Below are 72089 nucleotides of genomic sequence, written 5' to 3' on the forward strand. Positions count from 1 at the left end.
AAGAATCAAAGATTAGTATATCAGCACACGAGCCAACGTTGTCAACGGTCATCGAAATCTCAACACCGGGTTACCACGTAGACATTTATAACAGTTCAATCAGAACCGTGCTAGGGTGGCCAACGGAAAAACCTGATGTAAAACCGCGTCTACCAGAACCTGTAAAATCCGATTATTACACAAATACCATGTCATATCATGAAATTCTACCACGTTACACGAGTTTGTTAAGAATCATGAAGGACCCAGCACATAAAGAAACTTATATCGATCGTTTAGAAAGTCGCGGGGGAACGGTGCCAGGTTGGGAATTCATCCCTTGGGTATTTACCAACGCGAAGAAGATCACTCCTCAGGATATTGAAGAGGATTTTAATCAATTTAACCAGTTATTTAAAACACAACTTAAAATTCTACAACAATCTCTTCAGGAACATATTTCTGATTTATACAGTCCACGTAACAAAATCATTAAACATATTGAGATAATAAATCAAATAATCGACGACATGAAATATTATAACCGGCGACTGCTTCAGATGGTAATTGATGCTTCCGAGAAGAAAAATTTTCTGGAGTTTTATAAAATAACCGAAGCTGAATTAAAAATTTTTAGATTTCCCGGTTATGTTGTCCCTGAGATGTTAACGTCGTTATCCACGTTGTTGGATCAATCCTTCGAGGATATCATGACAGCGCACAAGCAATCATTCCCGGAACCTAGTATCCTCAGCGTTGACAATTCCACCAGCGGTGATGGCCGGCATATTTCTCCAGGAATAGTATATATAACCGATGTCGTCGCGGTCAATCTTGTATGTGATGTCATCGATGGCAGTTACAGCGTAACCACGACAACATCGGATCAGGCCCAGCAAGGGTTTGTATTGTATTCGTTTACTCCTACACAACCGCCTGGATTTTTGATTGTGCAAGAGCCAATCAATCCAGTATTTTTGCGGTGTCATAATCCGACGCTGACAAGAATAAATTTTAAAGTCACTGACCAACAACAGCGACTGTTGGACCTGCGTGGGGAAACAATCAGTGTAAATTTACTGGTGAAATCTTTCAATTAGCGATATCCATAACATAATAACATGTCCACGAAATCTTCAAGACAATTTTTTCAGGAAGATGAAAATCTTTCCGACAGCGATTGTGAATCACTTAGTGATTCCACCGACAGTGATTCTGAATCACAAAGTGATTCCGATGATAGCCCGGTTGGAAACATTTCAATCGGCAACAGCAACGTCGTGATAATTTATGTTAAATAAACACAATAAATATAATGACTCACTACCAGCATGTTCGCGTGGACATATTTGACCGAAAAGAACTTGCCGATGCGATCAGAGCCGCATTTACGCGAAATGAAAATATTCGATACCCGCTGAAAGATACCCCGATACGTGTGGGAAATGTAAAGCATTTTAGCGGCGGCACCGATAAAATATTGCTGAGCAGTGACGATATCGAACGATTGCGCGACCGTGATTACATTTACGCGTTCTTCAGCGATGACGAAATTTTGAACTATGCACATTCTTGTTTGACCAGGGAGCAGTTAGTTGACGTTCTCGCGGGCGGAAATATTCCTTAATATTGCATTTAAACAGATATATTCAAGCAAATATAGCGTGATGAGATTTTCATATATCCGCGCCAAAAATATACATTACCCGGAAGATCTGAAAATTGTTGCCACTGGAAGAGGATATAATTCAGTCTTTGACAAACTTAGACAACCATGGAGCCTAACTGAAAGTCCTCTCCTGGACCTTTCCGACGATAAAACGCGTGACCTTGTTAAATATTCTGAGAATGTTTACGTGGAATTATTTTTTGACTACAATAGCTTTTTATGCGAATACGACGACGTTAACAAATCCTTTTTTGTGAGAATTCTTTATGACACTTTCCAACGCGATAAAGGTTTTCAAATGGATTATCAGGAAACTAAACCTCGCCCTGTTTACGACGTTGACGCGTTTAAATTTCTTGAGCGGATTATGCTCGCGATAATATATTTTTGATGGTGGCTCTCTTTATCTCCTCTAAGGTTCTTTCCTCGGGAGGTTCCGAGAACCTAATCTGCTGTTCTAACTCGCTGTTAACGCGCGTAAGTTCTTCAATGTATTCCCGAAGCTCATTATTCTGCTTAGAAAATGCCTCGTTGCATTCGCGAAATTCTTTATTTTTTTTTTGATTAATTTTTTGTTAGCTGATTTTTTTTGGAAATTATTTCCGCCGCTTCCGTCAATTGTTTCACTAGCTGATCATGCTTTGCTTGTAACTGTGATAATGCGTCATCTCGCTGTTGGATTACATCTGGCGTTGAATCACTCTGTGATTCAACAACTGGTGCCGCAACAACTGGTACGTCTTGTGTTGAATCACTCTGTGATTCAACAATCACTGTGGATGGAAATCCCGTGGATGGAAATCCTGTGGATGGAAATCCCGTGGATTTCGTCGTCGACGCTTTTGGTCTGATCGAGCCGGGATTGTTTTGTCTCCATATTTCGTAAATTCTGCCATATCCGATATGATAAGTTCTGGCAATTTCCGCTATCGGAGTAACATTTCGTTGAAGCTGAATTTGTTGAATTTGTTCCGGAGTAAGATTAACTTTTACCATAATAATTACCGTAATTATTATTACCGTAAAAAAAATGCTAAAAAAATTACTGTGAAAATTGTCAACGATAATAATTATTATTCGTCGATGAGCTGATCAGGAAGAACTTTTGAAAATAATTATTCGTCGATGAGTAATTTATCGAGCTGATCAGAAAGAGCCTTTGAAAATTTTTCTCGCTCGAATATTTTTCCGATGTCGTCAAGAATTTTTTTTATGACGCGAGCCACCGGCACGAAAGTCTTAATTTGGTCTCGGTGTTGACAAATAATTTTATATCGAAGTTCATCATTGAGCATCTTTAACATTCTGTATTCGCGCTTATGAGTTTTATAACCTTGTGAGCGAGCTTCTGCGATCCTGCAACCACGCGGAATTAAAAATTTCACTTGATGTTGCAAACTTTTTTACAGCGTTAATTTCTTCGGTGAGTGTTGCAACTGTTTCTTCATTCATTATACCTATAGCATTTTTGTCTCTCTAATATGCTGTCAAGGTTAGGCAGTTTCATAAAATGTTACCCAGACGCGGAATCGCTTCGACCAGGTTCTGTTGATTACCTTGTTGAGAACTCGATGGACTGATGCTCGATTTACATCAAAATATTTGGCCGCGGAGGTCGTCGAATGAAATTTAACTTCTGTAGCATTAAAAACTCCCACGACAGGTTTCGGCGGAAGCCTTTGAGCAACCCTTGTTGTGTTACGGGAGTTTTCGCTTGGAGTAACAGCCCTTAAGTTTTCTATGCGATTATCCGACGGATTTCTGTTTATGTGGTCGATAACTAACCCTGCAGGAATCGGTCCGCGATGACACTCGTAAATAAATCTTTGAGCGTAAACCGTTTTCTGTTTGCCGTTAAAAACAAAATTAATCAATATGTAACCGGCGTTGCCCACAGCACCAACAGGTTTTTTTAATCTGCAGTTTCTAACTGTTCCGTCTGCTGAAGATTCGTAGTTGGCGTAGATTGGATGTCTTTTGAATTCCATTTGTCTATACTAGATGCCTCTTGTTTGTTTAAATAATAGTTCGGGTGGTTGTCGATGTATTCCTGTTCCGTGAAGATACGATTATGCTTACGCCGGTAATACCTGGCGAGCTCACGAAATCTCTTACCGCCACATCCTGAACATAACCTTGTTTTTCCACAGACTGCAATACCGCATACGGCACAAGTAACTCCGCCGTTGGATCCTCGCTTGAAATTTTGATTATGAGATGCACAATATTCGCCGACACATCGTCGTTGGCATCGCTGTTTAGTCCCTGCGATTTTCCATCCACAATAGTTTTCAGGCATATATAGTTGCTATTTTTTTAATTAGACACTATTTGTTCTACTGTTATATATGGAAGAACTTGACAGATTGTCATCGATAAGACCAACCCGAGGGAGATTTGATCTTGATAGGTTAACCGGCGATGCGCAACGAAAAAATTTAACAACGCTGAATAGAATCATCGGACGCGCGAAACAGGAATTTCGTGATGATGGTGCATCTCACGTATTTTCGACGTATAAAATTATCCGTGAGAGTTTTGAAGATATCTTTGAAGAACTGTTTGGGGAAAATGTCATCGACGGCACGATGACAGATACGCGCGCGGGCAATATTATTGAATATCTTGATGATAGCAAATATGGTATGCTAATAAAATTTATAACCGGTGTCGCCGATGATGAAACCGGCGAGGATAAATGGATTATCCGTGATAAACGTGATCCTGTACTCGCTAACGGAAAAACAGTTTTGTTAAGTCGTCATAGCAGACCAGGAATGCTCGTTGGAGTTGATAGTCCATATTATGTCAGAGCATATCCTGCATCTGCAGTTGTTTACGGATTATATCCTATAAAAAAACCAAAAATTGATAAACTTGCCCCGATGCGAATGACTGGAAACGCAAGCGTTTCTGGAAATGCTCGCATTTCTACGTTAAATTGTGTAGCCGAGCGAGTAATGGAACATTTCAGTAACGCAATGCGAGGCAACGGTTTAACACCGTCGAGAAAATCCAAGATAATAACGTGGGCCAATCGAGTCAAAGATAGCGGAGCATCAATAGCGGATGTTGCTGCGTTAGAACGTTCACTAAGATTTCCTATAAGGGTAGCATCGTTGACCGGAGAAGAATTATACAAACCAAAATACAACCGTAACGGATCGCCGATAACAATTATTGATCATAACAGTCATGCTTGGACTGAATCAGTTAGGATATTTCCGCGAGATCGTGTTGTAAAATATTATCACGGAAACATATTCGACAGTATTTATGAAGCGAGCAAAACAGATCCTGTGTCGGTATGGTTGTTTAAAAGCGATGAAGATTCCGAGTATGATCAGTTTGTGAGACCCAACGGGAAGTATACCGATCACAAGAACTACAACAACGAATGAGAGCACTCGCGGAAAAATACTCATTTTCCGTTGACTCGTTAGATCAGTTACTGACGCGCTGTTTTACTGTTCCTAGTGTTGCCGCGCACATCGCCAGAGAACGAAATTCATGGAAACCAACCAGCGATAGATTCCTCGAGGATATCAAGCTGAGTTGTGTTGAATATGGTCACGGTGGATTGTGGAATATTCCGTATGATTACCGCGACATGATATCAGTAGATATGGCCGCGTGTTACCCGGGAAGCTTTCTCGGGTACGGCGCATGTAATAAATATTTTAATAGATTTGGACATCCGACCAACTTGATGACAAGAGTATCCGTTAATGGACCGCTACCTGATTTTGACTTGACTGGATTCGCCCGGGTGACATCATTTCAATTTGCTGAGAAGTTGCACCCGATCTATTATGTATGGTTCGGTAGGCATTTCGCAGAGAAAGGTTGGGTTCCGATCGTGTTGCTGCGATACATGCTTGACAGTGGCGCGCTAACATCGTTGACTGTCGGTGAGGCAATTATATGCTATCGTAAACAAACCTCAGTTTGGTTGCCAACGCCAGCTGTTATTACCGAAAAAGAGTTTATCGAAAAATTGACTCGAGATAACCCAGAAATTTCTATGGATACCGCTGCGAAATTGCTCAAGATTAAACTCAGCAGCAATGAAATTGATGCGAAGGATCTTGGACGAAGAATAATAGGTAAATTTATTCAAGGTGCAGCATTTGATCACAAGATACATCACAGTAGATTAATTTTCGGTGACGCAGAATTGAATTTTATTATAGCTGACGCCGCCGGAAGAGATGTGTTTTGTCACCGTGAAGATGCATTGTTGTCGAACGGAAAAAAATTAGGCACGATTGCTAGTTACCTTGATGGAGAATTATGTCAGCACACACATTTAAGATCTTCGATGCTAGGCTATGTTTCTATAAATTTGTTAGATATGATAAAGAGATTTCCTGATCCACACGGCACTGGCATGGCAGTCAGAGTTGCCACGGATTCATTTTACATCGACAAGAAACATTTAAAATTACTAACCGATATAATTCGCGGCGGAAATGGATGGGGTTCGTGGAGAGTGAAAAATGAAAGATTACACGAGTATTGTGAATCAGCTGATGTCGAAATTAAAGATAATTGTCGTGAATCAACGATGACTGAAATATCTTCCAACAAGTTGCTACCGTTTGTGCATGATCCTGTTGCCAGACACAGAACTGTTTATCTAAACGGACCAGGTGGCTGTGGTAAGACAACTGAGTTATTTGGAAAATCGAAGATTTTCAATTCTGAGATGATAGTGTTAACGCCCACACATAGACTCGCACGAGAGATGAAACAACGCGGAGTTAATGCCTGCACGTATCATAGTTTTTTCAAATACAGCGGAGGCGAATGGACTCCTGAACGAATGGGCACAAAGTATATTCCTGAGAAAATTGTGTGGGATGAAATAGACACTGTACCGCTGGATACACTAAAGCAGTTTCTTGAATGGTTGATGACGAAAAATACTGCAGTTATTATGTGCGGTGATCATGGTCAACCACCGCCGTTTACAGGTGAATCTCCACATGATTGGCTGACGAATTTTGTTGATTATTACGAAGAAATCGATGACGACATTAGAGCACTTGATGAGCGACTAAAGAAGTTTAAAAAGCTGATTAGACTACAGAATAATAAAATTCAATGCATAGTTATGCGCAAGGTAATTCCAAGGACGTCAATGAAAGACTTCTGGGAAAAATGGAACCCAAGTGATCTCATAGTGGCAAGTAGAAAAGTAGTCAGAGACACACTTCAGCGGCGATTACTTCAACTGCATAAAGAAAAATTTCCAACGCTGCAGGTACCGTTATGTTATAGACCAACAGATACACGATTACAAAATATCGATGTTGATATTCCCGGGACCTCAACGAAGCAACAGTTAGTGTTAAATGACATTGTGTTAGTTGATGTTGATGTTGTCGATGCCACACTTGCCGCGAATAAATCTCCATGGGTGTTAGGATACGCTATGACAATTCACTCCGCGCAAGGATTAACCATCGAAGACACAAAAGTCTGGATTGTTGATGATCGCATCGAGTGGTCAAATTTAGTTTACTTAGCCGTGTCAAGAGTGCGAAGAATATCTCAGTTGGGAAGAATTGTGTTAGACACGTCAACGACATCAGTCGTCGATGAGTCAGCGACGAATTCCACGATAAGAAAAAAATTAACCGATTGCAAACATAGCGACAAAAAAAAAATAATCGGGAGTTTGACCCCAAACAAAGTTTGGATGTTGAATTCGTAATTACGCTGCGACAACAACAAAATAATCATTGCGTGAATTGCAATTGTGTAATGTTATGGCGATATCCGAAAAATGATCCAAGACAGTTTACGTTAGACAGAAAAAATAGCAAACTTGGTCACACACGTGAAAATATCATGTTGACCTGTCTTGAGTGTAATAGACGCAGAGGCGCCGCTGCAGCTATTTAAATGTGGATCACTTTAGTGATTTTGGTGGTAATTGTGTATCATCGGGAATCACCTGAAGCTGCTCACGGGTGAATCCACGTTGAGGAGCAGTTGAATCTAATCTATAGATTGCTGGTCTGCCAGTTGACCTTGTCACGGTGGATATGTTATATGTGGTAACACTCCAAATGGGATCAGTCGCTCTTCGTTTACCACCTTCAAGTTCGCCTGGTTCGTATAAATATCTAACTGTAACATTACCCAGCACTGGCGCTGGCTTTGCCAATGTTGAATTTCGTTGTATATATTTTTTTGTGATCGCGATGGCAGGTTTCATGTTAGTGGCTCGGGTGATCTCGTTATTTAGCGCAGTTATCACACTTGGTAATCTTGCAACCCATTCGCGCGATCTCGCATCTTGAATGAATTCTTTCGCGTATTGATATCCAAATAATCTTTCGGCGAGTGTTCGATTAAATCTCTCAACGATTGCCTGATCACGATGAATTTCAGTGTGTCCTCGTCGTATGGTAACGTTATGTTGCTTCATCAACGATGATCCAGGACCTCGCTGATAAATTCGTTTAAACGCAACGGCTACTTCAGACGCCGTTTTAGTTGTTAACGGTTCCGCATCTTTGTATCTACTTGCAACATCAACCACTGTTAACGCGTATTCATATGTTTTCCGACGAACAACATCATGTGGCAGAAATAGTATGTCAGCCTGATGAACTTCGTTGGGTACACTAACATCGAAATGCGCAAAGTGAATTTGTTTGGGCGGTGGTAAATAAATTTGCCATATTGCCTGTTTCGATAGCCAATTTTTGGCAACCTCTCTTGTTACCGACGCCGACTTGGCGAGTTTATTAATTGCTGCGTTACCTCTCCAGTATCCGATCGGGGAATAATAAATCGACTTCATTGGAAATGCTTGCATCGTTATTAATTACTAGCGCCTAATACTAGTTTAGATTTCATTGCGGATCTTATTAACCAGTTAGCGAGTGACTCTTTAAGAGATTTAATTTTTATCGCGGATAACGCGTGAATTAATTTCACATCTGCGATATGTCTATGTTGCAAATCAGGATTTTTATAAGCTACATCATGAACATGACAAGCTGCATCGATAGCGTTTATCGGATACTCGCCGGGTTTGGGCTGGTTGTCGCTGTCAAGTCTGATGTCAAGTCTGGTTCCAGGACCGCAGTAGTTGTATCCGGGAAGATGTTTTTCCCCGGATACTTTGCCCAGGGAGCTCCAGGGAGTTTTCCAAGTTGGGCTGCAATGTCACCTCCGCTAAACTTTTTTTTTGAAATCTAAATTTTTTTGTGCCACATCGAGCACATCTACCAGAAAGTGCTTCCCTATTATTTTTTGTTGTAATTGTTGTTAAGTCGTTTGTTGGGGTTCGTGCCTTGCACTTCACACAATATAAATCCATAATATTATTCATTTGTATACAAATGGAAGTTACTGATTTTTCTGCGACGAAGAAAAAAGAACCAGTAAAACATAATAGTGTTTTACCAAATTCTATCCGTATGATTATCATAGGACCATCTGGGTCGGGTAAAACACAGCTGTTGTTGAATTTGATAATGAAGTGGATGAAATGGGATAAACTATATTTAATTGCCCCGTCTGCAGATGACCAGCGATGCTACGATGTGATAAAAGATTTCAACGAGAGTGCAAAAGCAATCAGTGAACGCGATGAAAACGTAGTTGAATTCATAACTGATATCAATGACGCGCCTGGCATTGATGACATCGATGGATCAATTAACAATCTAGTTGTGTACGACGATGTGATGTTGGATAAACAAGCAAACCCTGCAAGAATATTTTCCCGTGGTCGTCATAAAAATACAGATGTGATTTATGTAACTTAACGTTATACACAAATTCCAAAAGTAATTAGAGACAATTGTAATATCCTTGCGGTGTTCAACGGAGTTGACGTACACACGCTACGAAATATTCATCAGACTTGGTGCAGCGGAGACATGGACATCAATAAATTCAGAAATTTCTTCAGTCGTGCACAGCGAAAACCACACGGGTTTGTGACGATAAATTTACACGACCCCAGGACACGATATCGAGTTGGACTTGATACGTTATTTAGTTAAGAGCAGCAGAGGGGGCGCTAAATCAGATGGTTTTATTATGTAATCGGTGCAGCAATAACGTTTCCAAGACTAGATTATAGGATTAAACCTGTTATTTTAGTAAATAGACACCTTTATTGTCATAGTTGCTAAAATAAGGGTTTGTTTTCCAAAATAAGACTTATTTTTTGTAAATGGATTGATAGAGATGATTTTAGACGGAAAAACTTGTAGGATTCGCCCCCTCTGCTGCTATTATCTACAACGCGAATCAAAGTTTATCGAGACATCTCAGCAATATAATAATGTATAATTATCAGCTGAGTCAATGCTACCATGTTTATGAAGAGTTCAAACCGTTTTTAGCACAAGCTGAAACTCACTCTTCTATGATTCAGTTCAGACACATAATTCACAAGAAGTACTTCCAGGACCATATAAACTCACATATTTACAGATAAAAACAGTGCTAGAAAGATTTTTTCCTGCTCTTTCTTCTGAAGAATATTGTATCGCATTTTCCTGAGATTTAAAGACTGTCTTTCAATGGCCTTGCTCCCTGTGTAATTATTAATAAAATGTATAACTTGTAACCCAATTTGGATGCATATGACGTTACTCTAAAAAATGGTACACTAGAACGTTTTCTTGCTTGCAACGATAAGAGGCTACAAGCAATGCCTGTAGCTATTGTCGTAAATTTGAACCTTATATATTATTATTATTATTATTATTATTATTATTATTATTATTATTATTATTATTATTATTATTATTATTATTTTTATTATTATTATTATTATTTTTATTATTATTATTATTATTATTTTTATTTTTATTATTATTATTATTATTATTATTATTTTTATTTTTATTATTATTATTATTATTATTATTTTTATTTTTATTATTATTATTATTATTATTTTTATTTTTATTATTATTTTTATTATTATTATTATTATTATTATTATTTTTATTATTATTATTATTATTATTATTATTATTACTATTATTATTTTCCATATTCCCCATTGACAGTGTTGATGCTAATATAAAACCTCTGTGTGATATTAGTGTGCGATAATGATTTAAAATTAATTTGCAGGGCCATATCTGTTGCAAAAGAGCTGGTTTCTTTAAAATGTTCCTTGATTTCCCAGTTCAATAAACAATCATATTGGCACAATGCATTTCTAACGACACGACCTGAACAGAGCTAATATTTGCATAACACGTGGGTGTTGCAGATGTTATAATTCTCACTGGAATTTCCTTTTAAACTCATGCTAGATTTTGTATCATATATCACTGCACAAATGTCGCTTTTAAGATAGAGAAACTTGAGTTTGCTTGCGACGTCTTACCAGCTACTTCTGGTGGACACTGTCTACATGATTGCTATACTCTAAAATAAGCTCTTAGCGATATGCCAACATTGTTTTAAATGTTTTATCACAATAATACAATCCAAGAATATATCCTTCTTTGAATTTCACTATAAATCCAAGTCTCGATTTCCAAGAATATTAATTTTGAGCATTTGTTATTTCCATTGAAGAATACCTAGAGTTAATTAATTTGAATAAATACATTCCAGTTCAAATTGAATACTGGACACCACAATAATACAACTGAGTCTGCGCAGCTCTAACATCATGAATGAATAATTTCTGGCAAAATGATTATATAGTCCTCTACTTGACCTCATATCACAAAAAGAAGTTGCTGAAAGCAAAAATATTACCTAATGGAAACTTTTATTCCAGAAGTTTCCAAATGTTTACAAGATAAAGATTACGTATAATTACAAGGTCTATTACTAAAATTATAATATAAAATGTGGTAAACGACAGGTAGACCCGGCATTTCGTCTATGTTCTCGATTCAGACTGAGATAAGCATGTTCTTTACAAAATCAAAATCGATGATTCGTCTCAGGTAGAACAGTAACCTGATTTTGACTAGGTCAAGTCGAAATTACAATTATCCATAGCATACAATACATTTTAAGAAAAGAACAAGCAATGCAAAGTAAATATACATAATAAAAATAAAGTATAGACTCAAAAAAGGAAAAAGAAATATCGTTTAATGACTACCAAGTTTGAAAATGAATATAAAGGACTGGGTTTAGAATTACATTTGCGCTTTTGTTATTAAACGTTGCTTGCAACTCTGAGTTGCTATATCACAATTGATTGTTATCAACCTGCATTTTGAGTAATTAAGGTTTTAACGTGACGTCAAAGTAATCTGAATAGATTGTTTTACGAACTTGAGTTTCAGATTCGGTTTATTGGTAGTTCCTTGCTTTGCAACACTATTTCCCATGCTGTGTCTTCTTATTGATACAAGATTTCGAATGCCGCGGTTTCTTAATTGCTTGAAGATTGCCCATGCTTTGTCTTCTTGTTTCTACAAGACTTCTCATGTTGTGCCTTTTTCTTAATACAACGTTTCCTATGCTGTGTCTTCATGTTGCTATAGGACTTCCCATGCTGTGTCACATTGGAAACCGTAGTACTAAAACAGACTGGTAACGAGCTTATATTGAATTAGCAGGTTGAATCTACCCCAAGAGAACTCTTGCAAAATTATTAACATAAAGTGCCCCTTAATATTTACTTATGTAAATAGTTTAGGTTAATTGAGCGTGTCACTCTCTGAAAGCAGTATAAATTTTTATAATATTTGTTAACATGCAAAACAAATAATTTAATTTATCTCATCACATGTTAGATCTGCGAGCGTTAGTATGTTGTGGAAATCTTGATGTTTCTATTATTCCAGCTTTATTAGGTTACGTATTACATGGTTTAGAGCTACATGTTGTTTATTTAAGCAATTTAACTTTTATCCAATACAACGGTGGGGGTAGGCCATGACTAGTGGGGTCGGGAATGTACCCCAACTGTCCCTTCTCTTTAATTAGGCCCTGCCAGACCATACTTTCAGTGATAAAGTACTAACTGAAGTTCGGAAACCAGGGAAGAAAAGGAATTTTGCATGATACACCGCCTTAGACCAATAAAACCATATAGCTTAAACCAAAATGACTCCAAAAGGTCAACCAAACGCAAACTAAATTTTAGTTTATTTACAAAAGCCAATTTTCAGATTAAATAGTACAATCTTTCGCTCATTACCCACTCATTTACCTATAATTACCGCTGTTTTATGAAGTTCTTCCTGGTGTCATTATTACTATGTAATTACTCGCATCTGAGAAACAATGAAATATCCGGTATATGATTTACGGTTACACCATTTTACATTTTAAAAACCCAGATGGAACACTATTTCTTCCCTTTGTAAATCAATACCGACTAGATGGAGCTATGGCTCCTCTCTTTGTAGTCCAATAACTGCAAGTTTATCACATCATCAGCCAACCTGGAGCAAACTAGGTGAAACTTCTAGTATTTTCAAGCTTTAATTGCATTAGAAATAGTCATGTAAACTTTGCATCTTCAACGCTTTTGTGCCTGTTGTTTGTCTTGTCTGTTTTGTGCTTGCTTTAACAAAGATTCAGTAAGAGTCGAAAGTGCTTAGGCTAGTTAGAAACTAGTTTACTAATGTAAAGACCCTATTAGACGATGTATTATTAAGTACAAACATTCCTCATGGACGCAATCCTTCTTTACTTCCTAAAGCATCCATTCTACCCATTTAGTATTTAATCATCACCAAACTTCATGTAATCCAGTGGACTTTGTCAGACATTCTACACGGCGAAGGATTAAAATGTATTGTTTTGACTACTTTTGGAGACTTTTTAAATTTGTTTTTAGACAACCGATACTGTTTCGATATATCGTGGTCACAGTGCGTTAATATTTGCACAATAAAACGAATTACTTATTGTATTTGAGGTCCTTATATACTGTTTTAAATCTATATTCTGGACCCTCCTGCGGGTCCAGGGTTGTAGAATTGGCTCGACGTGCCTCTCTTAAATGTCGTAAGAGGCGACTAAGTAGAGGCATCCTGTTTACCGTGGGTTGCATCCCGTGTCTGGGGGAGGAAAGATCCTGGTAGCTGAGCAGAGGCTTTCCGATGCAACACACTACTTCGGCCTCTACATCTTCTCGACGGATGTTCGAGATGTGCACGGGCTCGACAAATCGGCTGATCACGCCGAGCCCTAGGAAGTCTTTATTTACTTGCTCACCTTCTTTATCTTTCTCCTTGCATCTCTCTTGATACCACCGTTGCCCATACAGTCTATTCCGTTAGCTTTCCCTTTCTCAAGTCTTAGAAGACTTCCTAGAAGGCGGTGGCTTAACGGGTCAATCAGGAGGTAGTTTTACCGACCCTAGAAGGCGGTGGCTTCACTGGTCAATCATTGGTAATTTATCTACTGAGTATATCATCTTTGTATCCCTGACACTTGAAAGGTGTCCCCTTGTTGGTCTCCATGGTGAGCGGGGAGCACGGGTGCTGAATTTTAAACAATCCAACATGGAAAATAAAAAAATAAAAACAAACGTACAAAACCTATATCAGACTCGGATGACAGACCACGTAGTGTGGAGTCATTTCCACGCTTCATGGTTATACAATCTAAAGATACCACAAAAGCGCTTGTCGCACTATCTCCGTTTGAAAAGGCAATCACTGGATCGGTTAGCACACCAAAAGGGTGAAATCAGGTTGCCTTCTTGTTCAGTGTGAGGGACGAGGTCAAAAAGAAAATATCAGGAAACTGAAACCTTTCCTCGATATCCCAGTGACCTCATTCGTTAATACTACATTCAATACGTCCAAAGGCGTGATTCTCTTTCGTGACTTTGGCTGGAGTAGGCGACACAGATATAATTGAAGGGATGAAAAACGAAGGTGTCACTGCAGTACATAGAATACATATCAAACGTAATAACAATCTGCAGGACACCAACACCATTGTACTCACCTCCAACAAGCCAACAGTACCCATAATGTTCAAAGTTAGCTTCTTGCAAGTGAAGGTCAAGATCTACATACCTAACCCCCTTTGGTGCTGTAAGTGTCAGAAATGTGGCCATCAAAAGCCAGGAATCTGAATGTAAAGCAACTCCGCATTGTGTCAACTGTGGAAAGGACCACCATGCAATTTCCAAGGATTGTGATACTTGGAAACAGGAGAAGGAAATACAGAGGGTAAAGTATACTTCTAACATTCCCTATCCAGAAGCCAGAAAACTTGTACAGGCCAAAACAGCCCATCCTGGCCCATCCTTCTCCTCAGTAGTGAAGAACAATTCCAAAACAATGAAGGACGCTTAAACACAGACGGTTTTACCCAATTCAACACTAAGTTCTAACACCCCGATTGCAAGGCACAGAAAAGCACGGCATCTACTCAAACAACCTTCAATAATACGCCACCACCAAAATCACCGAAGAATAAAAACAAATCTCAAGTAAATAGGCAGCAAAAGGGGTCAGATGACTCCAGCAAACTCTATAACAGGTTTGGAGACATTAAGAGTATGGGTGCATAAGAAACTCCATGCGTTCAAGGTAGCTCCAGACCTACCAACAAATAATTCATCCCCGCACTTCCTCCAGAGAAATAACCACGCAGATTGCCTCCGCGAAAAGTCTAACCTGGCTTCACAATCTGCACTTTAAATTTATAATGAAGAACACCACCATACAATGGAACTGTCGAGGACTTAAGACCAACTACAATGATATTCTCCTGCTTTCAAACGAACATGATCCTACAGTACTATGCCTTCAGAAAACATTTTTGAAAGATACGGATAACATCACACTTAAAAACTAATCCCTGTTTAACACCCACTCCCAAAATGTTGATAAGGCCTCAGGAGGAGTTTCTGTTGATGTGAACAATAGAGCCTCTCATCGCGTCATCCCTTTAAACACAAATTTGCAAGCTATTGCTGTAAGCGTCACTCTACATCGAGTGATTACATTTTGCTCTATTTACATACCACCAAACACCAATCTAGTGCCAAATAAATTAGACAATCATATTCAACAACTTCTCGCACCCTTTGTTTTGCTCGGAGATTTTAATGCCCATAAGACTGTATGGGGACCAATCCACATAAGTAACAGAGACCACGAAGTAGAAGACTTGATTTCTAGACACGATTTGTGTCTATATAACACCAAATCAGCAGCATATGTACACGCAGGAACGAGTACAGACACGTGTATTGGTCTGGCAATTTGTTCTCCTTCGCTGCTTTTGGATTATAAAGTGAAGGTCGCTGATGACCTTCGTATGCAGTGATGACTTTCCAATCTACCTTGAAGATATCAACTCTACTATTAATGACCCAACTCCACAATGGAATATAAAGAAGGCCGACTGGGCTAAGTTTCAAACACTGTAAAACTAGGCTGAATGAGGATACAGTCTCCAACGTTAGTAACACTATTCAGCATTTTACTTCTATTTTAATAGAGATTGCAGAAGAATCCATTCCTAAGTTCTCACCGAACTGAAAATGAACCCTAAAACAATGGGTCACTAAGGAATGTAAGGAAGCCATTAGACAGCGCCGAGAAGCATTGAAAACATTTAACAATGTTCCGACGCCAGAAAATTTAAGTAAGTACCGTATTCTCCTGTCCAAAGCTCGCCACACAATCAAAGAAAGTAAACAAGCATCATGGAAGAAACATGCTTCTTCTTTAAACTCTCGTTCCTCTATTAAGAAAGTTTAGGAAACTAGCCGTACAATAAACGGATAGAGAAAACACAATTCTCTGCGAGATCTGAAGCTAAATAATAACAATTTTACTTAAAAACGTGATATATCAAATATTCTTGCTGACAGTTTCTCTGAAAATGCCTCAGAATCTAATTATTCGGAAGCCTTCCAAAGACTAAAAAATCAAAAAGAAAAGTCACGTTTAGAATTCACATCTTAAACTCTGAAAGTTATAACCAACTGTTCTCACTATTGGAGCTTATGGAGGCTGTGAACAAGGCCGATGATACAACCGCTGAGCCTAACAAAATACATTACCAGTTTTTGAAACATCTTCCAGAATCATCTTTAACATCGCTTTTGAAACTCTTCAATGATTTACGGATTACTGGTAATGTACCTAAGATTGGAAAGAAGCAACAGTAATACCAGTTCCTAAACCTGGCAAAGATAGCGCAGATCCTACCGACTATCGACCTATTGCACTGACAAGCAGTGTGTGCAAAACGATGGAATGAATGATCAATTCTCGACTTGTATGGTACTTACTTCGAAACTTAAAATCTAATAACTAATTTCTAAACTGGCTTTCGTTATGGCCGTAGCACCAATGGCCATATGGTTAAACTGGAAACATTTGTTCGCGACGCATTTATCAAGAAGGAACATTAGTAGCAATTTTCTTTGATTTAGAAAAGGTCTATGACACGACATGGAAGTACGGGATACTAAATGACCTGCACGATCTGGGTCTAAAAGGCCGTCTGCCCTCTTTCATATCAAACTTTCTCTCAGACAGAGAATTCAAGGTACGAGTGGGCTCTACCCTCTCAGATTTGTATGAGCAAGAGATGGGTGTGCCCCAGGGCAGTATTCTATCTGTGACGCTTTTCAACATCAACATCAACATCAATAACATCACCAAGTGTTTGTCTCCTGGTATGGATTTCTCTTTATACGTTGATGATTTTCTAATATATTATCGATCAAAGCACATGCATACAATTGAAATACAACTACAATAAAAAATGAACAAGCTTCAAAAATGGCCAGTACTAACAGTTTCAAATTGTCGAAGTCAAAAACGGTATGTATGCATTTTTGTCATTTACGAAGACATCACGATGAACCTAAACTCACGCTGGACGGAACACCTATTCTATTTGTTGAGGAAACAAAGTTTTTAGGTATTATCTTCGACAGGAAACTGATTTTTATTCTACACCTAAAGAAGCTGAAAGCTAAATGCTTGAAGGCTCTAAATCTACTCAAAGTAGTAGCACACACTGACTGGGTGCCGATAGAAAAGTCATCCTCAGTTATATAGAACGTTTATTGGCTCCAAACTTGACTATGGTTCAGCTAGGAAGTCATGTTTGAAGATGCTTGACCCAATTTATCATCAAGGAATAAGACTCGCTCTGGGAGCATTTAAGACATCTCCGTGTGGAAGGCTCCTTGATGAAGCGAACGAACCACCTTTATTACATGGCAAAGAAATGCTTTCCGCACAGTATGCTCTCAAATTAAGATCAAACTTTATGAACCCTGCATTTTCGGCTGTTTTTCAAAACAAATACAAAACCTTGTACGAACATAAACCAAACGCCATACCTTGCTTTGGCATTATAATATCATCCTGCCTTGACAGTACAAAAAATGATATTTCTAAAATTCAGAAAACGTCTATCTTTGAAACACCTCTCTGGCTACTTAAACAACCAAACGTACGTTTTACGTTTCACGATGGAAAACAAATCTGAGACAAACCCTTCCATCTTCCATAACTCTTATCATGAACTCTACACCGAATTTAAACATTACAAAAGAACTTATACAGACAAATCAAAGGATGAGGAAAAGGCTACTGGTGCCTTCGTTAATGGAAAACACACAACACAAGTTTGCTTGCCAAATGGCACATCAAGTTTTGCTGCTGAAATCAGAGCAATATAATTTTATCTGCAATATATCGATGACAAACGTATTTTAAATAGCATCATCTTCTCCGACTCCCTATCAGTACTTCAGTCACTACACAACAAAAAACTGGAGAACCCATTGTTGACCAATGTTCTCGTCAGAAATACTAAGCTGAGTACCTCCCACAATAGTGTATACTGTTGATTAAATAGCCATGTTGGTAGCAAAAGTAATGAAAAAGCAGATCGCGCTGCTAAAATGGCCCTAACTCAAGAATCATCTGATTTTAAAAACCGTATACTGATTTTAAACCTAGTATCAAAGAGACTTTGCGTCAGAAGTGGCAGACATCATGAAATCAAGCAGCGAACAATGAACTTCACTCCATCAAGCCAACCCTAGGGGAATGGATTCCTTCCTACAGAACCATACGTAGGGAGGAGGTAGTCATTGCAAGAATTCGAATCGGTTATACACATATAACCCACTCCAGCATACTAAAAGGTGAAGACCCACCATATTGCATTTCTTGCAATGAACCAGTCACTGTTAAGCACTTTATGATAGAGTGTTTCGACCTGCAACCTACGCGAGATCAGTATTACAATGTACATGATATGAAGGAACATTTTATCACAATAAACATCACTTTTATCCTGAAATTTCTGAAAGAAGTAAACACTTATTCTAAGCTATAACTTTTATGCCATCACATTGATCATTTTTATTTTATATTTTACCGTCCATAATATTTGAACAACTTCACAAATACCATTTACATTCCCGGTTGATCGGAAAGCTTAGATTTCTCTTAACCATCTTATCATTCTACTTTCAACTATTTGGTTTTGATATCGCTGGACTTTATATAATTTTTAAACGATTATACATATAACATGTCGTATGGCACTAAATAGCCTAACAGTGTTGATGCGCCGTTAAAATAGAATCAATGAAATAATCCTGGTCGATATGAAACATTTTATACTTTTTAAACGATCGTACATATAACTTTTTGTATGGCGCTAAATAGCCTAATAGTTACTAATTTCATACAGTTACTAATTCCATACATGTCTTGGAATAAAAATGCACAGTCTACATTTCTCAGTATGATTTATTATTTATCTTTGTTGTGTTCGCCTATTTATTATTAATAGTTAGAAAGATATGCATAAGCAAAATGTTTTGCACATATCGACAGGAAGATCAATGGAATTGAAAGTGTAATCATAAAAGAAAATATCATATCAAATCCAAACAAGTAATAAAGATCATTGTTTCTAAAGATACCATTTGAGATCTGCTATTACAATAATTTTGTTTTGTACATAGTACATTCAACACGAGGAAGGCGCTAAACAAAAAAAAACAAAACAATAAAAAACAAGGTATGATGTACTTCATATAAGTATATGAAATTTCGTCCTAATAATTAGGTTATTATTCGTTTTCAGCATGAGGCAAATCTGATACGTACAGTGGAAACAGTACTGACATACTGGCATTGTTTTAGGAAGCCAAAGTATTGGAAATACAGCAAAATCAATATCTAGAGTGACATTCCCATTCTGTCAATGCTCTCACACACTTGTGCTGCAGACACAGTGCGATGAAGGAGGCAGTTCAATGGTGGACTAAGTTCATTCAAAAGCTGAATTTCTTGAGGATTATATTGGGGCCAGAATCAGTTAATATTGCTCTAGTTAGATTACGCTGATATTCATATATTTTGGCAACGTGATAATTTGTGAGCTACTTATTGGATATCAGTATTGGTTCTAAAGGAATACAATGTAAGTACATACGAGTTCAATTGGAAGCGATGTAAGGCATGCATTCTTTTTTAAATAATTATTTTACTTAGATGACTCTATCAGATGAATTTACAAATGACCTGCAAATAAGCATTAATTAATTAATAACATGACTGCAAGATGGATATCATCAAGTCCTTTTGCCTCAGTGAGATATCGGCCAATATAGGTGACACATTTTAATTGAATGGTTATTGTCGTAATACACATCGAATTGTGATCTCCAGAACTCAGTAGATCTCTATAACTCTGTAGATCTCCAGGACTCAACTATATTGATATCCAGAACTCAGTGGATCTCCAGAACTCAGTACAAATTATGGATGATTTTGACGGAATTTTTAAACTTCGCGCGATTCCCTCTGTTATCATAGCGCAGCAATAAATAAGCTAAAACTCAATTTAACAATTTAAAGCAAACGTTTGGAGACCAAAAGTTTAATAAGTATGTTTATAATAAGTTTGATACCAAGAATCTGTATTTATTATATTATTATTAAGTATACTTAATTAGAAAACTGAATGTTGTTATAAATAATTTCCATATTAACTCTTTACAAACCTTTTTATCTATCCCTCCGAAAATGTGCCTCTGATAAAAATTATTCTCTTTCTGCCATTCTAGTTTAGGCAGGAAATACTTACGTACTGCGAGTCTCTGTATGTAAACTCTAAAAGTTTTTTTTTCGGTAAATGGATTCGTGACAATTTAAACTGATATAGTTTGAATATAATAGTGGTAGAAAATAGTGTACTATGCATTGTGTATTTTACTATTAAAGCAGTTTTTCGTTAGAGTGATTGAATGTTTTGCATAAGAATGAGTCATATAATGCTGTTTTCAATTACTCTCAATACTGCCATATCTAAGCAAGATCCAATCAGAATAATACAAATACTGAATTCTATCTTTAGATTCATACCCGTATGTAGTGCCGGTGTAGCTGAATGTTACACAGGATGTTTGTATATATACATTTAAAGTTCTATTGATAATATACTCAGTGAGCTAAATCAATAAATACAAAACATATTCATATGCGAATAATTTGTGTTTTGGTTAAATAAGCAATAAAATTATAAACAAACCAGAACAGAGAAACAGCAAGCGGCACATGATGTCGTGTCCAAAATAATAATTCATGTCTTTTGCCGTGAGAAGACTTCATGCCCTCCTTTTAAAGTCTCAAAATAAGCTAGTCTGTTTGTTCAATGGTAAAATCAAGCTCCCGACTTCTATACATCGTCATTGGCTCTTCTAATAGTCTCTTTGTTCCACTACAAATCAATCTTCTGACATCAAGACCTCGTTACAGACTCTTCTACTGGTTAGTCCGTTTAGTTCATGGCGAAATCAGCCTTCTGATTTATATGTCTAGCTGTACACTCTTCTAGACGTTTGTATTCTTGTTCCTTGGCAAAAGAAACTTTCTGACATCAAGATGTCGTTGTAGAGTCTTATTATGATTAGTGAATTTGTTCCATTAGCGGTCACTTCAAGACCTCCAGGCCTAAAAACAAAGTTTCATGAATGTACTGTTATTGTCTATCGCAAGGAAACAAGATATGGGAAAAGTCTAAGAGCCACTTATTCTTCGGGTTGCGTTGGCTTTAAAGTAAAACGAAACAAGAACGAACGAGAAAATTAATCCATTGGTGCATAATTAAACATAGACACGACATATATGATTACTAATCAACACACATATGACATCTGATCATTCCACGTATCGACATGGGGATTAAAATGCTGTATCCTAATATACACATAAAATGCCGCAAGAACTGCGCTTAGGCCTGCTTTAACATTCTACATGATCTACTCTATCGAAAGTCTTTTTAATGTTCTTAAGGATCTACTTACTCTAATTGATTGTAAGTTCTGCACTATCTGCGCTATCTGAGGTCTGCCTTGTCATGTAATGAAGAAACTTTCCAAACTTCCGTAGTTCTTCAAGCTTTTGTTGACCATTGATATTCTTCAGATCAACTGTGCCCTATTTATATCTAGATGTGATAAGAGGGGAAATTAATGCGAAATTCTGTATATGTTGGAGAGCTTACATTTAATGGTCTTTACTACGACTACGAACGGATTTTAAAATGCATGATTTTTTCACATCCTGTTGTTTTTCTATGTATTTGTCTAAATTAACTCAGGTAATGTGAATTGGCACTGACTAAACTTGTTTCTGAGAATTATTTCAATACGTTCTTCCCAAACTGATACTTCTTTTGGGGTCGAGTTGAAAAGGCGATCTTAACTGTCCTTGATTATGCCTTATATTTACATAAATCACTCCTCATACTATTGCTAAACGCATAAAATACATGCTCAGAATGGACTATTGCACAGGGAGCTCACTTTGTGATATATTTATATGTACACTTTACTGTTTCAGCACTTAAATATATTGAAGACAATAAGAACTCTGCAAGAAGCTCTGAACTCATCAAAGTTGTGAACGATTGAAACGGTTTTGGTCACACATTTTATTCTTAGAAATTCCGAAAGACTTACTGCAAGGAAATGGAGAAAGAGGACTTAAAGCGACAAGTCGAGATTCTTAGAATTCACAGGGATTTACAGAGGATGTTTGTATCCGATGCAGTAAAAGAGTAAGTCTGTATATGTCTTATATGCTTTATCATCATAGAAGAGCATTATCTTCCCATTATAAGATTGTCAAAAATAATATTGAGTACATAGACAATACAGCAATGCCTTAAAAATACTAAACAATCAAACGAACGAACTACAATAACATCCCTATTAGCGAATCTAAACCCGCTTGTGTTTCTCTAAACAGATGCATTAATAAGATAAAATATAACAAAATAAGTTGAACCAGCCAACGACGTGTTCTGTTTTGACTGAATATAATTCCGATTGTATGGATTTCAACAATTACTATTTCTTTCGTATTATATTTGTCGTAAACGAGAAATTGGATTCGATGATCCCTTGCTGTTAAAATGAATAAAGATGACTCTTTTGAGCGAGATGCCGATCAGTGAACTCTAAAATATCGAAACAAAAATAACGAGTGACTCTTTGAAACTTATAAACATATATTTATTTCTACTTAAATCTCGGATATCGGTAACTGTAACATTTTTAACAGCCTTAATTTGGTCGATTAAGATGCCAAAGAGTTGAAAGCTTCATTTGCCTTAGAACTTCCTTACAATCAACACATTTCATCTCATCAAGTATGTCACTCTACCTTAATATCGGGAGGAAACATTTGTACCACATACAGATGTCTATATATGTGAGTGCCTGTGTTATAATTGTACACATCTTAATTATTGCTTATAGATCCACTAACGTGACCTGTCCGTGTCATCATTGATACTAATAGATAATTCAGCATATACTTTATGGCGGTACGCATCCTGCATACGCCGACATATTCGTGCATACAGTTTACACAAACTACTTCCATTTGCAATCTCCATAATGTAATCTAAGTACCGCCAGCTGTTATAATTCATACCAATGTGCTCATGTGCTCTACTTCATGCGTTGCTTTAACTTAGATGTTTAAACTATGACTTGCTTTCTTGCAAAATGCTTAATGATTAGACATCGTTTCGCCATATGTGTAGGCAAATATATTTCAAAACAAAACAATATCATCGCTGCTGGTACTCTGTAAAGATGGTCTAGAAGTTTAAATGCCATATAAGTGTTCCATTGTTCTTCTTGTTCACATAGCTCTTACTCTGCCCTGTACAAGATTTGCTTGATGAATTGGATTTTCTTATAGTTTCTGTTTTGAAGATTCGCAGTCCACTAATGTTATACTCCACCACGATGGTTGTCTTCGAAGAAATCATAACACAGCAAACAACTTGCTATCATAAAATTGCAATTTTCAACATGTCAAAAGGCGAATGGTTCCTAAGGTTGATTTGGTGGATCCACTATATGTAAATAAATTGAGCTTGATTAACGTTTTAGTTAGTAAGGTTTTTTATTGTAACATCCGCCCTTTCCATTTAGACATTACGAAACAATGTAGATAGTCTGATTGTCCACTGAAACCATCAGCAATTGTTACAGAACTTAAATTGTTGCTTAGTGTACAATATTTTAAATTAAATATAAAACTGACGATGCTAATCATTTTGATCTCAAGTTTCCTTTGTGTGTATTGGCTTGAATACGCCATAGAACTTGTTTATTGTTTTTCCTATAAATCACTAATTGGAGAACCTACTGTCGACAGGTGTTCATGCTTGATGTTTTTATAGAATAAGGAATTAACTTAAGATACTCAGATACTACTCTCATTAAAGCGCATTAAGAAAGATGTTATTGTCTCTTAATTTCCGTGTTCATCCACCACTTCATCAAATGGATCAAGCAGAAAAGACACTGAAAAAGATTAAGAGATGGAACAATTCACATATTTTCGTCACACTTTGTTTAAATAATTATCCCCATCTATTAATTGAGTTTATGTATGGCATGTTCAGAAGTAGCAACCAAAATAGATAAAGTTCCAAAGTTGAAATATAAATTTATAAAATCTGATTTAGTTTGCCTTTGGGAAAAATATCCTTCACGACAGAGTCTACAATAATAAAGCTGTCTAAAGATGATACATTTGGGAAATTATAAAAGTCGCCTCGTCATACAAGTGGTTGTGTAGAAGAGATTAGTATCTGCAATTATGTTCAAGCGAACACGAAATGTGACTATTAAGGCAATTGATTGCTTAAAAACTGATTTCAAAATCAAGTCAACATTTTTGCATATCCCAAAAAGTAGTATATTAAATAAAATTTACACACATCAATTAAATGTAGAAAATTAAAGGAAAAACTATGTTTCGTGTAGTTCAGAAAGATTTATAGGACATTGAAGTAACGATCATACTTTGAAGGAAAACAAACTGCTTCCTACAAACCGTTTTCAATGTATTTAAAATGTGTAAAAAATTAGTATTTACCGATATCGTGGGGTTTTCTTTTAGCTCTTTTAGACGGGGTACTTTCTCAACTTCATTTTTCGACAAGAGATTCCTTTCCCCGAGAATACATCCATAATTTTAAACTGTACACCTCTGAAAACAGCGATTTCATTTAGTCCATTTAGGTTATGAGACAAGATGATACACGGTCGAAAGAGACTCCTTCTTTTGCTAAAATGTTGTACAGTTTCCATATAATTTGAGGTCATATATAGACAAAGTACACTTCCTAACAGCATATTTGAATATCTTGAAACACTGTTGAGTTTACTTAACGGATAATTTATAGTTATCTAGCGGATGTAAAAAGCGGTATATTTTCGGATGAAGGTTGCACAATGTAATAGTCTTCTTAACTGGTTCCCTATGTACCTTCATGACCTGAATTAATGTATCTGCCCTGTGTTTTAACATCGTTATTTTGTGTTATTTCTTGTTTTAACAAGTTCCAAAAGGTACTTTATGGCAACCGTGATTCATTTGACCAATGGATCGACGGTAGTTGAGATGCATCACATCGACGTCACAACACTATCCATTATGGATATTTTCGTACCGATACTGTCAGTGTGAATATCTTTAATGTGGCACATTTGAGTTATATACGGTTTTGATATTTCCTATCAAGTATCCGTTCGAGGCGCACATTAAAATAAGATTTCGTTTCCCTTTAAAGAGAACTCAAATGGTGTTCATGGCACAAAACAATCCCTTCACACTTTAGCTGAATCCGTTATCAATCTGTCAAAATGAATTTAAACCTCGCGATTAACAAGAACCAATTAATATTATAACGACACGTGAAACGCACTGTCAGAATTGGTAACTGATACAGACATTCTATGATATTCTAAAGAGATTTGTAAAGTGCGGTACGTCATGTGCCTCTGCATGAAGCCATGTTAGTATTCAATGACAGAATGTTGTCGCATTATGTACAATGCTGCCACATCAACTGTCAGAAATGGTTGGAAACTTAAAAACTATTTTATGTGCTGTAAGCTGAATTGATGTTTATGTGCGTACAGAACAACATGAGAGAAATATATGGTAGGAAAAAAAGATTTGTATGGACCGTGAATATTTTGAATGCTGTATTGTAAAGCAAGAACATCCTATCTGCAAGGTCAAAGGTTGATTTATTTTTTATCTGCCATAGTATATACTGTCAATTCTGCCTAGTGCTTGCAACGTCCAATTAATTTTCAATTATATTAGGAATTACGCTACTGAATCGTCCACTACAGTTACTTATATACCGTAATGTAAACAGCAGACCTCATCATTGGGAAGGACGATAGAGCTTATAATTCGCAATAGTTACGTCCCTTATAATTTTTACAATAGTTACGTCCCTTATAATATTTATGCTGCCATATGCAGCATAAATATTATAAGGGACGTAACTATTGTAAAATTGGTTGGAAAGAAAGAGGTGTACATGGTTTAAGTTGTTGTTGTTGTAGGGTTTAACGCCATTTTTTCAGCGCACGATAGGCTATACATGGCGGCCAGTATTAATGGTGGAGGAAGAACCCGGGAAATCCCCGGAGATAACCACCGACCTAGAGAAGCAACTGGCAAGCTTTCTCACATACCCACATTGGCCGAATCCGAGACTCGAACCCACGCAGACAGAGGTGAGATGGCAGTGATCCGTAACGGAGAGCGCTTTAGACCACTCGGCCACTCGGGGCCCCACACATGGTTTAAGTACTGAATGCTCTAGATCTGATACATGAAAAACTGCACCTTCAAACCTTTAGTCTTGAACGCAATGGAAAAACAATTTTAAAGCAGACCCGTGTGGTTGTGGTTGTAACACTAACATTAATTTAATATCGGTCATGGGAATGTCGTAATAATAATAGTACAAATTTGAAATAAGTACATCGCGCATATTATCTTAGGGCGAGTAATTAAGGAATTTGCTGGGCTAGAGAAAACACTAACATTCAGCATAAATTTTTATCCTATATACAAACTACCTTTGTAATTACTCAGTAGTTGTTAGAAGTTCAGCTTCTTTTAATGATTAACTCTCTCTTTAACTCCCTTCCCCCCCCCCCTCTCTCTCTCTCTCTCTCTGTATGTCTGTCTCCCTCTCTGACTGTCTCTCTCGCCATTTCTCCCTGTTTTGCTGAGGATCCGATTGCTTGTTTGTGCAGGCTACAATAAAATAAGTTCCATTTCTTTAAGTTCAGATATATGCGATATCAATTTGTAAACTATGACTGTATATTTGACCATATAATTACATTCAAATATTTGAGTTATAAAATTATCCAGTTCATTTTGGTATTGCCATTGACCATCTGAGACCAATGATTTCTCAATTTACCATGACGATTCCAAAGGCCAATTGGACAATGAGGTCGATTCCAATCCCTTCCACCTCTAATATATTTCTCTGCTTTTTTCTCATCCTCTTAATATGCGAATTCGAAAAGCTTTTCCTTTTGATTAATTATTGCCCTACCTTCTTCAGATCAATATTGCTATCTCACACAGTATATATTTATTACCACGAAATGACGGAATGAGAATGCCTGGGAGGTAAAAATGTGCGTTAGGAACGAATGACGCTAACACGACAATAAAAAGTCGCTTTTAATGACATATCGTGTGGCCAAAACAATCTAAAATGTTAAAAAGGGTCTTCTGAGAACCAAAGAATCTTATCGACCCCCTCAACAATCATCCCAGAGCTCTAACAAGCCGTATTTGCTAAACCATAAAATGAATGATAAATGACAGACTCTTGTGGTATCTATAATCCAATAAACTACTACCAGACTTTCAATGTGGACTCAGACGCCAGAGAAGCAAAATTGACAGTCTGATCAGATTTAAAGCATTTACTAGAAAAGCTATAAAGAAAGAACACCTAGTAGTCATCTTTCTTTATTACTCGGAGAAAGCTTATGTCACTACATGAAAACACGGCATAATGGAGTATTATTTAACATCGGTCTAATGAGCCGTCTACCTTATTCTTATTCTTATCCAAATGATTCAACGATACAAATTTCAGAGACAAGATATGAGCTATCCTCGGCACGTTTACTCCATGCATCAGAATGTCAGTCACCCAGTTCAACATCAAAATTAAGAAAATAGTGAAATGCCTAAATCAATGGACTGGCCTCTCATTATATGTCGACGTCATTTTGATCTGCTTTAGAATGAAGAGTAAATACAATTCAGAAACAAGCAGAAGAAAACTGGTTCAATTTTTTAAAAATGTAACGTGTTTTTTTATACGCACTCCTGGCGGTCAAAAACAACATGCATGATAACCCCGAATTCTGTCTTGAAGACTGTTTTATCCCTGTTGCTAAGGACCACCAAAATGCGTTGATTTATACTTAACCGTAAATTGACTTTCCTTCCGCATATTAGGTACATCAGGGACAAAGAAAATCCGCAATCACAGATTGGGAAGCAGACCACAAGATCTTGCTTCATTTATTCAGGTCTTTAGTCAGATTTCCACTTGACAACGGCTCTGTACTGTAAGGGACAACTCTTACCTGCAGGAATTGATGAGATTCACAATCAAGAACTCCTACTTTGCATGGAAGATTTTCGAACTTCCCCTTCACAAAGCGTTTGTACTGAGGCAAACTAACCATATTTTCATCTCAGAGGAATGGAATTAGCTCCTCGACAGACTGCAAAGCATACTCTAATCTTTCTAATCCTGTATATGATATCCCAAATTCCAAATATCGTACGCTCAAAAAATTATTATATTCGACCATCTGGCGTAGGAATTCGTCGTAATCTGTCCGCAGTAAAAATGTATATTGCCCATTCTGCAAAATCCTGTTCCCAAATGAGCATCTAGGTTATTAACCCACCATCTTAAAAGAAGTTTGATGTTTACCGATTCCAAAATCATCAACCAATCCTCCCGATTTTCAAAGTCAATTTAATCAAATTTCAGATCCCTATCATGACTATGCGTAACGGTAAAAAAACTTCGAAATATATAGATAGGCTGCAGCTGCCCATTTTGAAGGAATACGACTGCTAATTATTAACTGAGTAGGAGGACAGTCTTGGAGTAGGAATCAATGGATACCGTACCTAATATTTATGGACTGAGGCATTTGCTGCAATGTCCGCATGGAATTTTTATTTTTATTTTTTATTTTTCAAGACTGTTAGATTTGTATCAGTGTTTTAACTTTGTTTATACATGCGTACATGCAAGCATGCACGTGTATGTATGTATGTATATATGTATGTATGTATGTATGTATGTATGTCCGGATTGAAAATTATGATTATGGTAGCTTTTATTGATAGCCCTCTTTAGGGAGATATATATGGGGAAATGCTAAAAAGGACACACAGTCGACTGTTCAGAAGCGGAATATTGTCGTGTATTGCGTCTTCTAATTGACAAGCTAGGTATATTCTCTCCAACGTCAGCACCGCTCTTTACGGAAAATGCGTTGGCTGTCTGATCCCTGGAGGGTAAGTATATGGCATCCATTATATCCTTGATAGAAGAGGTACAGCGGCAGATATATTCGTTCTGACTGGCTGCAATTGTATTTTTTTTTATATACAATTATCATAAATAAGTAGCCTTATTGTAAGTTGAAGAAAATATGATTTTATAAATATGAAAATCTATTCATTCTGTACGTACAACACATATACGTGACGACTGTCGTGTGCATTTATATACTGGAAGAGATATTTTTGACATAACTTTTTACTTTTGCCAGAGCTCGATAACATCAACGTAAGGAACATATGGATACACCGCATGGATTCGCTATTAAGTCGCTTCAAACTTCAAACAAAAAAGATCTTTTTCTGCCATAGCATAATGAGCCTGCCGATCAGAGTTAATGATGTTTACTCTACGGATTGCTCCTAACAAAATGCACAGATCCAGATATGCCTGCACATTATTCGACGGTAGATATAGGTCTGTGCATTTTGTAGTTAGACTCGACTTATAACCGAATACATACGGTACGTATTTTCTTTCTAACATGTTTGTCATTCATAGTTTTCCAATGTTTAACCAATTTGTTGAAAACGGCGCATTTTTATGCCAATGTTCAAATCTAGAAATAGCATTTTCAGCTGTTTATTGAAAACGGGTGGATATACCCAAACGTGGCGACCATCAGCGGCGGTTTTAGGACCACCAAAATCTAATTTCTACTGCACTCAAGAAATTATGTGAAATATTCATAGAATAATACAGGTTTGTCTTACTTGTGAAATGATAATCCCTATTTCGAACATAAAATAGAGAACATTTTAATTTAAAAGGCAGATTTAGTAAGAATAAATGTAAAAAAAATGTGGCCCCCGACTCCAACCTAGCTTGTCTATCACATATTTCTCACCTCGCTAACCTTGCTACTGCGACTATATAATATAATGGTCATCACTTGATATGCGCTCAAAATGCAGAATGTATGCAATAACTTGTTTTGTAATGAAAAGACAACTGTAGGATGCTATGTACGTTTTCCTTCTTTCTCATTAATCTTTCGCCATATTTTCGTGACCGCTTTGGTGGCTTAAGTGCTTAGAGCGTTGTCCTCGGATGCGGGAGGTCGCGGGTTTGAACTCGATCGAGACAAACCAAAGACTTATAAAAATGGTACTAGCAGCTGCCTCGGTTGGCGTTCAGCACTAAGAGGTTAGTGTTAGGAGTTGTCGGCCTGGTGTCAGGATAATGTGACTGTTTGGGATATGATGCTATTGTTAGGACAGAATTTTTTAGTACAAGTAATAAGATTGAAATTTTCTCTAAATTGTATCAAAAGTAAGTTTTGATTAAATTATATTGAAAGTAATTTTCTATTAAAATATATTAAGATTAAATCCATTAATTTCGGTATTACAATTATATACTATTTGATACAGATTGCGCCCTTATGAACAAATGCAAACCGTCTTATACATACATTTCCCCTGTATCTTAAAGTCAGCAAAAAGTACATTCGGTAGGTTGCGTAAATAGACGAATTAGACAGATTCCAAAAATTTTTCTAGAGGGCAAATGCGCTGATCTTGCAGAAGTACCTACGTAATAACGCACATAGACCCAGACGATAATCTGTAAGAGACTATGAAGCCTCACCTTGAGATTCTGGTGACCACAAGAGCTAGACACATGTCCATATTTGGCTTTGACCTAAGAAACTGATATAAAAAGCCCCAGCCTAAGGGCACGCCAGTTTGTTCGCCAGAAACTCAATCAGGCTTCTGTCTTTGCAGCATCCCGTATCTCTCGCAAGCCAATTCCCCAGATGTAGCCACATCTTTATCTTGAAGTGACACCTCTTTCAAGAGGATTGAACTTCGTCTTTCTCTCTCTCTCTCTCTCTCTCTCTCTCTCTCTCTCCGTTGGGTTTTGAAAACAGCTTGACCTAGAGTTTATGAGACAAAACATCTCATAAAACTATTATTCCCACTACGAAAACGAAGTCATATAGACAACGTTCTTTTGCATAGCAGGGCCCAGCAGCGTGGAATGAATTGCCCACTGAACTTAGACACAGAGACACGGTGATCCCATTCAAGAGTGCTCTTGAAACTCACTTTTTTCGACTGCAAGAACAAACTTAAAAACCTAATAATGTTCCCGACCTTAAATATTTTCAGCATGTTTTTGTTTTTGTCTTTGTTAAAATTCGTGGTGTTTGTTTTTTGTAATAAGATAATTATAGATACTTTTTATGTTATAGGTGTTGTCTAATGTTGTAAAGCGCTTAGAGCTTCTAAAGATTAGGCGCTATACAAATCCCTCATTATTATTATTATTATTATTATTATATGTCTGCGGAATGATGCCGCGATGCTATACATCACTACAAACTGCCACACCGCAGAAAGCATAGAAATATGACTGGAAAATTGATAAAGCTACATTAAAAATCCAAATTACACACACACACACACACACACACACACACACACACACAACATTTTCCCATGTTATTATGTGTGAATCAGTATCCGGTATGTCTTCATTGTTGCTACATTAGAGAACTATTACACATATTAGCAATAACATCAACTTGTACCATAGTCTTTATTTAAGTCTGAAAAATAATAGAGAAAGAATAGTATGTCCTGTGAATTCCCTTATTTAGACATGTGTCCCTTATGATGATTACCTTCTAAGACATATTTCATGGCGACCTAATAAATAATTAATTCTCAGCTATCTACGCGGTCATTCCGGATTCCTACGAAAGAAATCCAGGAGTGTCCGCTACGTACGAGTACTTATAATATCTACTCAGAAGCATCATTTTATCGTAATGTGTTCTTAGAAGTGATGGAATATGGACTGTGGCGTGCAGACAAGGCGATGGGTGCCGTTTACACGCTGACCTGGGTTCGAATCTCCACAGAATGCGAATTAAAACATCTATGACAGTATTATTCTTTTTAGCAAGCATTTCAGCACCTATGATTTGAATGAGATTATAGCCAATATATAATTAATCAAATGACCAGATAGTATTGACGACGTAACCTTCGGGCTAATAGCATCTATTTCCAATAGGCATATACTTTTATCAGAAATAATAACCAATCGCTAGTTATCAGTTAGCAATGCAAATCAAGCGAAGCACTCATGGCTGTCTTTTATTAAGCTTTGCCCACGTTCACGCAACTGCATTGAAATGAAAATTAATCATGTCAACGATCATTTATATTCTAAAGGTTCGGACGTTATAGACTCACTTCGGAATTCACAACGTGTGCATAATTAGTACTAATTTAATGAAACGTACCCTTTTTTGTCATTGCACTCAAGGTGGTAACGCCAAAACGATCAACCTTGCCCTGACAAAAGACACGATTCACAAAGAAATCCCGCACTACACGTATCTAAGCTGATTGGTGAAATCACACTACTTATTATATGCTCATTTTGTCTCCGTTAACTTTACATTATCCAACTTGTGCAGTATTGTACGATAATGAACACCTTGATATTGCACGAACTTACTTGACACGCGTACCTAAAACTAGTATAGTGTATTAGGAACCTCTATATAAACCAACCATGTAAACTCACGTAGTAGTCACTTTAGATTTTTGTTGATTGCATTTTTGTGAATGAAATAAACAAGCTGTTTTGTCCGTTTGAAAGTACAGATGATAAGATTAACGATATGGATGAGTTCACCGAGTCCAAAACGAAACTTTCAAACAAGAATGAACGTGATATTCGCAATGTTAACAACAAACATGAGAGACGCAGTAATTGCAGATACCGTTTTGATCATTGAAACTGTTATCTAGGAGTAATATTCATATCTTTTTGCAAATAGAACGGTTCAGATTATGACCAGTGCTCTCTAGGGTATGTAAAACAATAGGTAAGAAAATATACTGAGACCAAGGAATATCGCATAACTATCAGAGACGCAACATCTTATAACTCTGTCAAAATACTTTATTGGAGAAAAAAAAATACAACTGTGGGTTTTGGTATGAAACTAAGAGCCTCAGAGTCATTAAGTCAAGAAGACGAAAAAGTATTATTTCCGCTATTTTGATGCAACGTTAGGCTAGCGATACTATATCATAAGGTCATTGATGGGATCTCTCTAAAAGCGAAATGAAAGTGACAGGGCATAAATATATGTCTTCTAGAGCTGTTAATAAGAATGGTAATCAAATATATTAAGATTTGTGCATTTTGAATTTCCTCAAAATTTACTTTCTTGGTCCTGCAAATGCGATTGGTGTGTCCTGCAAAAAGTGATACAATCCGAAACTGTACTGGAATTTCGAATACATTTAAATCTAAAATCACATTCTCCTTATTGCACTGAATTGACCCAATAATCAGAAGAGCAGAATCGAGTTGGATCAACATAAAACAATTCGATCAATTCCAGACTAATGATTTAGTTGTTGTAATGCGTATTCATTCACAATATGTCTCCAAACTTCAATGTAAAGTAGTCTAAAACGACAGTTCATATTTAAACCACTGTCGAGTGCGACGAAATTCAAAGGTCGCTGGGCGGTGCTATGTGCACATTAATATTGTTACTGTGTATTGATGAATCTTCGGTTGTGTATTTATTTTTGATACAGCATAAATTTAATTACATTGTTTTCTTATAGTGTCTCTTTTATAATTAAGTCTTAGGTAACGATGCGAAATTTAGTATGTAATAAAAGGGTTAGTGCACTTGTATGGGAAAATATGAACTCGTTTTCTCGGATGAATATTGTTCTCCAGTATTAATCCGAAAACAACTCGTTCTTTTTTTCCCCATACAAATGCAGTAACCTTATAAATAATGCTAGTATTGTGTGTATGTGTTTGTATGCGTGTATGTATGTGTGTGTATGCGTGTGTATGTGTGTGTGTTTTGGATTTTTTTACGTAACTTTAAGTATTGTAGTCATTATCGCTACGACGACTGCAGTGTGGCAGTTTATAGGCCTACTAATGTCTAACATTGGAACATCATGCCGCAGAGAAGTAGCATCATGTCCCACCCAGTCACATTATCCTGACACCAGGCCGACCACTCCTAACAATAACCTCTTAATGCTGATCGCAGTTGCTAGTACCACATTTATAAGTCTTTGGTACGACTCGGCCAGGGTTATAACCTATGACCTCCCTCATCCAAGGCGGACATATTAACGACTAAGACCACTGGAGCCGTCAGTATTTATTGTTCTGATAGTCCTTAGCAAATCAACTAGAATCACTAAAAGCGGTTGTTTGTCTGCAATTATCTCTTCCGAAAGATATCGTCGGACGTTGGGTTGGGTCAGTGGTTAATGCTTTGGAAGGTATGGGTTCGATTCCCACCATTAGATCAGCCCGCATCGGCTACTGTGGCATGTCATTAAGCAAGTCCCGTAACTCTAGTAGCCTCAATGCTATATAACCTCGAAAGTGTTGTGTAGGTATAACGCCATACATCCAAATCCATACGAAATATGTCACCAAAGTTTGCTAGTGAAAAGCACAAATAATAATGGCCAATGTATAACCCTGGGGTAACCTAGACAAGAGTATCTATATAATATATACAATTTCAAATCTTTTTGACTCCATGCTTTTCATCCAATTTTAAACAGATCTTTCAAAAGGTATGTTTGTAAGGAGAAAGACATCGATTTAAAAGCCATACTATGCTGATTAGTGCAACGAGCACTCTACTTAAATCTGAGACAAACACCATGTCTTGTACCTGCTTGAACAATTTCGAAGAAATAGCCCACAGAAGCATTCCTGTAAAATATCGCAATATCGTATAATATTATCTTTGACTAAATATCGCTTTCTCTTCGATTTGTGATTTGCAAGAGCTTATTCGTGCATCAAACCAATTGATCTGGAGTAACATTCTAACCTTTATCGCTGTTTATCGATCTTGTAATAATTAAGGCCTTAAGAAACAGTCTTGAAAAGTTTTTCATTAGTAGAGATTAGACAAGGTAAGAACAGTTTTGTTTCAAGCTGTTTATCTTCAAATGCTATCAGCAATTACGTAAAATGGATGTTTGATACCAACATAGTGACCAGAATTAAGTATGATACCTCTCATGTACTATTCGGAAGTGACTTGATTACGTCCGTAATTCCAATGATGTATTGTAACATGGAAACATCGCAGGATGCAAAAAAATGTTCCTGTGAAATGGAAAATTATTTTCCTTAATAGTTTCCATGGTTGCACTTAATGCCATATCAGCTATGGAGGCAAACAAAATCGACAGGTCACCATTCATGTCGTACAAGGGATATTTTAATTTTTTCTTCCTCTGTATTTTGCTTAGACGGTGGTAAAATATTCAGATTTCATAAATATTGGACGCGTATTTGATCAACAGAAAAGAATATTGAAAATGGCAAATTAATAAAAATGCAGGAAAAATAGTAAGCATAAAGTGATAATTTTAATTTATATTTGTAAATACTTTATCGCTCAGAAACAGTACCCCGCATTTCATCGAGTAAAGCTGGTGAGAAGGTCATGCTAAACAATAGGCCAAAGGATGTCTATCAAACTTTAACAACTCGGAACACAAACCTCAAGTGAAAATAGTGGTAAGCAATACATAATTTTTAATAAATGCAAATTATAACTAAGTAAAAATTAAAACTAATCATCGTATAGAACACATCATAAATAATATCATCATACATTAATAAACGGTTTCGCGTCCAACAAATTATACAAGGTCAATTTAGCACAGTTGTACTGCACAAAAAATGTGAAAAATTCAAAGGCGAAATAGAACAAAGGTTTAAAAACATCAAATAAGACCAGCCAATGATTCAAAGCCAGTTGAACACATGGAGTCAGTCCTCTGAAATGATTGACAGAGATAGGTTCTACAGTATACCCAATCTGATGTGATTGCACGGGTTTTCTTCCATTATCTTAATTGCAACCACAATTGGAGATATTATCATGATCATGATCATCGTCATCAACATCATCATCATCATCATCATTATCATAATCATCATCATGTCTCGTATCACGTTTTCAGAAATATTAAGAGACCGTCCAGAGATTATTTGAACTATGCACTTGAAGGCAGCTTTGCATCACCAACACATTCTTTCATGGTAAAGGTCGGCACAAGGTATTATGGCGCTACCAAAGGTCCAGTTACTGGCATCATCTCGACCTGATCATTACCAGTAGACGCGATTTATCTAGAGTTCTTTATACCCAAACCTATGACAGTGCAAACTGGGGCACAGACCACTCATTTGTTACAAGCCGCGTAAGTGGATTTAATTGTGCTATACAAATAACATATACAGGCATAAAAAGGGGACCAAGAAGCGATATGCGGTGTTTCTTTTGATTTTGTCAATGGAATACTCATCTAATAATTGAACTCTACGTCGTGTTTACTGTGAATGTGTGTCTTGTCATCGGACGAGGAGTATTTCTCATAGATCTTTTATTTACTATCAGGTACCTTTTCCTATATGTGGTAAATCAATCCTTAAAGGATTTTCGAACATCAGTACCATGTTTCTCTAATTACAATCACCGTCCGTTGGGAAGCAATCCAGACGACTGGTTGTATCCGATTTAGTAGAACATAACGGTCTTTTAATCTGGATAACTCTATAATGCAATCTAAAATTATTCCCTAATTAGATATAATCTCATAACATATCAATACCATGGATATACAGAGGCGGTCTGAACTTGAATGCTTTTTGTAAAGGAAAGATGGTTAAAGGAAAGATGGTTCTCTTCATCGTAATAGCTTCGAGTTCTATTAAAAATGACATGAATCTTGAGCATCTATATGTGCTATGATTCATGCATCGTTATCTTGAACTACAAAGTAAATCTGCTCATTAAACCGATTATATTTCTCCTTTATCATTTCAAGGTATAACAGTATGGTTCCAAAGGCATCAATAATTGTTTGCATTTGACAAAGCGGGGGAAATGCTAGATAGAGTGGCACAGTGAAATTTGTGAGACAATATTAACAGGGGAAATGCTAGACAGAGTGACACAGTGAAATTTGTGATACAATATTAACGGTGGAAACGCTAGATAGAATGGGAAATGCTAGATAGAGTGGCACAGTGAAATTTGTAATACAATATAAGAGCTGAAACGGAGTTTTGAAAGCTACCATATCCGCGATCAAGTCCTGTTCTCTGTCAGGTGTACCTTAATACCTTAATGATACAATGATAGAAGTGGACACATTATATGGACAAGGCAAATGCTTGAAAATGTAGGACAATGTGTTGGCTCAATAATAGTGAGAGACATCCAGTTTAAGGGGTTACTTTTTTTCTAAAAACAAGAACAAAACTAAGCATGTCATGTTAAACATCACCTTGCATCAGTTTTATCAACAAATACAAATTATGTCCGAACAACAACAATGTAAGCATTTATTAGATACGGTCATACCGTATTTATGACCAAATTAACTGATTGACCACCTGTTGTTTTGTTCTTAATATTTATTTATCAGTGCAACACAAAGAAAACAATAAAATTAAAAACGGTATACAAATAAATGGTTTAAAAGTCATTAAGTAGTGAAAATATTGTGAAAATTTTAGCACAAATATGAGAAAACAGACTAATATTTTCCGGAATAAGGACCGTTATCCTTGTGGTATATGATATCAGTGACAAAACCTATTCAAAAAACTTTCGACCACTTTTTGTTCCAAGATATGTTCAGATCTACTGCATACGGAAGAGTATATTTTCAGACACTTGTACGGCTGAGGGTTATTTTATATATTGGATCTGTCTAAGTTTAATCTCTTCACATAGTTCCTGCACTGTGTACACGGTGTCTGAATTATTCTTGACGAATTCGGAATATCTCATTCCAGTTTAAGTTTCTATTAATGGTACATTGCATTTGATTTCTTGAGGATACCTCAACTAAATACTCTCGCTGATCTTTTTATCCCGGATTAGTTTTGAAGCGTTTCGATGATATTTTTCACACTTGACTAGCACACTGAGTCCAGTTCTTATCGACGCTATTCAAGCCAGTGGTAATTATCTTGAATTGACATCAGTCATTATAATTAGACTTTGCTACTCAGAAAAACCTTAACGTCACTTTCATTTATCAATCTTACTGGTCGATCAGGCGAAATTAATTCCTACTAAACGGATTGTCAGGCACAGTATTCTAATTGATTTTCTGGCACTTCTACTAACCGCTAGAAAGCAATATATGTGCCTCTTCAAACCAAAGATGTTGGTTACGAATTTATTTCACATGTCTTGCATACCCATGGACGGAAAATTACCAATCTGAAGTCCTTCTTTTTTGTTGTTCAAATAAATGTTCTGAATGATTGATAATTTTGTAAGAAATCTTGTATCTCAAGACATTGGCACAGAAAGGCAATGCAAAACAGTCTTACGTAGAGCCATTTAGCTTTACGGGAATATTGTACTAAGAGTTTAATATCAAAACAGGAACAAAAAATCCATTGTTTCTATTTCATTCATCATGTAATAGTACGTTTCTGATATACAAAGATGTCTAGGACTAACATTATCCATTAGTTTTGTTAGAAATTTTAGAAATTTTAACATTTTGCAAATATTTATTAATTAGACGTCTCTTGATTTAAAAAAAAAACAAACAAACAAATCACGCAATTTAATATCGTTCACGTTTAAATAATTCAAATTGTTTTTTTCTCATATATCCTACTAAGTACATGACACGTGCCAACTAAATATTGTTTTAAGATTTGAAATACGCTTTGTGAACTTTTTTTTAAAACGTGAACTGGTATTGTAGAAACATAACTGTCAAAAAGTGAGTTTGTCCATATATGATTTTAATACGTCATCTGAGACCTTGAGAAAGTAAAAACTATACAGAATTACCAAGTTATTGTCTCAATTGTCAGACAAACACTTCAATATATGGGAAAAGCAGTACTATCGAATAGTTTAATAAATCTTAGTCGACAAATTCATTCTTCATGGGGTGGCGATACTGTCATTTCTGAAGACATTTGCAATAAAATAATTATAGAAATGCAGCCTTTTTTATAAAAAAAAATAAACTCGTTCATTTGTAATAACGGAATACTTGTGAAAAAAAATGCCTAGAACTTCAGAAGAAATCCTAAATTTTCAAGTGAATCTTTTATTTTTTATTTTAAACTAGTGCTATATAAGATTCTGCATCAAAGCGACTGACTAGTAAATATAATGTTTCCCAAAGTAAAAGTAAACATAAATGAAATCATAGAGAATTTTAAGGCCAACCGGTGATGTTTGCATCCATTTCAGAGAGCATAAAATCTACGATTTTGTAAATATCATTTTGACACGTTATTCCATTACAGCATGAGTGGACTCAAAAAGTTCTTCGTACACCTTCCTCCTGGTTATCCCCTACCCCACTCTCACTATCACACTTTCACTGCATGTTATAGTAATCAGTTTTCATGCATGAATGAAGATATATGTTGAATGCATTTAAGAATGTCCCCTTTACCGTGTTATATATATCTATATTTATGTGTATTATTTTTATAACAGTTGTTTCAAGGTTGAGCTCTACTATTAGTAAAAATAAACATCACGGGATCCGACAAGGGTATGGGTTCAAGTAAGAGGCCAAGATAACCTAATAATTGATTTACTAGCCTACCGTTGAAATATAACCTAATGTTGAAGTAATATTTATATATGCGTTTTAATGCTCTCTCTCTCTCTCTCTCTCTCTCTCTCTATATATATATATATATATAGAAAGAGAGAGAGAGAGAGACATATGAGTATTACGAAGAATTATGAGTTCTTTGGAGTATTACCCGTATTGGATGTTCTACTGAAGTAAATTCATTTATATTATTTAATCATTCGTTGGAATTAAAATGTTCGAAATATTTGAACACTGGGTATTTAATAGCTATCACGGAAATACTGAGCATTTGGATGTATAACTGTTACAGAATTACTGTGAATTCTATTAAAGACATTATGGGATTATAACAGTGATTTTCCTGTATTGTAGATATATGATTACAATACAGACCCTTATTCGAAACTTTCGGAACTCATTCGGATTACTCGATACTTTTTTAATATTGATAGAATATTTAGGAATTTAGGATTTTTTTCGTCTTACTGTAAGTTATTTTTAATTCTTTCAATTCGCCTTTTAGGAATACATATTATATATTCAATTATACAAAACTTGTTGGTTTTGCTCTTTCTTATTATTTATTTTAAGACCATTGAGTCGTGACAAATGATTCTTTATAACGTCAACGTCCTGTATAAACAAATGAACCCATTCACGCGGCCAAAATAACATGTTATGCGCTTTTCTTGCAATTTTTTAAATTGGGGAGAAATGATTTAATTGATTTAAAATTGAATACATACGTCGATATGAATAATTTGCACAATTTTAAAGCAGTACCAGTAATCAAATGTATGTATGCTGTCCGAGTGAAGTCTTCTCTCAAAGAATATATACATGTAATTCAATCATTTATCATTGTGCTTTATTCTTTAAGCTGTGTTTTCGTTCGCTAGAAGGAAAACAAATTGAACAAGCTATTTGGTAATGCAGTTAGCTCATTTCGAGAAACTTTATTAATTTCCCAAGAGTACCAAAATACAGTAATAGGCACCAACACCTGTTTAAAGGCACTGAAGAAAACACATCAAGGTCCTTTCCAAATTACTGTTTGACACTATTGTTATTATTAGAAGTAATGATATCATCTAATTACCCTGACGCATTGTTTTCTGGGCGGAGTATGGTTCACTTCTCAAACAATATTCAGCAATAGAGGAGAAAAAATAAAAGTTAGTGTGCATAACTTACTTATGAATTATAAATTACGAGTCAACGTTTTGACAAAACAGTTCTATAATAAAGGAACTATTGCCATTTTTATTAATCGTGATTTTTCTTTTCTCCCATGCTGACTAATTATGTCATGTTTCGAATTGAACTAAGTGGAATTTTTCGGGTCATAAACTTAATCGTTATGTTACGAGGAAGAAAGAGGCAAGTTGAAGCTTTAAGTCATTTTAATATTCTATCTATTGCATTATTAAATGGCAAAATCACTTGCTTAGAGTGAATGGAAGAATCAATACCTGTAAACAAATATCGGCATTCAGATTCATCGGGAATCATTGCCATGAATGCAAGTCTCTTTCAGCGGGATCATCTGAACTGCTGATATGACGAGTGGGATATTTTTCTTGGCTTTTCTTATTGTTATATTTTGCATTCCCAAAAAGTTTATATTTCACTCTGTACAGTGCAACCTTAATTCCGTATTCTAAATATTTTGTCATCATAATTTATCTTGACACTGCGATGCTATACTCAGATAATTTTATATTTTCATCGTCCACACGTCTGTCAGGCCGTCGAGTAATTGTCCAGTTTGACGGTCTTGCAAAGAGGAGGTCAGTAATAATGGTCAAAGGAGATAAGGAACGTTAAGCTGTGTTCATTTAATTAAAAGTGGCAAAGTTTAATAGTGTTCACATTGAAATAGAGTAAACATACACGCTTGATCCCGTAAAGAATTGACAAAATATAAATTTGGAAAGGCTGAGATGTAAACCAGAACCGCATGAAACAGTGAATCCACTTAGCTTGGATGTCTTGGTGTCAGACAAGATCTGTACAAGTTCATGATTGTATGAATTTTGTCAAACAAAACATCAATAACAGGTATCTAGCTGTATTTTTGGAATGAAACGTTTCGTTTTCTTTCATTCCCACACTCCATGACCAGATAGGTACGAGTTATGGATAATGTTAATATTCAATTTTTCTTCATACTTTTACATATCGAACACACAGGAAAATTTGTAATGTTTTCTTTTTTTTTAATGCTGTCGAAATCTAACGCCTCAACATCTTTTGGATAGATAGTTAGCTTGTAAATAAATGATTAATTAGACAATTAACCATTACTTTTATGCTTTAAATAAATTAAACAAAAATATGAAATGATAGCCTTTGAATACGACCAAGGCATATGACGCAAAGGTGCAGTTGCTCAAGAATTTTTAAAATTGATGATCAGAGAAGATTCAAAGATGATGAGAAAATTTTCCCAAGTTACTCCTCCTAATGAGTGCATCAGTGTGTGGTGAATTTCACTCACGTGATAATGTTTTATTTCTTTTCACTTTTTATGTGAAGAAAATGAAAACAAAAACACTTAGAGGTACATTGCTATGACTCGGTTTAATGATATAGGGATGGTAAAACGAAATTAATGAGTTATTTCTCCAGAAAACTGTCTACTGCAGCCATCGTAGCACATAAACATATTAGGAAAGAGTACACATAATAATTTTTATTTATCAACTATCTTCCGTCATCTTCTACGCATCCTGTTGCTTGTAAAATGTTATGTTTCCTTTATAAAACTTCATGTGATCTCTTTCATCAAGCATACGCTGGCCTCATAAGTTTACATAAGTTACAATAGGTAAATGAACAAACACATACAACTGTAATTTTGTCATTTCAAAGTTAGCTAATTATGCTTGCCTTCATGTTTCTCGGTAGATTCTCATTTACGTCTGTTAATATGAATTCATTTAGGTAAATGAGCAAACAAAACAATTATAAAGATTGTCATTTCAAATTAGTTAATTCACGTTATAATTCTAGAATAAACTTGTGTCCCTTTTTTTGGTGAAATTATCTTTGTATCCGTCTAAACCTCCCAATGGACGAAAAAGGGAAAATGACGTATCTACCCCTACATCGATCAATACAGGTTCTTCACCTGGTAACTATACACTGGAAGCGATGAAAGATGAATGTTGTATATGTTACAGCTATTTTCTACTGACTTGTAATGTTGTTAAGTGCACTACCTTTTGAAAACCATGAATATTTATCCTTATGAATATATTAGAATATATTAAGGACTCTATTAGGAAGACGTGATTTCTAATGAGGATGTTAACATTTGTACACTGCATCGTTATTATGCACATTGTTTTCCATGGTAGTAACTATGCTCTCTGTATTACAATTTTGATTGCTGTCGACAAGCTTTACCAACTTTTGCTTGTCAGTGAATGTTCTGTGATGCAATAACCAAAGTTATCTAAACGAGTCGGTAAAGTTAATTTATAAGTATTCTTATTAGGGCACAATTTTAAGAAATGTTTTTTAAGAAAATCATTAATTGTCTCCTTTTTAAAATCTGTATCATATTTATTATTTTATTAATGAAATGCTTCCGAATTAGAAACACAGACATGTGTACTGTATTTTTATAAATCACAAAACAATACAATGCAAAGGAAACAAGAATTTAAATTATTTCGTAAGATATATCAGTTAATGACTTCAGCGTTTGATTCGCCAGTCTGACGAATTATCCAGCCTTTTCATGATACAAAAGTACAGAAATTGAATTTATTCACAACTTAAAATATGTGCCAGTTATATCCTTACCATTATCAATAATTTTAAAATTATTTTCGAGATATAAAATCTTTAAGACAGGTTAGTTAATTAGTTTTTTAAGAGTATTTTAACACATTATCGGCTAGATCATGCCGCGGAGGTGAAAATTGTCTTTCCCAAGTCAAACAGATGCAGGTAACACAGGCATGCCAGGCACTTTTATCCCAAACTCGACTCTTCAATTGGATTACAAGTCCGACTTTGTTTCAACTGGGCTACCGCGGCAGAAAGACTTTACATTTCATAACTATGAAATAGCTGCCAGATTTATAGTTTTCAACAAAAAATAAGAAAGAAAGAAAATAGCATATTTGTTCTTACTTTTTCATCTGATTAAATTGATTCTGATTTTTTCCCAATTTATTACGATAGCCTCTCCGATTACAGAGTATCAAATATGTTTCTTCCAACACATTAGTAATGGTAATGTTTATCACTGGAGAACTAAATTCTAGTCTCTGATAACTAGAATGATTTTCCAGTATAAATTCATTTTCAAACATGAGACGGAAACATTTTGGTTATTCTTAATAGAATTGTATGCTATACTATAAATCGTTCTGTTGCTGATTTCAGTCCAATAATAAATTCATCAGTGCAGCAACATCGTCGTTTTAAAAAGTTATCTTTGCATAGAATAATTGAACCTTATATTTGGCAGGATTCGTGAACGGCCGTAGTGAGTAGAGAGTATTCGATTGGTTACACAGCATGAACGGCCGTAGTGAATAGAGAGAAATCGATTGGCTACACACAGCATGAATGGCCGTAGTGAACAGAGAGTAACTGAGTGGTTACACACAGCATGAACAACCCTAGTGAAAAGAGAGTAATCGACTGGTTACACACTGAATGAACGGCCGTAGAGAATAGAGAGTAAGCGATTGGTTGCACACTGCGAGAACGGCCGTAGTGAATAGAGAGTAATCAGTTGGTTGCACAATGCATGAACGGCCGTAGAGAATAGAGAGTAATCGATTGGCTACACTGCGATAACGGCCGTAGTGAATATAGAGTAATCGATTGGTTACACACAGCATGAGCATCCCGTAGTGAATAGAGAGTAATCGATTGGTTACACACTGCATGAACGGCCGTAGAGAATAGAGAGTAAGCGATTGGTTACACAGTGAGAGAACGGCCGTTGTGTATAGCGAGAAACAGATTGGTTATACACTGCATGAACTACCGTAGAGTTTACTGAGCAATTGATTGGTTACATACTGCATGACGGCAGTAAGGTACAGTAAGTAATCGAATTTCAAGCTTCATGAATTCACGAATACCGTAAAATAATTTTTTGTCTTTTAAACGTACGAAAGTCATTGAAAACACAGTAATAAATCTCAGAATAATAAATAACGACACTAAATCGTCAATGCACACAAGAAGAGTGCATGAATAGACAAAATAGTTCCATGCTGGTGTTATGAATGAATAACTTTGTAGTTTTCTGCGTCATACGGTGCAATTTTAATCAGTACAAGTGGTGATTGCAAAGACGTGTGAAACTTTGTAGTTATGTCTAAGGATACACACGTAAAGAGAAAGGAATTCCGATTTGTGATAATGTTTGTTTGACCCGAACCATGTACGTCTTATACTATACAGTTCTACCTCAAATTTCCTAAAAGAGTTAATTTAGTACTGTTTATCACATTTATTTATAATGACGTCGAAACAGTAAGAAGAGATGCAAAGAAATCAGCAAGCCAAATGCAGATGATACCGTTTACAAAATACCCATTAGTCAGATACAAGGATTTTCTTAACCCTCTCCTCGTTGATTTCTTTTCAAACATAAGATGAGCAGATAAGGATTTCGGATAAATCTGGTTAAGATGTAGAGATCTGGTTTCAGTCGCATTAAGGATTTACATTGCAATTCGCACGATATTCCTCAGCTATGCACTTGTAAACTCCACCAATGAGACTGCTTGATCAGGATTATATTTCGTTGGAAGGGACTAAAACGTATACAAAGAAGGCGAATGTTTGATCGCGATTATACTTCATTTACAAATTGTTACAATAATATTAATACAAATTGGTAGATTGTATCAATGTTAACCATACACGCGTGTATGTATGTATGTATGTATTGTAAAAGCAGATAGTATATATTGATCTCACGACAGAGCGAATAAAACATTGTTCAACATTGCGTGAGTTCTTCTTGAGGTGGTTGCTTCCATTGTTTCCAAGGCAACATTGCTTATAAATTGAATGGTTCTTCAACACGATAATATCACAAATCAGTTTCGTTTAATCAAACGAAGGACGAAGACTCTAATTTCACACTAGTGTGGTTTTTCTTGCTTCCATTTTGTCCGTTCTTAATTATAAGTCTTAGATCAAACAGCTGGTACACACATTGATTCCTATTTCAAGTTACTAATAATTTACACTCGAGAATATCCCAAGATTTCGTTATATTAATAAACCTGACAGGAACCATTTTACGACACAATACCATAATGTCATAAGTTCGTTATATTTACGGTTCAGTATGAATGACGCATGTACGTCATAATTGACTAATTACTCGGTTTGAGATAGATCTTCTTAACACCGATTAACATAATCAGACAAGGAATAACTCAAATCTGCTTCAAACGGAGACAGAAATGCAGGTTGCACGTATCTTAGTTTCGTTCCAGTATGCATTTATAGGGTTTGCCAGCATATCAATACAATATGGATTATACTGTGTCAAAAGCGTTAAAATAAATGTAAAAACAATTTAAAGGTACAATTCCTGTAAATCAAAGTAATCCTTCGGTTTTTTTTATAAAAAAAAATAATTTTGTGTTTAAAAAATCAACCGCACTCTTTAAAAGAACCTAGACCATCTCTGCTAAAGAAACACTGTAACGTTACGCATCCTAACGCAGAAAGGTTATCTCTATTAGTCACCTCTCAAGACTCAAGAGAGCGCACTTTAGGCCAAAACTACATCCCGAGTCTTCAGGGGTCATCAGACGGTCTAGATGGACGGTATTATATGGCTACTCAAAATTTAGTTTAATGTACTAGTACTATTTTGAATTGTACAAAATATTTTTTTTGTTGCAGTATGATCGATTACATCGACCAGAATATAGCGGAGGATGGCCTAGTTGTAGCTCCAGACAAAAAGAAAAACCCATGGGCGGACAACAGAAAGTGTACTGTCCTCTAGCATTTTCGAAGAGGAAATATTAATTGAAAAAATAGTCTATGAACATGGACACAATTTAAAATTTTGTGTAGGTTTTAGTGCAAATTCAGAAATATTAACATTTTCAGTCAATTGTAAAGTGTACAATATTCTCTATGCACATCATGGGAAAAGTCCTTTTTATTAAAAACACCGTTGTTGCAACGCATTGCTAAATTCTTTGAAAATGCTGGTTGAATGTAAAATAATTTAATCTCAGAGATTTATTCTATAATCTCAAAACATAATTTTTCCTAATCAGCAGCAAACGTAAAGGTTGAGTAGATTTTAAGCTGAGACAATATCCATTGTAACAAAGAAGATGATTTCAATATTTTCGTGAAAATCTGATTTACAATTCGTGCCTCTTAACTAAGCCCTGCTTTCCCCTTCCAAAATGTTACACTCACTCCGTTTTACTCCAGGGAGAGAAAAAACTATCTCTTAGATGAACCCAGATAATTATATATTCGTAGATACCAGACTTTGTATTTCTGCATTCTTTCAAGAGAAAACAAGTGTAGTTTCATATCTTATGTTCTTTTTCTTAATCTTACTCTAATATGATATTCTATCATACCATACTCCATGCATCAAGACAGTTTTCACATAATTTACTTGCCTCTTCATATCCGATTCAATATAATTAGATTACCAACAAGAAATTATTTTTATGTTACCAATGTCTAAATTGTCATCAGTTGTATGCTTTCATCGGTAGCCATGACTGTCAAGTCTTCGTAAGACGCTGTTAAGCATATTTTGTTCTGAGTATCTTACATCGGCAACCATGACTGTCAATTCGTCGTAAGACGTTGTCAAATATATTTTATCATGAGTATCTTAAATCGGCAACCATGACTGTCGATTCGTCGTAAGACGTTGTCAAATATATTTTATCATGAGTATCTTAAATCGACAACCATGACTGTCAATTCGTCGTAAGACGTTGTCAAATTTATTTTATCATGAGTATCTTAAATCGGCAACCATGACTGTCAATTCGTCGTAAGACGTTGTCAAATATATTTTATCATGAGTATCTTAAATCGGCAACCATGACTGTCAATTCGTCGTAAGACGTTGTCAAATATATTTTATCATGAGTATCTTAAATCGGCAACCATGACTGTCAAGTCATCATAATATGCTGTCAAATAGATTTTGTTTCGTGAGAATCTTACTCAGAAGTTATTGCTTGCAATTTTGAGGCAAGATTAGTGCAGAAGTGACTCTGGATAACATAAACCCAAATATATACACAGAATAGCTTGTTTAAATGCCGGAGAATTATAGGGTCAAAATATAATTTACGATCGAAACCCAATTATTTTTATTAAACACAGTATTGTACACCTTTTCATGTTTTTCATTGTTTTAGGTGCAGTTTGAAGGAAACCGTACGTGTATAGTATTTGCTGACTGTGAGGAATCATGTTTTAGTGTTTTATGTTAGCCTCTTATACGACTATTTAAAGAATAAAAACGTTTATATTTATATCAGTTACATTTCAAAATAACACGATGACGTTATATGTTAAACATATTATAAGAAACAATATGTTGCCACAAGCTGATTACAGAATAATAACACATTCATGTAAAACAATATGCACGGCATTGAACAAGCAACAAGTTAAAAAAAGGCACGACATTGAACAAACGACAACTTCTATGACTTCATCAAAATTTATATCTATGGCAAAAGTATGATTGTGATGCTGACAACTTGGAACAAAAAATAATTCAGAGTTAGAATTGACAATTGGAAATTGTCATCTTCATGTTCTTCGTGGAAGGTTGACATGATTAAAGTTGATGTATTCGAGTCATTATCTCTGAAGTAATATAATAAATGTTTGGCACAAAGACATGTGTATTTCATTTTAATGAACTTTGTGAAAGCGCCCATTATAGGTGATTGTTCTCATGATGATATTTGTTAATAAAGCATAGATAGTCAGCTGTATGTGATGAGAGTCATACCATATACTTTCATAGTGTTTCTCGTCTGATTAGTAGAACCTTTTGTCATATATTGTAAACCGAATTCTGTTTTATTTCTTCAGCGTTTACATTCTACATCTTATCTTCCATTTGCAAATGACTGTAGTGGCTGCTATATTGTAAGACAAGATTGTTTTTTTCATAGTTAAAGTAAGAGACTAGAATTCTTTATGATCTAATTTAATGCCCTTTATGGCAACTTCGTCTTAGGTGAGTGTTTGTTGCGTAACTTGCACTGAGTGTATAAACCAATGTTTGTATGGGGTATGTTGTTTGATAAAATAATATATCATTATTAAACTTACTAAATCACGAATTTTCTTTCTTGTTTTTTATATTTCGTTTCTTTTTCTAACTTTCTCAGAGACACTCATATATTAAATGCAGTATCTTTTTTGAATGTTTGTAAAGGTTTGCGTTGTATTGCAAACTAGGTACAAAAGTCGTTGTTTATTTCTCTGACAGTAGTAGTGAATGGGAATACTCTAGGGACAATGGAACTTTAGTGTTAAACTAGAGGGGTTGTACCCTGGGGACAATGGGAATTTAACGTGGCGAATTTTAACATGGGTGGGACTATAGAGGAACAAAAAAGTATTAGGTCTGTCTACGGACAATGGGAAAATACATTACAGGGGAGATGACATCACGGTATTGACAATTAGCAACAATGTAGCAAGGGGCTGACCTCAATCGGAGCAAGCAGCGGGGGCTAAAAGAAACCTAGAACGCTTGTCGAGAACGGGACTGGCGGGACAGAGACACAGATAATACAGACAATATACATTATATAAACAACTATACAACTAACTAAAAAAATTAGGCAAGAAAGCAAATCTTTTCGAGGCATACCTACACAGACAACATTCAAACAACTATACAACTAACTAAAAAAATGTTTAGGCAAGAAAGCAAATCTTTTCGAGGCATATGAGTGGCCCTGAAAAGGACCTTTTGGTTCTTCTATTTTCTCCATTTTTTCCACCATTACCTTACTTTGTCAATCATTCCTTTCTTCTTCTTTTTCTCTTTCTCTGGCATCCAGTCAGGCTGGCCCATATATCTAAATTTTTCCTGCAACTTCATCCAGTTTAGATTTAGTCTGTCAAACTACTCTTTTTTCTTTCTGTTTTCTTTGTCCTTTCGGTAAAAAGTCGATGTACTTGAGAGTGTGGTGATGCGTAAAATATTTCCACATGCGTTCTTTCAAAGTGCGTTGAAAACGTTCCACGATGTTGACTTTGGTTTCGGGATTCTCGGTGGTGAAAACATGAATGTTTGGTTTCTTGAAATCTTTTTGGAAAGCTTGTTTCAGAAATTCGGTGCCTTTGTCAGTTTGCCATCACTGAGGGTGACGGCCGCTTTGTTTCAACACCAGTTGGAGGGCACGCACTGCACTAACTCACTTCTCGATTTGGAAGTCAATGGCACGACTCAGGCACATTTGGAAAAGACATCTATGACACAAAACAAATATTAGTAACCACAGTTGTAGGTGGCCAAATGAGAGACATCGGCTAAATCGGCCTGAAATTGATGATCGACGCCTTTCACTCGAGCAAGTGCGACTTTTGGAAAATTTTCGTCGGATGGATTTATGTAAAGTGTACGTGACTTGTTCTTCTAACCATTGTTGCACTTGAGGTAAACGGAGACTTTTCAGTCGAGTTTTGGCAGTACGATGCAGTTTCTGAACTCCATCGTAACCTGCAGGATGGGATGGATTGTAGTAAATGCTGGCTAACACATTTTCCATTTATTAATAAGTCGCCCACTCTTCGCTGATGCTACTTTGGACGGGGCGAGATGATGTTTTGGAAACGGATTTACGTGTCCGATGTGCCACGGGAGTAGAAGTCGAAGGTAGTGGTGGAGGTGGTAATGGAAAGGCTTTGGTTTTCTTTTCTTTTTTCACTTCTGGTTTCCCTTTTTTCTTTTTCACTTCTGTCGAAGGATGAGTGGACATCATCTTTTTAACCAAGCTTTCAGTTCTTCTCGTTGGGGTGTGGGAGAAGGCGTCAACAAGGACGCTGAAATCTTACTAAGAATGGGAGCTGCCGACGGTGTTTGAAAGACTTCTTGTACATATTCTTCCTCAGGCTTTCGTGCGGTTGCGTATGTCTTGACCGCTGAGGTTGGTGGTGATGGTAGTGGTGGTGGTGGACTTTTCATCAGGGTCTTCAAATCTCTCAGAGTGCGTAGAACTGTTTCGTCGAAAGCTTTCTGATGAAAGAGTTACAATAGTTAACCGTACTTTTGCAATGTTTCTGTTTCGGACAAATCGTTGCGATCCATCAACGCCTGCAATTCGTCTTGTAACTGGGACGTATCGGTCAAATTCGGATTGGGAGGCAAATGTGGGGACAGTTGTTCTTGTCAACGATGGTATTCCATCCATCGTTTATAAGGCACTAAAGCTAGCTTTCGTCCTTCCATTCGATTTCAATGGTCACGTCTGAGATATTTGGACTCCAGAGGTCCCTTTTATCTGTTTGGTCCTTTTTATCTTGCTCCCACGAGTCCTCCCAGTATCGTTCCCAATACTCCTTTTAGCAAGGGTCCTAACAACAGAGGCAAAATTCCTCAGCGTTGTACAAACATCTTTTTTTGACAAATAGTTATTTTGTTTTGAACCATTTGGCGCAGAACGTGTCGATGTTTGGCTAAGCATTTTTTTCTGTTGTTTAGACAAAGGTATCGTGTCTTTCAAGACGTTCAAACAACATTCGCACACGGTATCGATGACATCTTTGGAGGCAGTTTGAATGAGTGTTTTTCGCATGGGTGGAGAAGCTTTGGACAGGACGGACAACATGTCTCCATGTTTGACTAAACGAGGACTCAGTCCATTCCTTTTCTTTCCTTTGGGTTTAGAAGATTGATGGTTTTTGGGGTGGTGGTGACATCTTTGGGTGTTTAGAAGCACAAAAGCTGATGCCCATTCTTTTCTTCGAACCTTTTTATACTGGAACGCTTCGCCACTGATTGTCTTTGCGTCGCATGAACTTGATGACAGGCATCACGCGTCGTGGAGGGGTTCGCAACGGACTCAATTGGGAGAGTTCTTGCTGAGACAAAACCAGTAAACTCTCTTACATGCCGGATCTCTCTTGGACTTTGATATTGGAAGCAGGTAAATTGTGAGCAGGAGGAGGCTGTCACCGCTGGAGAGGTTTTTGGAAAAGCGGTTTTCCATTGTTTCATCAAATGAGGAAGAACGGTGTCAAATTTGTTTTGGCTTGCATCACCAGCAACGGAGAACTGGAAGAACCTGAGGATACTGGAGACGCAGCCACCGTAGCTGCAGGAGTGGCTTATTCTTGGGGAGAACTTTGGGGGCATTAGGATTCCATTTTAAGAGGAATGATGACACCTCCTATAGAACCGCTACCTCCAGGTTTCAAAATGATTTGCATTTTGGTTTGAGTGTCGGTGCGGAGATCGGCCAGTTGTGTCAATGCTACTTTGTTTCTGTCAAAGAAACGTTTGTTTTGATGAGGAATGTGAATGATGCCTTGCAGTAATTTACGTGTTGTCACCGTAAAACACCAGAAGACTTCTTTCAGACTGGCTTCTAAGACACGAGCACGTTTTTGTTGATTTTGTTCGCGACTCATGCCGTACAAGGCACGAATCAATTTGACGGGAAGATTAGACTGAAAATATGTCATTTTCACGTTATGTGAGACAGACCCAACGTGTCCACGGGTTTTATATATTTTTTATTAGGTCGACGATGGGGACGTGTACAGGACAGGCCCTCCGTCTTTACACCAGTGATGAAACAGATAGGTACCACATCGCAAAGAATCCGGGGTGGTGGATTTTAAATCCACGAGTAGATAAGCGTGTGGGGTTTGAGTGGCTTCGTCGTACGCATGAGTCAGACAAGGCCTTACTGTTTGGCTAAGACTTTCACCTGCGATTTATCTCTAGGGCTTTTAAACATAACCACGTAATGAGCATTGAGACTGATGGTGCGATGGGGTTGGGTTTACTTTGTTCAAACAAATTTTGAGTAATGTAAATGACACTGGCATTTCGATGTTGCCCTTTGCTCGTAAACCACGGTTTAATTTCTTCTTCATCTTGTCCTAACATGTCATCGAAAATGACAGATGGGTTTGACTGGCGTCATGCACGATTCAGTCGTCTTCGCTTGGAATGCCTTCCACAAACACGATTGAGTCGCCTCGACTTTCTCGCTAGAGGCTGTACGCTGATTGCCACTCTTTGTAACAACACACGGTCTGTTGAGTTGGACGATCGATCAAATGATGTTTATGATCGATCAAACGTTTGACAAATTCGGTTTTGCCTGATGTTAAATGTATGACGAAGATACAATGCCCCCCAACGATATAAGTGTTCGTCGATGACTTTGAAAGTGGAGGAGGACGGAGCAGAGACAGCAGAAGTAGCCATAGTGCAAGGAATGTCACGTTTGACACGAAGACAAGACAATAGTTTTTATACCTTTTCAGGACACGTTTATTGCAAGTTAAAATGGAAAAACACGAATGACAAAATAACATAAAAGCCAAATGGTTTAGTACAACGATAAAATACACATCAAAACAATCAAAGTGGAATATACACAAGTCACTGTACTACATGTTTTTGGTAGCCAAAATGTCCTAGGGACAGTCTGTAATGTTCTTACATTCTCTGCATTGGGTACAGTCATACAGGTGTCCTCCCGGAATGGTCTTTCGGAAATGTCCATGACAGTCCTGTCCTGAAGGGAGTGGTTGTCCTCGGTGACGGGTTCTTCTAGCACTGTCATTAACACAGGTTTAAAAGTTACTTTTTTCCCTGCACGGTTGAATTGACGATCACAACTCTTGGGTATAATTGGCCATTTCTTTGGTCCAAGCCTCAAAACCCGATTTTTAAAGTCACGTACATCTGTTTATTTGAGGGTGTCAGTCACAAGCTACACACACATCGTCATACACATCTTCAGTACCTAAAAGTTCACGAATTTTTTCCCCCGTAGAGGTCGAGAAGTATCCAGATGAAAACGCAAGGCTTTGAACAAAATGAGTCTCTCGTGGACAATTAAAGGGACCACGTTCATGTTTCATTGGTGGTAAGTACTGTAAAGAGTCCACAAGGAATCGGCTGGTAAACGAAATCCCAGAAATGAAGTCACTGAAACACACACCACACGTCGACCCCAATTGAATGGACACAGTTCATGTATTAAGTGTTGGTAATCCTCCACTGTCTGAATAGTGTCATTGATTTCCTTCCACAGAATTTGTTGATTAACGAGTGATATAGGTTGCGGCATGGTAGCCAGTTTTATAACCTCTTTTGTCGGAGGTAATAAGTGTACTTTCTAACACACTAACTTGAATGTCACGCTTGGTTCAGAAGTTTCATCTTCAACTAAATTTACGTTATGTGAAAGATTTTGGTAACCCTCTAACTCTTCTTCTGGACTTCGTTGTAGTAAGTCTACCTTGTAGCAAATAGAATCAGCAGTAACAAACCAATCCTTTGTGCCAGTGTGTAGTTGATCAATGTCTGACCTCAGAAACACTTTCATCTGAATCAGTCCTCTTATAGCATTCAGGTACCAGTGTTTTAAACACCAGTGACATAGCGGATGTGATTGTTCATTGCGTTTTTTTTGTACTTTGACCAGCTCTCGGTAAATGCGTTCTCTCAACTCCACAGGCAAACCACGAATCTTCTCTTGTACATGATCCATGCTAGTGTCAGTCAGTATTAATTTATTTAAAATATTCTCCTAGAGCGAAAATAATGAACATAGTGAGTAATTTCTGTCCACTGCCATTCAGGGTAACGGTGAAGAATGTCGATACAGTCTTCTGATGTAAACAGTCTAAAGCGTAATAATAGGATTAACTCACACATGATCCATGAATTTCTCGACACAAAAATTCTACAGTCACCCATTGAGATTTTGTTCTGACAAGTTCCTGCCAAACTTCCTTGTCGATCTTCTCTTGTAGTTCGTTTGGTAATCCTTGAATATTATTTTTTTAATGGGGCTTAAATACTGGTCTCGGTGTTGTCTAACGTTTGAGCCCTAGCCAAGCTGGTTGTTTAAACGACATGGTATTCCACTTCAATGACTCGGTCACACTAACGGTAGGTAGTGACAATTCGGAGACCAAGCATGTTCCATGTAAGCCGAATTTTTCTGCTCCAACTTGTGAAGTTACACATCGTAACTGAAGCAGTTATCTTTATCCCCATCGCCCAAGTAGAAAACTCCAGCTCAGGCTAATTCTTCGGGGTTAGGTCCTCCCCGATATTTAAGCCAATTTCCTTTGAACGTTTGAAAACGACTTTCAAAGTCGCAGTATTCAGTCAAATGCACAGGGAACAAATATTCGTCTTTCACAGGTTCATTTCGATGATGACAGGGTGAAATCGACAGGAGTTTGCTCAGCGTTGGTTGACATTTGTTGGGTGGTAGACGCATGGTCTCACGTGTAGGTTGACATTGACAATGAAAACCAGTGAAGAGTCCACGATAACGAGTGTCATCGCTTTCGCATTCGTCAGGTCTGACACGCACAAGATCCCTTTCCATGGTAGGTGTAGTGGTACTAGTAGTATTAGTAGTAGTAGTTATAACAAAGTTCCCATGATGCTTTACTGTATCGCTGTGGTCACAGACTACGGTATCGGTCTCATCGCAAGGCACAGCATCGCTCTCCACTTGAGTATCACCGAACTTGAATGCTGTTTAGTTTAAAAGGATTCATCTTTCTCGCTTGGTGTTGGTAGTTGCAATAAACTATCGGTCTTGGACGTTGTCCCTTTTTGTATGCTGACCAATATCGACGTGACCGTACGGTAAAATGAAGTGGTTGGAAAGCCGCACTCGCTTCTGGGACACGATTTGATACAGTTTTTCAAAGGGATGCTGACGATTTGGTGGGTGGGTAAACGTACAATCTTACGCGGTTCTTAGGTGGTCACTCTAAAAAGTTTCATCCTGTCCAGACTGCAAGGCTTCTTTCAATGCCCCAAAGTTCACCACTCGACTGGAGCGATAATTGATAGTCAATCATTTCACTTTACACCTCGTGTGCACTTCTCCTTGTTTGTCCCGGTATTCGTAGCCGAAAATTTTAGGACTGTCACTAGCAAAACTTAGAATCATGTGGTCAGGGTGTTCGTCTGTCCAGGCTCCTAAACGGTCTCCTTCGATGCCAGGGTGATGTTTACCCGGGCTATCGATGTAGATGCAGCTGTCCGTGTCAAAGTACAGGACGCGATCACCTAACAGTTCTGAAGCTTCGTACAATTATAGGCAAGCATGTGCTGTCACGTAAGCCGTAATGATGACATTTCCAAATTCGTCAGCTTGTACAATGTCCAGTTCTTATTCGTAATTGACTAAGATCAAATCCTCACGAACGACGTCCACGTGTTTCATGTATTTGGTTTTGTCGTGAATCATCTGGAAGTACCGTGAAGGTTCTGTCAAATATTCAGTCTCAGATAAACACGGTCGTTTTGCCATTTTGCCCTACAAGCAATTTAACATCACTTTGGCAAACGTTCGCCTTCCCTTGTTTTTCCCTACTCGGTCTAAAGTGATGCTTTCCTGCTCCCAGTAGTTCTCTTTGAATTTCATTTGGTCTTCGAGTATGTGGCTCCATGAAGTATAGCCGCTGGCTACTTGTTTCAGTTTCAAAAGGCGTCCACGTAGTCTGCAAAAATGCCTTTCTGAGTCTCGTTGCTCTTGTTGTACTGTTCTGTCTTGGGAAAGTGGTAAATTTCGTACACTTCTAACAGTTGGTATCCCATGTCCAGAGCTTGAAACCATTCCACGGTGGAACAGGTTCCCGTCAAGGTACGTTCTTCCTGAGTGTGCCGACAAGGGTGGTCTAGGTCGCACGTTTCGACACAATTAGGCACAAGATAGACATTAGTTTTCCTTGGCAATGGTAGGGTAAAACCGGATGGTACAAGTCCGTTGGAGGCAAGACTTTGCACTTGATCAAGCCTTTGTATTGTTGAATGTTGTCCAAGTCGATGTGTTCCGTCAGCAATCGCGGATGCCCTGCGGAAAAGCGACAATATTTGCACATGTAAGGATACAGCGAACACATGTCTAAGTATATGATTTCTTCTCCTTTCTCTTCGTCAGCGTGGCAACTATCCCACGTTCAGTGGGTCCACCTGCTTGTAAATTTACAAGATGCGTTTAAACTTGGGATCGGTTTTCAAACGGTGATCGTATTCGTGTTCCCACATTTCCACCACTTGGTATCCTTGCTGTTCTAACTTCAAACGTCGTTGACAAGTGACCTGGCACAAGTCTTCCATGGTCTGTTGTAAAAACTGATTTTTAGTGTTACGTTGAGGGTAACAGAGGGGACATCTGTGAAATAAGCATCCGTTAAACTCGTACACGATCTTGGGGTTTTCTAAGTTCCAGCCATCCACTGAATACGTTCCGATGGTCTTTTCAACTCCTCCGTTACGGGCATGTTGGATCCACAATCTTCCTTGTCGCACAAGTAACGTAGGGCTTTGACTGAGTATTCACTTTTGACAAAGTTCGTCATTTGATGTCTGATGATAGCCAGTGTGCTGTTGGGCATGAATCGTTGACAGAGCACTAAGAAACGTGCTCTGGCAATGGTGCACGCTTCTTTCAAAGGATCGATCCCACCTGTTCCATGAACAGTTTTCGAAATTTTCCACAGTAAAACCGTAGTGCGGAAAGTAGTCTTTGGCTATTTCTCTCATTCCAAACGTTTTACGCATTCGACTCAAAGGCATGCTCAAGTAGCTCATCGAATCTTCAAACTGTACTTGTCCCACTTGCATGGAAATGATTTTGGCCCTATTCAAAGTCTCTTAAGGACATTTGGTGCCTTGTTCCGTATAGTATCTCAAAAGTAACTGTCCATCGTATCCCGACATATTGTGAGCCATTACCGTGGCATGGCGATGACAATCTCCGCAACGTTCGATGTCCTCTTGGCTCCACGTCTCGTCGATGGGGTCTAAGATCCATGGGGTAAAATTGGCTAACGTGTTCGGTGCCCAAAATATTTTTTCACGTCCTCCAGGAATCTTGCTTCAGTGAGGGCTGTGACTAAAGATAGGCTCTTGGATGCACTTCTAGCACGCTCGGTGAGCCACGCAGAAATTAGGAATGTGAATGTCGGTCACTTGCATGCATTCGAAATCGAAATAGATGAAATTCCCTTTCTTCTGGTCATCTTTCTCCTCTTGTTTGGAATGGTATTTTTGAATGTAGCATTCGTGTTCCAAGTCCACGATTTGGCAACAAATGTGACATCGTTTCTTTCCTAAACATACGTGTGCCTTAGCATTATTGGTACTTATGCATTGTCCACAAGGAGGGCGCAATCTCAGGAGTTCACAAGTACTTTTCTGCTGTGAACCATGCGTCTTTAGATGTTGTTGCTAACAGGCTGGACTTACAAAAGTGCGCTGACAAGCAGGACAATGCACTCGTTCTTGTCCTTCGTCCAGATAGGGTTGAGAGGCCAAACATCCCTTGCATTTCGATCCACAATGCTTGTGTTGCCCTCGACTGTGGTAGCCATAGTCACATTCCTCGCAGTAATAACCGTAACCCAGGAATCCAGTGATACTAGTGATGGCCCCGAAATGTTCATCGTGATAATAGACGTGAATGTATGCTCCCTCTTTGAAATCTTTTCCTCGAAACAACTTCTTGGGGGTGTACTTTCAAGGTGTTGCGTGGAGCTAGGACAATGTTTGCATTTCAGGAATAACACAGTGTGTGTCTTTGGATGGCCCCGCTTGCTGTAACAGGAGTTCTGGTTCATTTCTTTGTTTGGCTTGATTCCATTTTCGAATGTTCCCCCAGGTTCTTTTCCATTCTACCATGTCGTTCTTGTTGGCATACGTTCGTCCCACCACAATGGCCCTGGCTAAACACCTTTTGTCTTGAGGGTTGTTAATTCGGACGAGATTATTTTTGGTCAATAACACCTTTATGCGTCCGTTACCTTGGGGAAGAGATACGTGGGTCATAAACAATGTGGCTTCTTCATCGGTGATGTGAAACTTGTCGTTTGATTATTGCACGTTTTGAATCTTGTCGATGACTTTGGAAGGTGTTAATTCTGCTAGGCTACTCAACTCGATCCAAACGGGGGAATTTAAATTGTCGTGATGAATGGAACGTCTTAAACGATCGTCTTCTCTGTCTTGACATTGTCGTTTCAGTGTGGTTAACAAGGAACCCGTCTCTCGAATGTGGTAGGACTTTTCAGGGTTTACTAACGGTGGTGAACTTTCCTTGCGTGTAGACTCTCTGGGTCTAGATTCTGGTTCACTCATGTCATCTTCAAAATCACAGGCATGAATTTATGCCAAGACTTCAGCTATTGTACGAGGCGATAAATCACGTTTCTGCATCTTACTTTCTCTCCTTTCTCCGTGACATGATGAGATTGTTTCATCTTGACTGCATAAATTCAAATGGCTACATTTTAAACGCTATGGGTCACTTTATGTCCATGTCAAACCAGCGTATGAATAATGGGTGTGTGTATTCCCTTCCAATATTCATTTCACTCTCAAACCGAGCAGAACGATGGAATAGCCCACACAGGTCGAACTTCTGATCAGAGCTTTGCGAGGTGTCATAAGAAAATTTTCTTCAGACAAGCCGAAGGACTACTCACCCTCCTTTCGAGATAAAAGTCAAGATGCTTGCTATATCTGTAAGAAGAAACGACATTGGACTAAAGAATGTCCAGATCGTCAAAAGAGCAAGACAGGTGTCAGAAAAGATAAAAGTCAAGATACCTGTTATCATTGTCAAGAAATAGGACATTGGTCATCAGAATGCCCTAAGAAACAACAAGAGCATTTGGAAGAGAGGGGTTCTGAACTGGAAGAAGAGGTAATCTCCCCAAAGGAAGAACTCAGACACGTGCAGAAAGAGAAACAAGAGAAGAAAAGAAAACAATGAGAATGTGAGGACGGTGAAGAGGAAAACACTGTGAAAGTGAAAAAATTAAAAAAACAGAGAGTGTACAAAGACACAGAGGAAGTCTATGAACTTTTTAAAGTGTTGTGTTGTGTTGTGAATTGGATTATAAAATTTGTAACAGAATAGGCCAGACAGAAAACGTGTCTCCTGGTTTTATGTTTTAGAATATGGACTTACACTTACGCACTCACTCACACACGTACATCATGGGTAAAAAGTGCTTTTGAGTTTTAATTGATTTTGGCAATCGAAATACTATCTCTTTTTGAGAGATGTGGGTGGCCCTGAAAAGGACCGTTAGGTATTTGTTTGTTTAAAAAACAAACTTAGGAACCGGACATAATCATCTTTAACTGCCTTAAGCCTTTGCCACGCCCAAGGCCTATTTCTGGACTGGCTACTGTCAATGATGATTTGATAGTAATCACTAAGGGTGGTTTCGCAGGCATAGTAACAGGGCAGGGTTGTTTGGCTCGGGAAGGTCTTTTTCTCATGGGTCGTAATAAAGAAGTCTGATGCATTTGTTTAAGACTTCTTAACTCTGCTAAAATGTCTGAATACCGTCACCAATTGGCTTTCAATATTCTCCTTCTCTCTTAGAACTAGTTTCTTCGCTGCTGCTTCTTCCTGTCTTTTCCTTCATGCCTCTTCTTCTTCTCGCTGTTGCTGTTGAAGGAGAAAAGCTTGTTCTGCTTCTTTCTGCTGTTGTAAAAATTTCTTCGAATCTTCTTTCTGTCTCTGTTTAAAATCATCGACATGTGTTAAAGAAGGAGAAGGTGGAGATGGTACTGGTTCCGGAACAAATTATTGCGAAGAAGAAAGAAAACCGACTAAATCCCAATAAAAATCGACCTCTTCTGGAAGTAGGCCTGTGTTGAATTTGGTAGACACTACTATACCATCGCTTCTCGTCTCCACGGCCGGTGTACCTCAGTCCATTGTCTTCTTAGTTTCCGTCATGTTTGGAAACTGTGTGAATTGGACTGACTGCGCACAGACGCTAGCACATCTATATAGGGAATGGAAGACCCACTCCGTGTTGTGACTGAATTTTGTAACGCGTGTTTGGATTGGTGAATATTCGCTCTTCGACTATAAATAACCTCGTTCACTGCATTCCCTTCACCTGTTCTCGTCACAAGATGTGGACAAACGTAGAATCATCTACTCTCGTATTGTCAATGCTGCTCCGTACGGACTTACCCATGTGTGGGAAGTCGTCATGGACAATTATCAGGATCACCGATACGAGCGCATGGAAAAGAAGAATTTATGTGAAGAGACAAGGTTGTTTGAAGCGAGTTCTCAAAGCAGCCAGACGAAGTTTGAGGAAGAGAAGAAGACCTATGTGATGCCCTTTATGTATACGGAATGGCACTTTTCAGGGCCACTCATATGCCTCGAAAATATTTGCTTTCTTGCCTCATTTTATTTTAGTTAGTTGTAAAGTTGTTTGAATGTTGTCTGTGTAGATATGCCTCGAAAAGATTTGCTTTCTTGCCTAAACTTTTTTTTAGTTAGTTGTATAGTTGTTTTCATAATGTCTATTGTCTCTGTTATCTCTGTCTCTCTCCCGCCAGTCCCGTTCCCGACAAGCGTTCTAGGTTTTATACCCCCGCTGTTTGCTTCGATTGAGGTCAACCCTTTGCTACATTGTTGCTAATCGTCAGTACAGTGACGTCACCTCCCCTGAAATGTATTTTCCCATTGTCCCTAGACAGGTCCAATACTTTTTTGTCCCTCTATAGTTCCACCCATGTTAAAATTCTCAATGTTAAATTCCCATTGTCCCCAGGGTACCCCCCCCCCCTCAGTTTACCACTAAAGTCCCATTGTCCCTAATGTATCCCAATTTACTTCTGACAGTAACCTAGTGATTCGGTCCTGAAGAAAAGCACAGTATGTCCTACTTCGTTTAGTGAAAACAATGGAAACAGAATTGTACTGCAAACTTTAATTCGGTTTAGAATACTAAATGAACAGGGCATGTATGTTCACGGGCTAAAACGTTATCTTTAAATATTGTACTCCATGGAACTTTGAATATCATGCAATCGTCACCAATGAAGACGTAGATTTATCTTCAAGATATCTAAAAGATTAAACGCAAATGGAAAAGATCTTATCTGAACAACTACAAAAATAATTAGCAAGTCACTGATCGCCATTCAAACACTCATAACTATTACCACTCAAAGAGATTCGGACATGTTTAAACACACGTTATAATCGAAATTACAATAAGGCAGGCTAGAACTTTACGTACATGAGCATAAACCTTCAGACTTTCTTGCAGATATAGCCAGTTTAAGTCAATAGGCTGTGACATAGTGCTTCTGAGTATTTCTTCATCGATCTTCCGACTCTAATACGGTTATTTCATGGTCGCAATGAAACAGACAAAGAAATTCTGAGTTCTTATCAGTTTAATCGATGTTCTATTGCTATTATTTCGGCTTGTAGACTATTTGGACCATTGGAAAGTACTTTTCTTGGATTACAGTATCAAGACAAAATTTATGATTTTATGTAAACAAACTGACAGAAATTGCGATAGCTGGTAATAACAGATTTTTAGGAGAGGTAAACAACACAGAATCTGGATAGTATGAGCGGCAGCTTCGTGAGCAGCTCAAATGTCATGATGGAAATTTATAGTTTCTGCTACAATAAAAGCCTCTTTGTACTAGCGTTTCCATTATTAATATTCTGGAGAAAAATTAATAAGTAGATTTAAACTAAAAATGAAAATCAGCTTTTTTTTCATTCTTCGATAAAGGCTGGACTTGGATCTGTAGTATAATTTCCGCCTTTTGTTATACCTCTCGCTAACTATAAGAAGAAAAAACCTCAACTTCTTGAGAACCTTCCCAAAAAGAAATGACACAGGCAGTATAAAAGCCGTCATATTCCACGAGGATAAAACAGGGCGCAGCACATGAATCAATTACGGTCATGTCCATAAAGGTCAGCGGTATAATATACAATACATCGGACGCTGATTTGGTTTAATATACAAAAAGTCTTTCCAAATTGTGTTTGCATCCAATGATTTTAGTGGTCCCAAATTCCCATAAATTTGAAAAAGAATTAACCTTTTTATTAAAATTATTACTTACTTAAATCAACGCTTCATGGCTTGTATTGTACACGTTGTAAAGGTATTAGAGATGAAATTATTAATTGATTTTTGTCTCAGTTTGTATTCTCTTGCCCCTTCATTGTTATGTATTCGGTATTCAAAATACGATGCCGATAATATGACAACAAAGTACGCATGTACGAACAATAGGACATGCGTATCAGCGTTTGGCAATCATTTTTACTCTTTCACAACTGTAATAAACGTTTTTCAGTACGAACAAATTGATTAAGATATCTATACTCTTAGACTGCCGATGAAAACTTGAGTTTTATAAATAGGAATATATAGAGACTGATAACTTAATAAAATTTTTCGTCTCGCAATAGAAACATACAAGAACTCACAAAACAACTTCCAGCTTCCATCGCATCTAAACAAATTGACATCTCACCAGAATTTCATCTTTCTTCGATGGAAAATATGTATTTTGGAAAAGAAGAAAAAGAATATTACGCCTAGGCAAACTGACGTGCCCATAACGCATTATAACCCTAATTGAAATGGGTAAGTTGAGTGAAAACATGCTGAAATGGGTAAGTTAAGCGATAATATGCTGAAATGGGTAAGTTAAGCGATAATATGCTGAAATGGGTAAGTTAAGCGATAACATGCCAATCCATGATGAACAGAACCATTAAACATCAATTAGCAGTTCGAGAGCAGAAGATAGATTACTCAATACAACTAAACGTTTCGATTACAGCCTCTTTTTCTTAAGATTTTAAAAATAGCGTCATAGGTTACCGCTAAAATTGATTCTTTCGCCTGTATTTCAGGGTCTATTCGTACAATGAGTCATGTGAGGATAACATGAGTGTATATATTTGGTTCAGTTGTGGTATATCTTGTAAAATCAGGATAATATGGTGTACATGCTTGTCTCAGTTGTATTATATCTAGTCAAGTCGTGATACTATGAGTGTACGTGCTTCCTTCAATTCTGTTATGTCTCGCTAAGTGAGGATTATATGTGTGTTCGTGCTTGTTTCAGTTGTAGTATACCTAGTAAGGTCAGGAGTGTAAGCGGTTGATCAGTTGTATTATATATAGTCACGTCATGATAATATGAGTGTATGTGCTTGTTTCATTTGTATTATATCTAGTCAGGTCAGGATACTATGAACGTAAGTTTGTTTCTGCTGTGTTGTATCCTGTGCGTTCAGGATAATATAAGTGAACATGATTGTTCCAACTGCATTGTGTCTCGTCAAGTGAGGATAATGTGAATGTATTTGCTATTTATAATTGTAGTATATCTATTCAAATCAGGATAACATGAATGTACATTCATGTTTAAATTGTGTTATATCTAGTCAAATCATGATAACATGAATTTGCATTCATGTTTCAATTGTGTTATATCTAGCCTAGTCAGGATAGTATGAATGTACGTTATTGTCTCAGTATTGTATCTTATCAGGTCAGGACAGTATGAATATACAAGTTTGTTTCGCTTGTATTATATTTAGTCAAGTGACGATAGTAAGAGTCTACATGCTTGTTTCATTTGTATATCTAGTTAAGGGAGGATAATATGAGAGTAAATACTTGTTTAATTGGTATTATATCATTTGAAGTGAGGATAATATTAGGGTACATGTTTGTTTCATTGGTACTATATCTAGTCAAGTGAGAATGATGAGTGTACATGTTTGATTGATTGGTATTATATCTAGTCAAGTGAGAATAGTATGAGTGTATATGTTTGTTTCATTTGTATGATATCTAGTTAAGCCAAGATTGTATGAGTGTACATGCTTGTTTCATAAGTATTAGATCTCTTCAAGTGAGTATAGTATGAGTGTAAATGCTTGTTTCATTGGTATTATATCGTTTGAAGTGAGGATAATATGAGTATAAATATTTGTTTCATTGGTATTATATCTAGTCAAGTGAGAATGATATGAGTGCACATGTTTGATTCATTGGTATTATATCTAGTCAAGTGAGAATAGTATGAGTGTATATGTTTGTTTCATTTGTATGATATCTAGTTAAGTGAGGATTGTATGAGTGTACATGCTTGTTTCATTGGTATAATAGCTTGAAGTGAGGATAATATGAGTGTAAATGCTTGTTTCACTGGTATTATATCTAGTCAAGTGAGGATAATATCAATGTATATGCTTGTTTCATTGGTATTATATCGTTAGAAGTGAGGATAATATGAGTGTAAATGCTTGTTTCATTGGTATTATATGGTTTGAAGTGAAAATAATATCAGTGTAGATGCTTGTTTCATTGGTATCATATAGTTTGAAGTGAGGATAATATGAGTGTCATTGTTTGTTTCATTGGTATTATATCGTTTGAAGTGAGGATAATATGAGTGTATATGCTTGTTTCATTGGTATCATATCGTTTGAAGTGAGGATAATATGAGTGTCATTGCTTGTTTAATTGGTATCATCGTTTGAAGTGAGGATAATATGAGTGTATATGCTTCTTTCATTGGTAGTATATATAGTCAAGCGATGATAATATGAGTGTACATGTTTGTTTCATTGGTCTTATATCTAATCAAGTGAGGATAATATGAGTGTATATGCTTGTTTCATTGGTATTATATCTAGTCAAGTGAGGATAATATGAGTGTATATGTTTGTTTCATTGGTATTATATCTTGTCAAGTCAGGATCATATGAATGTACATGCTTGTTTCATTGGTATTATAACATTTCAAGTGAGAATAATATGAGTGTACATGTTGTTTCATTTGGCAGTATAAAGTAAGTAAATAAGCCCAAACACTCTTGTTTTGCCTTCATTATTGGATCTCCAGTTTGAAATAGAAACAGTGCATATTTTCTAATCTCGCAAGGTCCTTGAACATTTGATAATGACGACTACGGTCCGCAGTGAAATGGCCTTAATTGGTTAATATAGGGATAAACGTACAGAATATTTTGTGCAAAATTGAGTTTGCTTCCTCTGCCAGAACGTCTTTGAATCTTTCACCTTGTTTTGAAGAGAAAACGAAGTTGTCAAAACAACAAAATGATTAGGATAACAATGCATACTCCCATGTCAGATCCCATCATTATATATCAACAGATTACCACACGTAGACTTAACGTTCGTTCTATCGTTCACTACGCAACCCATGCTTTGATATCTTTAGTTATATTGGTTGAGCGATGAGCTGTCCATTTGAGAATGATATCAGCAAAGAAATACGATTTTATCATTAAAGGCGTTGTAGCGTGAAGAGGACAGGCGCATATTACTAACGAGAAATAATCAATATATCTTCTGATACCGTTCAATAGTTAGTGATGAATGCTTGATATTGAAGGATAAAACAAAGTACCCATATACGATTAAACAGAAAGAGCTCCAGCGCTTTTGCCAGGATCCATGGGTCCATGCAAATGTGAACCCGAAGTAAGTGTTTAAATGGTAAACATTAACAAGCTAGATAATGAAAATATTAACACTCGTCAATAATTTGTACGTTTCTGATATCCATTTCAACAAATAAAAGGTCACTTAAGGATTGGTGATAGGGTCCTTGATTTTGTAACCAACCTTTTGTGAAAGGGAAATAAAATCAAAATATCTGAAGTCATTTCCTGAAAACACCAGCTATAACGAAATGACAAAGAATCTATTTTTTCTCTTAAGCCATTCAGTTATTTATCCCATTTCAATCTCATATCCTGCCTTGGCGACAGCGCGCGCTAATTAGATATTCGTTTTCTTCTTTGCTTGCAAATCAAGATATATTAAGACACAGTATGTGTGAAAAGAAATTTAAGTAAACTCATTATCCAATCCTTAGAGTCAAAGAATAAAGTAGAAAAATATTTAATAACTTAAACAGTATGCTTTTCCCATAGCTTTAACAGGCTGTATTTGCAAAACCATGGAACAGAGTACAATCGATAGACTACTCCGATACCTCAAATCGGAAAACTACTCGCAGACGTTCAATGTTGATACTGACAACAAAGAACCAAAATAGATCATCTTGTCACACGTGTAGCATGTATTAGAAACGCCATCATGAAGAAAAAAAAACACGTAGGTGCTGATCTTTCTTTGTCGGACAAATGTCAATAAGCTCAGGATTTGATGCAAGACGTGACAAACATTTATGGGGATCAAAATCGATGGTCTTGCTCCGGTTGTTAAATGTCATTAGCAACAACATTTTAACTTGACTATAGCTAGATTGTTTGCGGATCAGTCTTATCTTTAAATGCTTGTTCCACTGAACACTAAGATATGCAGACTTTGTCCATGTGCGTTCAGAAGGACTACGCTGAGGCAAAAGAAGCATACATTTATCGCAGACGAAAGAAATTGGCACTTCGGTGTCTTTCCAAATTACCTTGTAATTTATATAATCTGGCATATGATGAAATCGTTATGGCACAAAAACCACACTTGTAAAATCAGAAACCAATCTTCCTTCCATGTTTTGGCATGGAAATTAGTCCTGGCTCTGAAACAGCAAAATTAATGTTGGATGTACCGGACAATCCTGTTCCAAAAATCACCAAATTGGCTATCAACACATCCAAAAACTATATTTGGTCATTACCAATTCAAGCAATCTTCATCAAATCAGAGCAAAGCCAATAAAATGAAAGACTCACGTCGTAGTTATACATCTCTGTATACAGAAAATTCGAATAGGAACAGTGTTAGAGTTGCCTATGACATCACATTAAACAAGTTACCAGATAAAGCGTCAGGTTTTACAGCAGATAGTACAACCATACACAAAGGCTTGATTTACACTGAAACCTCTGCAAAACGCATCTCTCTTATCCGGATTCCCTTTTAAGACTAAACGTTTTTCATACCTTTAAAGCTGACAACCAGTTTTTATCCTAGATATCATGAATCAGGATTAGCTCATACAACGTGGAAAATATACATGTTCGCTGCCTAGCCACAGTCTTATGAACAGTGAAGAAAGGTCAGATACAGCAACCAAACCTGCCCTGCAATCAACACGTTTCAAAATGTTGCGTATACTTAAATTAAACAGTATGTACATCAGGATATTCTTCATACTTGGGAAAACAAGTGCAGTGAAAACTCGACAAGTTCAATATTAAAAACACAAAATTCACTGTCACTGTTCCTTCGTATAGAACAACACGCATAGATGAAGCGATATTGTGCCGATATCGTATCCAACACACATAACTGACTCATGTATACCTACTAATGTAGTCAGCCTCGATGAGCAGGAAACCAGTCTCGAAGTGGGTGCATGGGAATATTGCAAACCGAACATAATCATTCTAGATCGGGCCATTCTAGATCGGTGCAATAACACCGTAGACTTTGTCCTTTGTAATTTTCTGATACTTTAATCAGTGCTTTCAGATTCTGTAAAAATACGAAAGCATTTTATATTTTTTCGGCAGGCTAAACATATTTCTCCAACTTGTTGCGAAACTGATGATGACGGTAGCTTTTATCGCTTGCTAGCGTTAGAGGCATTTATCGAAAGAAAATGCCTCGAAACATATATTTTCGATTGTTCAGAAAGTATGCACCTTGTTTGCTCGAGAAGTGCATTTGTTGTGGTCTGGGCCATCTAGTGCAGAAAATAGTTTGTATGTTCTCAAACGTTAACATTGATTTTTACCGAAAATAAGCTTGTTGATGAGAGACCTTTAACGAAATTACATGCCATCTGTTACACCTCGGATACACGGGCAGAGCTGCTGATAAACTCGTTCAAGCTGACCGTCATGTTCTATTCATATACAAATGTCATAAAATGACCTTTGCTGCAAATTGATGAAAATATGACATTTACATTAAAACCTAGTCCTTTTGGACTTACAACACAGATAGACGAAGACTAGCGTGTCACTAATAGGTATAACTGATAGAACATTTGTACTAGAGCTCATGCTCTCATAAACGTAACGGAAATATGAATATACGATGCTTCTTCTTAAAGCATTTTAAGTTGTGGTGTGATCTGGATTTTAACGTAGCCTTAACAATTTTTCAATCATATCGCTACGATGTCTGCAATGTGGCAGTTTAGAGTGATGTCTAGCACTGGGGCATCATGCCGCAGACATGTAGTAAGATGTCCCACCCAGTAACATTATCCTGCCACCAGGCCGACCAGTCCTAACACTAACCTCTTAATGCTTAACGTCAAGCGAAGCAGCTATTAGCGCCATTTTTATAAGTCTTTGGTATGACTCGGCCGGGGATTGAACCCACGACCTCCCCCCATCCGAGGTGGACGCTCTAACCACTAAGCCATTGAAGTTATTGAATGGGGGAGTCCTACAATTCTACGAGGCATTTGGTTATGGTCGTCACATAGGGAAATTTTGCACACTCCTCTCTACCCATTGCAAAATAAATTCGCCAGGAATCGCAATATCACCTGAACATAGTAAACATTATGTCCTTTTTACTTTATTTCCAGTCGAAGTCAAAATACAAAACATGTCCTGCACTAGCAAAAAGGTATTTCCATCGATTTTATATGTATAAGTTTATTAGTGACCTCTAAGCATATATCACATGAAACGAACGGATACATTTTTAAGCTGTGATATTTCAAATATAGTCTCGAAAACAATTATTATAATCTAAACCAGGACGGCACCTGAATACGACTGTACCTAAACATGAAACATGAATAAAACGGTATCTAAATATGACACCTGAATAAGACGGTATTACAACGTTTATCTTAGTTTTAAGTTTGAGGACTACCAACATTTAAGTAACACAACAAAACAGTTGCAACATGAAGTGAATAATAAGAAGAATGTACTCTGTACTTAAACACGTTATTCTTTTCATTAAAATCAGCATAACTGTCCCGGATGGAATTCAAGTTAGTATTCAGATCATTAGGTACAGCTAGGGGCCACTAAGCATCTCAGAATGATAAGATGTATGATCTCTTTATCATTGTTGATTTAGTATTAATTGAGCAGCAGTACACTCTGTTGTAATCCCAACCTGTGACAAAAAATGTATTGGACAGGAACGTTATCCAGCAGTACACTCTGTTGGAATCCCAACCTGTGACAAAAAATGTATTAGGAACGTTATCCAGCAGTACACTCTGTTGGAATCCCAACCTGTGACAAAAAAATGTATTGGACAGGAACGTTATCCAGCAGTACACTCTGTTGGAATCCCAGCCTGTGACAAAAAATGTATTGGACAGGAACGTTATCCAGCAGTACACTCTGTTGGAATCCCAACCTGTGACAAAAATGTATTGGACAGGAACGTTATCCAGCAGTACACTCTGTTGGAATCCCAACATGTGACAAAAAATGTATTGGACAGGAACGTTATCCAGCAGTACACTCTGTTGGAATCCCAACCTGTGACGAAAAATATATTGGACAGGAACGTTATCCATCAGGCTAGTAGGTTGAACGGGGTCTATTAAAGTGTTGATCTAGAAAACATATCGCCTCTTGCGATTTTGTTTATTTTTCAAATTCACTCTCTCTCTCTCCTATTCACACACACACACACACACACACACACACACACACACACACACACACACACACTCCAGTCATCTGTCAACCGGAGAATCAATACATCATATGGGACAGGCAGGAGGGGAATACTGACTACAACGAACCTCAATTTGCCGGGTTAGTTGTTCTGTCAAGAATGTTGGATGCTTGGATTTTTTAGTGAGATACGAGCCATTTGAGTCCTCATTGCCTTTAACAAATTTTTTCGTCGGTTTTTTCTGAAATGGATAAATTAAAGAAAAGATAAAATAATTAATATTTGACTGCGTTAAAAACGTGCGAAACACGTGATTGATCTTCGAAATTTATTTTTTATGCAAATAGGCTATGTTTGTTCTTAGTATATCGTTTTTCTTTGTTACTGGAAATAAATCTGTTTTTATATATTATGTCTTCGCTTTCAATTTGGTCATATAACATAATACACTTACATGGTTCATTTTTTCCAAAACGAAATTTGTTTTTGGTTTTGCATATAGGGGAAACTTTCGTTTCCATTAAGAACATTACTACAATTTGCTTCTATTCCACTACTAACGTGTTCATTGGATCATTCTAAATTAAAACCAGAATTATTTCAGCAAATGATAACAAAAATAAAAAATGAAGGGATGAAACATCATGAACAAACATTTGTTTTCTAAGATCCCAATCGACCAGCCAAAGCTCACATAAAGGTGAGTAATGTACGATGAAATTAAAATGGCTAATGCCGTTTCCTGATAATACTAACAATGCTAAATTGACAAGGAATCTGTTGTCCCTGGGCTATTCCGACATTCTCCAGTTCAAATCCATTATCCTGTCTACTGAGACTGCAAACGTTAATTAAATACGATTTTTTTTTTCTTCCCTTCTTTGCATGCAAAGCGAACGGTTTTCCACAATATCAGGTTATGGAAGTTATGCAATTAAACAAACGTCTTAATAGACAGGGTGACATAACTGGTCAGAATGAATTGTTTCTTGTCCTAAAATATATAGCTTCTAAAAAATAAAAATAAACTTAATCATATGGTTATGTTAACTGATGTCACAATCTAGAGCACATACACGCTTGGAGCGCATACCGTAACGTAGTTTTCAATCATAGTCCTGTTACAAAACAAAGAGTCCCAAGAAGCATCGGTATTCTTCTGACTAGCACCTGTTTGATTTTTCAATGTGTTGGTACATTTTAGGCAGCCAGATATACATCGGCGT

At 37.0% G+C, this 72089-nt stretch overlaps 1 protein-coding gene across 1 annotated transcript; it reads left to right on the plus strand.

Moving 5' to 3' along the window:
* Positions 1-19858: 19858 nt before the first annotated feature.
* On the plus strand, positions 19859-49562 carry LOC149806019 (guanine nucleotide-binding protein subunit gamma-e-like). Its single transcript, XM_089937219.1, has 3 exons — positions 19859-20047; positions 22471-22687; positions 47116-49562. The coding sequence occupies exons 2-3, from the start codon at positions 22599-22601 to the stop codon at positions 47219-47221; spliced, it is 195 nt and encodes a 64-aa protein (XP_089793345.1). The 5' UTR covers positions 19859-20047; positions 22471-22598; the 3' UTR covers positions 47222-49562.
* Positions 49563-72089: the final 22527 nt, after the last annotated feature.

This window comes from Sinohyriopsis cumingii, chromosome 2 (assembly GCF_028554795.1).
Source record: "Sinohyriopsis cumingii isolate HCF-2022 chromosome 2, ASM2855479v2, whole genome shotgun sequence".
NCBI lineage: Eukaryota > Metazoa > Mollusca > Bivalvia > Unionida > Unionidae > Sinohyriopsis > Sinohyriopsis cumingii.

Bases quoted from the DNA above. Each gene is read 5' to 3' on its own strand.
- LOC149806019 (XM_089937219.1), top strand. From the start codon at position 22,599: ATGGAGAAAGAGGACTTAAAGCGACAAGTCGAGATTCTTAGAATTCAC. The intron at 22,688-47,115 runs GTAAGTCTGTAT...TTTTTGTTGCAG, and splicing joins GTATCCGATGCAGTAAAAGA to TATGATCGATTACATCGACC.